This window comes from Aegilops tauschii, chromosome 1 (genome assembly GCF_002575655.3).
Source record: "Aegilops tauschii subsp. strangulata cultivar AL8/78 chromosome 1, Aet v6.0, whole genome shotgun sequence".
In the NCBI taxonomy this organism is placed as follows: Eukaryota; Viridiplantae; Streptophyta; class Magnoliopsida; order Poales; family Poaceae; genus Aegilops; species Aegilops tauschii.
Window position 1 is genome coordinate 157816138 of NC_053035.3, and position 72089 is coordinate 157888226.

Genomic DNA, 72089 nt, shown 5'->3' on the forward strand with positions numbered 1-72089 from the left:
ATTTTCAAAATTGGTAAATTCGATCAAAGTGATTTTTATGTGAAATTATTTTTATCCAATTATTTCAAAATAAATAAAATAATGAGAGAAGATAATATGACTTCTTCAAAACAAAGGAAATAATGGAAATTTAATTTTAAATAAAAATATATTTTCAATTGAATTTTATTTGAGACTTTATTCGGTTAAATTAAGGGAAAATTGCATTTTAGCCTAGAAAAGTGTTAACATTGTCCTAAATATTAGGAGAGGACCGTGAAAACTATTTTTTGGAATTTCAGGATTTTTTTATTTTTATTTTTGGATTTTTTATTTTTTGGTGAAATTATTTAAAAAAACAAAAAAAAGTTCCTGGGTCGGCCCAGCCGCAGTCGGGCCACGGCCCAGCTCGCAACCGCCACCGCCGCCGTCCCCGAGCCGGACTTCGGCAGGAGTCCGAGCCGCCGCCGCCTCGGTCACCCCCTCCCCCAAGTCGCCTCGCCCCCCAGGCTTTATAAGCCGAAGCCGCCGCCCCTCCCCACCTCGACCCAAGCAACCGCCGCCGCCAGCATCGCCTGCGTCGCCGCCGCTCGTCTACGCCACCGCCGCAACCGCACCCCGCCGCCGCTGCTGCTGCACCGCGCCGCTGCCGTCGCCGCGGAGCCCGTCGCCGACGTCGGACCTCGCCGGAGCCGCCGCCCGCCCCGCCCGCCGCCGCCATTGACCGATCCGCCGCCGCCGCCGAACCGGTATAAACCGATCCTTTTTTCTAGGTTTAGTTCGGTTTTTTTAAGTTTCGGTTTATTAGGATAGATCGGGTTTTTTATTTTTTCGGTTAAATAGCGAACGTTCACCCGATTCGTTCCGTTAGCGAACAAATTCGTTCGTTAGTCTCTGTTAGCGGACGTTCGTCCGATAGATTTTTCTTTTTCTATTTATTTTTGGCCAGGGACCTATCTGCGAATAATTTTCTTACAGAATAGTTTTCTTACAGGTCTTTAAACCCTCGCAACTTTTTGCTCGTTTATCCAAATCCAGTGAAAGCAACGCCAAAATCTTCTTTTTGTTCCCCTCTGTTCAGATAAACAACTTGAACATGATTTTTAAAATTTAAAATTTGGTTTCAAGTAGATTTGATTTTGAACTTATTTTAATCGTAGTTTGTGTTTCGTATCTCCGATTCGATTGATTCTTTTTGCAAATCGAAGCTCTTCACTTGAACTTTCTGTTTAGATCTTTTCTTTTGGTTTTACCTTTGCATCTTATGTTTGAGTGCTTATGTATGCTATTGTTTGTTCACGATAGAGTTTCCGAAGTGTGAGGCTTGCTACTACGAATCACTAGGGTTTTCCGATCGTCAGCAAGGCAAGTAACACTTTGATCATATCCTCTTATTTACCCAGTTTTTATGCATTAGTTCAACCCTCAAACATTGCATGAGTAGGATTGATAACATGTGGGTATTGGGAAGTAGTTGATGAGGTAGGAACCTATTGTCTTATTTTCAAACCCCGGGTGTTACTGCGTTATGATTGCACTACTTTGCTATGCTAGTAGACATGGATTGGTTGGTGAGACTCATGAAAGATGTGAGAGTTATTATTAATTAAGGGAAACTTAAGGTGGCTACTTTAATACACATATGGGTGGATTGTTTTTAGGCACCTGGGGATATATCAGTGTTGTCATAAGAGATCCCGGGGAACCCGTGTGATCATCCTATGGTTCACCACCTAGGCTCAAAGGGATCATAAGATTACTTCATGCTAGAAACTTCCATGTGCAGCCACAAGCCATTATGGGCTCTGGCATAGTTGAGTAAGTTGTGGGAATCCTTTCCATGATGGGCTAGCAGGTGTAGGGGAATTGTAGGTGTACCGGCCTATCTACCGGTTAAGGGGACCCCTTTGGAAAGACTGTGTCTCGGTCATCCGTTTCTCAAACATCATGCAGTGCGAGAAAAACTACGGAGGAGATTGAGTCTTGTGGGGAAAAGTGCGCAAACCTCTGCAGAGTGTATAAACTAATCATGGTTAGCCGTGTCCCCGGTTATGGACATCTTGAGTATCTGGTACTTGAATTATTGATTTGATCTCGTCACTTTACTTACTTAATTTGTCGGGTTATTAATTATTATTTTGGGATTGAGTTGGGGGTACCTTCTCAATAATTTCAACAAACTTGGTAGTTAAATAAAATATATTCCTTTGTTGTAGGGAAAAACTAGCTTTATGCAAATGATAACCATAGAGCCTCCACCAGCCATATATGCATGTAGTGATAGCTGTTATTTTGTTCATTGCTCTTTAGTATTATCTTGCCAGCATATTCCATGTGCTGACCTACACGGCTGCAACGTATCATGTTGCAGAATTTTCAGATGATGAATAAGGTGCGCTAGCTCGTTGTCGTGCACTCAGTATTGCAGTGGAGTTGGATGGACTCATTTATCTTCGATGCTTCCGCATTTATCTTATTTTAGATGGCCTTTAGCCATATTATTGTCATAAGTACTCTTTTTGAGACACTCGATGTAATAAGTGTGTGATTGAACTCTGTTATAAATCCTCCAGTACTGTGTGTGTCAGCAATACCGATCCAGGGATGACACTTAAGCACAAAGACTTGACCGTCTGAGGTCGGGTTGCTACAGTTCAGATCCTTGATGACATTCAATACCCCTCTGATCTTGAACATGAATACGATTTGTGAGTAGTCACTTCTGTTCTTGAGGACATGGAGAAGTCTTGTCGTAAGTAATCATGTGAATTTGGTATTCGTTTGATATTTTGATGATATGTATGTTGTTGCTTCCTTTAGTGGTGTCATGTGAACGTCGACTACATGACACTTCACCATACTTGGGCCTAAGGGAAGTCATCGTGGAGTAATAGATAGATGATGGGTTGCTAGAGTGACAGGAGCTTAAACCCTGGTTTATGCGTTATTTCATAAGGGACTAATTTGGATCCATATGTTTCATGCTATGGTTAAGATTTATCTTAATTGTTCTTTTGTAGTGCTTGTGAGAGGGGGGTAATCATAAGTGGGAGGCTTGTTCAATTAAGAACAACACCCAAGCACCGGTCCACCAACATATCAAATTATCAAAGTAGCAAACGCGAATCAAACAAACATGATGAAAGTGACTAGATGAAATTCCCATGTGTCCTCGAGAACGCTTTGCTTACTACAAGAAATTGTTCCAGCCCGTCCTTTGCTATAAAAAGGATTGGGCTACCTTGTTGCACCTTTGTTATCATCACTACTTGTTGCTCGTTACAAATTACCTTGTTATCAAACTATCTATTACTAATAATTTCAATGATTGCAACGAATACCTTGCTGAAAACCTCTTGTCATTTCCTTCCGCTCCTCGTTGGGTTCGACACTCTTACTTATCGAAAGGACTACGAATGATCCCCTATACTTGTGGGTGATCAATAAGATAGAATAGATAGATAGGGTTCAAAACATTTTCACTCGGGGAGAAAAACTAGTCAAACGAAGCATAACTATGAGTGAAACATATAGAGGAATAAATCCAAACAACAACGAAAAATATAAACCTAGAAAATGGAATAAATTCTATGAAAAAGAAAATTAAAGTCAAAAGCAATAAAAAAGGGTGGTGGCATTACCCATCGTGTAAGAACTATCTGATCCAAAACATTGCACAATTTGTCATGGTGTTCTGTGAGTCAGGTTCTTCGTTAATGTATTCACTCTCATAAATAAAATTTCACTTTGTCAAAATTTTCAAAATCTTCAAGTGTTGTGCACCCATTCCTTATAAGATGTGAAAGTGTTATCATGGGTGCAAACTTCTCCCTACTTCATGTTTGTGGAATCTAGGATATATAGCTCACACCGTAACACGCAAAATCTTTTCTTGTCGAGAGGTTTGGTAAAGATATCAACCAATTGTTTTATCGGTCTTGATGTGACTGATAATAATATCCTTTCAAAGAACACAATCATAAGAAAATGATGCCTGATGTCAATATGCTTCGTTCGAGAGTGTTGCACAGGATTGTGTGCAATTTTGGTCTCTCTTCCGGAGAAGTAAGTTTGTTCGGTCTCATTATCACAGAAAAGAGGAATCTTCTTCACTCTGATGCCATAGTCTTTGAGAGTTTGCTTCATACACAATAACTGAGAGCAGCATGCACCAGTAGCAATATATTCAGCCTCAGTCGTAGAGAGATACACAATTTTGCATCTTCGAAGACCAACACACCAATGACCTACCGAGAAAAAGACATGTCCCTGAGGTAGATTTCCTATGAACACGGTCACCAGCATAATCTGAGTCTGAATATCCAATGAGATCAAATTGCGCTCCCTTGGGTACCATAAACCCAAGGTGGGGGTGTGAGTGAAATATTTCAGAATACGCTTGACCGCAAGGTGGCACGATTCTTTTGGTGCAACTTGAAACATGCACACATGCAAACACTCAACATAATATTAGGCCAGGATGCACATAAGTTAAGAAGAGAACCAATCATAGGATGACATTATCCCAATCTGCATCGAGAATGCCATTTGTCAGTATTGCAGTTTTGATTCCTTTGCAACCATGCAGTTTGAACTTCTTCAAACAATCTTGTAGATATTTTCCTTGAGAGATAAATGTCTCGTCCTGCTGCCGAATTTGAGTCTGAGAAAGAACTTTGGATCCCCCATCATGGACACAACATATTGTCGGACACCATTATCCCAAACTCCACGCTGCAATCATTGTTGAAGCCGAAGATAGTATCATCCACCTACATTTGACACACAAAAAGATCATCATTACAAGAGCGTGTGAATATAGTGGCAACAGTGGAGCCATTCTTGAATCCCGTATCTATTAGGAAATCTTTCCGTGTATCATACCAAGCCCGAGGGGCTTACTTCAGCCTGTAGAGAGCATTTTTCAACCTATAAATTTTGTTAGGATAGTCAGGGTGTTCAAAGCCTGGTGGTTGCCTAACATATACTTCTTCCTCAAACTTACAATTGAGGAAATCACTTTTCACGTCCATTTGATATAGAAGGGTATCATTGAAATTAGCACAAGTGAGAAGAATGTGAATTGCCTCAGGACAAGCAACAAGAGCATAAGTTTCACCAAAGGCAATACCTTCGACTTTGTGTATAGCCATGAGCCACAAGCCGAGCTTTGTTTCTTACCACAACACCCTTTTCATCTTTTTTGTTTCGAAATATCTATTTGGTGCTGATAACATTGTGCTTTTTGGGATTTGGATGATCAACCAATTCTCAAACATCATTTAACTCAAAAGCGCACCAATTCTTCTTGCATAACATTGATCCAATCAGGATCACTCATATCTTCATCATACTTTGTGGGGTTTGAAATGGAAAAAAAGAGACACTCCCACAAAAGTTAGCTAATCGAGTGCGAGAACGGGTTGTGGGACCTGGACCTGGATTGTTTATCTCATTGAGGATTAAGTCAGTTTTCGGACGATTTGCCACTCATCATATGGGAGGATTTGCATATGGTTGAGCATTATTGTTGTCAGCATTTTTCTCGGTGTTAGCATTATTATCGCCATTCACATCATTTTCAGGATTGCTGTTATCTTCGACTTTGCCATTGTTTTCAGCATTTTCGTTTTCATTGGCATCTGCTTGACGAGTTATTCTTCAATAATCAGATGCATCGTCATCAAGGGAATCCAGAGCATTTGCTTCAACATGATTGACTTCCCCAGTAGCTACCTGGCGAATAGCCTCACAGACAGAAGGTTCATCTATCACATTTGACAGATGGTCCTTTTGGGAGCCATTAGTTCCATCAAAATGCACGTTCACTGTTTCCCATAACTCCTATAGTAAGAGTTATGAACCCAATAAGTATGTGAATTTGAGCCATAACCAAGAAGAAAACCATTACATGCCTTGGGTGCAAATTTGGAACTATGATTCATATGACAAATATAGCAAGGAGCACCAAAACACACATATAAGAAACATCTGCGCTTGGTTTCCAGCAATAAACTCATATGATATTTCCTCACTGTGAAGATAAACACAGTTCACAATATGACAAATAATGCTAATAGCATCAACTCACAAGCGAATGGGAGTTTTATACTCACTGCATATTGTTCTTGTCATCTCAATGTGAGTTCTACTCTCTCTCTCTCTGCAACTTCATTTTGTCGAGGAGTACATGTAAAGAGAATTCATGAGTAATACCATAACAATTGAGAAAACCGCTAATATGAGTATTTTGAACTCAGTGCCATTATCACTTTTGACATGCTTGATAGTCACATCATATTTATTTTAAACTTTCTTGGCAAGTCTCTTGAAAACTTCATGAGTCCTGGTTTATACTTCCTCCGTCCCATAATAGGTAGCAAAAACATCTTACATTATGAGACGGAGGAAGTAATTAATAAAATGAAGTGTGTTTAAAGAAAAAACTTTCATGTACTCACAACCGAAAAAAACAGTCTTAGTAGCTTCAGACAAAACATGATGCATCAATCAAGATCAACGACTACAACTAAATCTCAGTTGATTGAGTTTTAGTAAACCCGTTAATTAAATTAAAGTTTCGAAGGCATGAGTTGTTTTTGGCTAAATTTAGGCTACTCATAGTGGAAGTATCATATACTAATATCATGCATATAATACTATTTTCATAGTGCATAGTATCATAGATGATCATATTTACTGCCATATATAACACAAAGTAGCATAACATTTAAATGATACAGTATCTACCTATATTACTCTAACCCTCTCTCTCTTCTTTAATTCTTTGCCACATCATCATGTTTGCTATTCCGGAGTGCACGATACCGGCTATGATACCATCACTATGGCCATCTTAGGCTAGTCATAGTGAAGAGTAACTTAGACTAGTAATACCTCCACAGTAGATAGTGTCATATGTGTGGTAACACAGATGTGTTCATTTATTATTTTGTAGGCTCATCTTGCATTAAGAAGCGTTATGTGATGGTAACATAATCTCTCCTTATTAACTACTTGACACATCATCATTTTTATTTATGTTACTTCAACCATTTTCAAAAGAAAAAATGTTACTCCCACTGTGACTAGCCTTATTGAAAGTTTATTTTGTTGAATATCGGCCCGAGTCCCGACTGCGCATTTACCGGTATCCTTCCTCGATTCTCGCACCCCGGCCGCTCCGCCCACAAAGCCCCGCGAAATCCCACATCCCACATCCCACACGCGCGCAGCTCGGCTCTCCCGCGAAAACCCCCAACTTTTCCCGCCGCCCGCGTCTGCCCACATTTCGCCGAGCACCTCGCCCGCACCACCATCCCTCTCTCCCCCGGCGGGCATTGGGGGCGGCATGGACAGCGAAGACTGCTTGCCGGAGGGGGGAAAGCTCCCGGAGCTCAAGCTAGGTGCGTGCGCTCTCGTTCTTTGTTTGTCTCGTATGTTCTTTGTGTATTAGGTTTTGACTTCCTTTTTTTTTTCTGATCGATTCCGTTTCCGTGATTGGATAGATGCGAGGCAAGCCCAGGGTTTCATCTCCTTCTTCAAGAAGTTGCCCAAGGTAAGACTCTTTCAGCCCGACCCCTGGATTTCTAGTGAATATGTTGGGTGACATTTTTCTGCATTAGTTAACTTCATTTTTTTTTGAGTTGGAGGTAACATTATCTTCTTGATACTGCAGGATCCTCGGGCCATTCGTTTCTTTGATCGCCGGGTAAGTACTTTCGCATTAATGTTTGTTACAGTTTTCTTGTATGCGTAGATGTGCTCCAGTATTTATTTCTTGATGATCAGTTTCACAAACATGATAGGAAAATAGTTAAAATTTCATGTTACTCTCTTTACATCATATGAGAATATCTACTACGGATGGTCGCCATATAAGGCTGTTAGTGTTATTCTAATTAGTTGGATATTTTAGGTATCATGTGAGTGAGATAATGTACGTATCTATCATGCAATTTGAGACTTTCCTTGACCAAAGTTTGTGAACCATAATAGTTCCTAAAAAGAAAAAGTTTCAGTCCCATGCTCTGTTTCTGCGTTATGAAAAACTTCCATTCACTAGGAGAGTGCGCCTCTAACTGATGTTGCAAACTTAGTCTCTGTTTGGCATCTCAGCACAATATGCACACTTTGCGGGGCTTGATATTTCATGAATAATGATTCTAGTAGGATATCGTTTTGAATTTGTTGGAATGCAATCTAAATGGTTGAATATGCAGAAATGTTTCATCATATGAGTACTAGTAGAATGCAGTAATGCTAGAGAGAGTTATAAGAATGTCTCCCACTTCTACCTTTTTGTGCATTTAGGCAGTTCATGCAAACATATGCATCTTTCTTCATAAGTAATTCAATAAAGACATTTGTTATAGATTTCATTGACACACTTCTTATGAGTTCCTACATCAAAAGAAGGCTGTCTTTATCGTGTAGAAGTTACAACTCTTGAGATGCACCTGCCCACACAGAGCTAAATCTTAGCTGATTGCTCTTCAGATTACTTGAACTAATTATTTGTATACATCAAATTCCTGGGAATATTGTAAACTAAAGCTTAAATGTTCTGCCAGGATTATTACACTGCTCATGGTGAGAATGCAACCTTTATTGCAAAGGCATACTATCACACAATGACTGCCTTAAGGCAACTGGGCGGTAACTCTGATGGAATCTCAAGTGTCAGTGTTAGCAGGGCTATGTTTGAGACCATTGCACGCAACCTTTTGTTAGATAGGACGGACCATACACTGGAGCTCTATGAGGGAAGTGGGTCAAGTTGGAGGTTAACAAAATCTGGAACACCTGGAAACATAGGCAGTTTTGAAGATATTCTGTTTGCTAACAATGACATGCAATTTTCTCCGGTTACTGTTGCATTGTTTCCTGTCTTCCGTGATGGTCAGCTATATGTAGCGCTTAGTTTTGTGGATATGACGAACCGGAAGCTTGGGTTGGCTGAGTTCCCTGAAGATAGTCGATTCACAAATGTGGAATCAGCCCTTGTTGCATTAGGTTGCAAGGAGTGTCTTCTTCCAGCAGATTTTGAGAAATCAATAGATTTGCAGCCTCTTCAGGATGCTATTAGCAATTGCAGTATTCTACTGACTGAAAGAAAGAAGGCTGAATTTAAATCTAGAGATCTTGTGCAGGATCTTGGTCGAATAATCAGGGGTTCTGTCGAGCCAGTTCGTGATCTCCTATCTCAGTTTGACTATGCTTTGGGTGCCCTTGGAGCTCTAGTATCATATGCTGAGTTGCTAGCAGATGACACTAATTATGGAAATTACACGATTGAGAAATTCAATTTGGACCGCTGCATGCGACTTGATTCTGCCGCGGTGCGAGCATTGAATATTGTTGAAGGAAAAACTGATGTAAACAAGAATTTTAGTTTGTTTGGTTTGATGAACAGAACTTGCACTGCTGGGATGGGAAAGCGACTGCTTAACAAATGGCTGAAACAACCCTTGATAGATGTAAACGAAATCAATAACAGATTAGATATGGTTCAGGCTTTCGCAGAAGATCCAGAGCTTCGTCAGGGTCTTAGGCAACAACTTAAAAGGATATCTGATATTGATCGCCTAACACATGCTCTCCGTAAGAAATCAGCCAACCTGCAGCCTGTTGTTAAGCTCTACCAGGTTTTTGCTTCTACCTGCTGTTTCTTTCTTGCAAATATGGTTGTTTGGCTAAAATGTGTATGCAGATAAACTTATGACACTGTTATATTGGCTTCTTAACTGTTAGTATATGGTTCAGATAACATATTTTGAATGAATGAATTGGGCCTTTTTTGTGCTTGTGTTGCTGCATCTTTGCACAGAATGTCGTAGCACATATCAAATTGAAAGTTATTTATATACTTACTAAACATGAGGGGTATATCTGTATGTGATGATTCTAGTAAAATACAACCCCCTTAACACATATCAAATTGAAAGCTATTTATATACTTACATAGACATGTGTCTTTTGCCATTATTTTCCGTTTTGAATCTTCTTGCTCAAGTAAAATTTCACCTTTTTTTAATCAATGTTTTTGCAGTCCTGCTCTAGAATCCCGTACATCAAGGGTGTTCTTCAACAATACAATGGCCAATTTTCTACATCTGTAATGACAAGGTTCCTTAGCTCTTTAGAAGAGTGGCTGACAGAGAACCGATATGGTAGGTTTGCTAATCTTGTTGAGACAGCCATTGACCTCGGTCAAGTAGACAATGGCGAGTACAGGATATCTCCCCTATATTCTTCTGATTTGGCTGTGCTGAAGGATGAGCTTTCTGGAGTCGAAAATCACATAAACAATTTGCACATGCATACAGCCACTGATCTGGATCTTTCTGTTGATAAGCAATTGAAGCTAGAAAAAGGCCCATTTGGACATGTGTTCAGAATCTCAAAGAAAGATGAACAGAAAGTCAGGAAAAAGCTCACAACCAATTACATTATCATAGAAACTCGTAAAGACGGTGTGAAGTTTACAAGCGCCAAGCTTAAAAAGCTAGGTGACCAATACCAGTCACTGCTTGGTGATTACACAAGTTGCCAGAAAAAGATTGTTGATAATGTAGTGCAAGTTTCATGCACCTTCTCAGAGGTACATTTAGATAAAATGATTTGTAGTTACCTTTTTTTGTTGTCATTTGTGACTAACAGATCTTAAATTCTTGATGTAGGTATTTGAGAATTTTGCTGCAATTATATCCGAGTTGGATGTTTTACAGAGTTTTGCTGATTTGGCAATAAGTTGCCCAGTTCCTTATGTAAGACCAGACATCACAACATCGGTAAGAAATATTAGCTAATACCCTCCAAAAGAAGCAATTCCACTTAGTTTTGTGGCTGAAGTTCTAATCCTGCGAATTTAATACAGGAGGAAGGAGATATTATTCTACAAGGTAGTCGGCATCCTTGTGTGGAGGCCCAAGATGGTGTTAACTTCATACCAAATGATTGCACTTTGGTAAGTATATCATGATCTTGTTTACACGGAAGCACTTAGTCACCAAGGTTCGTGCTGCTTTTCCCTGAAAAAAAAGGTCTGTGACGCTTGAAATTCTTCTAAATAGGCGAGGGGAAAAAGTTGGTTTCAAATCATCACTGGGCCAAACATGGGTGGAAAATCCACTTTTATACGTCAGGTCAGATCTGCATGTTTATAATATCATCAATGGCAGTTTGGCATTTGTTTGACTTGTTTCATGAAATTAAGTTTTTTCTATTATTTACGGAAAATATGTGTATGGTACTTTGGATTGATCAATAAGCTTATTGGCATGGACAGTATGGTGTGCAATGCATAGTAGTAATTAGGAGCGGCTGCATTGCATGCTGATATAAGCACATAATACTTGAAACGGTAATGTATGCAACTATGAAATGCAGCTTCAAAAAATTATTTGATCAGTGTTTACAAATTACAAAATTAGTGAAGCTTAATAGCTGGCCAACGAAGGTTTTGCTGGGGTTGTTTGCAAATCAACTGTAGTCAACATATTGAGAGGTCTGTCCTTAAGCTTCTAATCAGTGTTGGGCGGTCGTGCCATCAAGGTCTTTATATGTGGTCCCCACAAGACAGCTTGTGGAAGTGTCGTGTCGCAGAGGGGTGTTATTTTATGGTGTGGGTTGCTGCCTGCCTATTTCACGTCAGAGGAGACGGAAAGATAGGAGCGCTTTCCTGTTAATTACCAGTTACATGCGCTTTAAGCCAGTTAGTAGGATAAAGTAAGATCACCTTAGATAAAAAATGGCGGGATTTGTGTTGTTAGACCCTCTCTCTCTATACCTCATGGAGATGCATTAAGCAAGAAAATAGAAGAGTTAACCCCTCTACCTTGCCTCCTTACCGGTAGGGTCTCACTCTGTCCCTACACCTCCTAGATCCATATCAGGTGTAGTTTTAGCAACCTAAGGATCCATCTATAACAAATATCGATTTGTATTTTCATCGAGTCAAGGCAAACAAAAATACCAAATCGACTCAGGTGGCTGCTGTACCTACAAATCATAGTAAAACCAAAGAAATTTGGAACTGTGGACCTTCTTTCTTGTTTTCCCCCTCAATTCTCTTCTATTTATTTTATGAATGTGATGCCTGTAATTTTTCATTTCATAAACTTATCTGAAGCCCTTTTTGTTTTGGAACCAGGTTGGCGTAAATGTCTTGATGGCACAAGTTGGTTCCTTTGTTCCTTGTGATCAGGCAAGCATTAGTGTGAGAGATTGTATTTTTGCTCGTGTTGGTGCTGGTGATTGCCAAGTAAGTTGGTTCAGTCGTTAAGCTCTTTTGTTCTTGAATTTATTGAAAATGCTTTTGGTTGTAAGTTTGTTGTAAACTTCTGCTAGAATCACATGAACTACAACATATAATTTGCTCTTCTAAATGGTGGTACAAGCACACGCACTGGAATTAAAAACATGAAGTAGTCGAGTCACCTTTGCAATGCCGATTAAGGCTTCTTGGAAGAAGATAGAAATCATTTTAATTCCTTGTTTAGAGGAAATCGTTAATTCTTAAAAGCTTGAGGTCCATGCTTTTTAACTCTCTCCTCACATAAAAAAAACTGGTTCCAATTCCTCATGTAGAAAGATCACATCCAAAGAATTTGATAAACGCTAATAACATTCACTGTTCTACTTGTTTTTCTCAAACACGCCCCCAAATGCGTGTCATTTTGTATTAAAAGAACACCAAGATGGTGTAAGAGTTTACAAAGGTAAACCTGGCAAAAGGAAAGAACAAAAATAGGCTAGCAAAAACCTAAAACACCAAGAAACGAAATCGAACAAATAGCCAAAACCTTCACAGCTACCATCCTACTGCTCCGGTTCAGGAGGCCAAACATGCACCAGCGGCCTCAAAGCCCTGGACGTTCTACCTTTCGCATACCATTAATGCCTTTTGTTTTTTCTTTATATTGAGCACATGAAAAAACCCACAACCTTGGTTTAAGTGGTTGAACTAGACATCCATACCTAATCAGTAATCAAAGCTGGCTGACTGCTTTGTGCGTACTTCCATCAAACACTCTCATTGAACGTTCGAGGATCCCAGGTTGCCACCCGCCACATCCTAGGTTTTGACACCACTTTCCGACCGATGCCTAGGTTTGGGCTGAATGGGCAAAAAAAAAGAGCACATCTGTGGGCAAAAAAAGATTGTACCGAGGCTAGGTTTGAACACCAGGAGAATATGACTGAGCTGTGACTCCTTGGAACTACAAGCGATGTGCTACCAGAGACCCCACAACAGCATGACCATCCACTCGTCCCGAGTAGGCTGGTTGCCCAGCGTGACGAGGGCGCCAACGCCCTACAACAACCCATCTGACCCGGACCCGCAGGGCCTGAGGCCCGCCAGCATGTGGCATCGCCCGTCGCAATCTATGATCGACTTGGACACCGACCAGATGCGTGGGATACCATTCGAGCCCTCCGACACATGCTAGCGCGTGTGAATCACACACGGGACAGGCTCTATATCCTTAACCTTGATCAATCTCAATCGGAGTGTTGGCTCGCCAAGAGTGATGATGATTCGTGGTTATGGCATGCTAGATTTGGACATGTTAACTTCTACGCCTTAAAGAAGATGTCGAAGATGGAGATGGTATCCGCATGCCATTTATTGACCATGTTGACGGGTGCTTGGTTAAAGAACAACACCGCAGGCCGTTCCCTGCTCAGTCTACCTCAGTCTACCTATCGTGCAAGTGATGCACTTGAGCTGCTCCATGGTGATCTATGTGACCCTATCACCCCAACAACTCACGCAGGAAAGAAGTACTTCTTCCTTGTGGTAGATGACTACTCGAGATACATGTGGGTCGTTCTTCTACGATCTAAAGATGAGGCGTTTGAAGTGTTCGAGAAGCTGAAGGCTGCAACAGAGATGGAACACAAGCTGAAGGTTCATGCTCTACGGACAGATTGCGTCAGGGAGTTTACGTCAAATGAGTTCAACGACTACTGCGAGAAGATTGGCATAAAAAGGTTCCTCACGGCACCTTATACGCCGCAACAGAATGGGGTTGTTGAAAGGCATCGAATCATCGTTGACATGGCGAGGAGTTTACTCAAGAGCAAGAACTTGTCGGGTACTTTTTGGGGAGACGCTGTCTCGACGGCGGTCTATCTTCTCAACCGGGCTCCAACGAAGGCGGTGATCGGCAAGACTCCGTATGAAGCAATTTATGGACGGAAGCCGAATGTGTCTCATCTACGGACATTTGGCTGCGTGGCGCATGTGAAGACGGCGGAGCCGCATCTCTCAAAGCTTGCCGATCGTAGCACCAAGATGGTGTTTATCGGTATGAGAGGAGTTTCGGCACCAAGGTATACTGCTTCTACGAACCATGAACCAAGCGTCTACGGATTTCACCCAACGTTGTGTTTGAAGAAAACCAAGCGTGGAATTGGAGCGCAGCAGCCGACGATGCTCCAAACGGTAACATATTCACAGTTGAATTTCCAACTGATGATGATGCGATGCAGGGGAGGACGTCCAGGTGGTTGGCAAGACGCCCAACCAAGGTGACCACGACAGAAGTGATCACCATGGTGCCGACACCGATGATGACGCGCATGAGTCGCAAGGTGATAGCGATAACGACGCGCACGACACGAGCGGAGATCTCGGCGACAACATCGACAACGAGGCACATAGTGATCCTGACAATCAAGATGATGGTCACGATCACGGCGACTACGCCGATGACCCGACATCTACCACACCCGGGACTCAGCCATCTTCCTCAAGTGCATCGACGCCGACACAATTTGTGTCGCCTCCTTCGCAAGCCACAACGGGCTCCTCCGGGCCTCGTCGCTACAAGACCCTCAAGAAAGTCTACAAGTACACAAAGCCAGTTACGCTCGAGTACTCTGGATTGTGTTTACTCCGAGTTGAGGAGCCGGCAAACTTTGTAGAGGCGAGCAAAAGTCCTAGTTGGACGCACGCCATGGATGAGGAGATCAAGGCGATCGAGAGCAATGACATGTGGACTTTGGTAACCCGATGTTCGAACCAAAAGGCTATAGGTTCGAAGTGGGTTTACAAGTTAAAAAAGGACACTGAAGGGTGCTATTGTGAAGTGCAAGGCAAGACTTGTTGCAAAGGGTTGCATACAACGTCAAGGAGTTGACTATGAGGGGGTGTTTGCACTGTTGGGCATAATAAGCTGTGGCGACGAGTCAGACGTGTCGAGCGCGTGTATGGGCGCGCGCTAGGCGTGTGTCGGGTGTGTCGGGTCTGCGGCGTAGGTGTGCGTGTGTGCGTGCGTGTGGTGCACGGGGTTGCCCGTGCAGGAGTACATCGTAGGCGTGCGTGTGTGTGCGCTCTGTTGGCGAGAATAGGGGGTGCGTGGAGTTGGTCCAGGGCGGGCTCGCCATGACCCGGACGTGTGCGTGCATGTCGGGCGCCGACATAGCGGGCCGGACCAGGCGCTCGGCGTGGGCTGGGACGTGGGGTACGCGCCCTGATGTGGCCCAGGGTGTAAGACCCCCATAGACGTTGTAACAATTGCGGGCTGAGTTCGTGCTCAGGGAAAAACAGAAAACGCCGTTCGTGGAGGCGGTAGCGTTCGTGCGGGCTGAGAGAGAGAGAGAGAGAGAGAGCGCGCGCTAGGGTTTAGGGTTTTGGCGGCTGCGCCAAGAATTGGCATCAGAGCCTCGCCGACGATGTCGATCGTGCCGTACGCTGGCGGCTGCCCAGTGCTCACGGGTGAGAATTACACCGTGTGGGCAATCAAGGTCGAGGCCAACCTCGACGTGGCTGGGCTGTGGGAGGCAGTGGTCTGGGCGGAGATATGGGCTAGCTTGAAGACGAGGTTTGTCGGCGCGGACCGGGTCTGGGTGGCGCGGCTGGCCACCCTTCGCGGAGTGTTTGAGCAGCTGTGCATGGCGGAGGCTGAAACGCTGGATGCGTTTGCCGGTAGGATCGGCGGCGCGCTTCGCGGGGCTCGGGTCGACGCTGGACGCCGCCGCCATGGTGAAAAAGCTTCTCGACTCCGTGCCGGACCGTTTGTACGCGGCGGTGGCCGGAATCGAGCAGTTTTGCGACGTCAGCACCATGGCATTCGAGGAAGCACTCGGACGGCTGAAAGCGTTCAAGGAAAGGCTGCGCCGGCATGGACAAGCTGGCGGCGAACACGGGGGTGAGTCATGACGGCGGCCCAGTGGGCAACACGAGAGCGGCGACACGGTGGCGCACGGGACGACGACAATAGTGTGGTGTCGGGCTACGGCGGGAACCGGCGTGGCCGCTACTACAAATGCGGCGAGCGCGGTCATTTCAAGCGTGAGTGCTCCCAGCTGTGGAAGGCGCCGGTGGCGGAGCGAGCATTGCTGGCGGACGCCGGTGTCGAGGACCACGGCCTCCTCTGAGCCACGCCTTCGGGGGTGAGTGTTGGGCATAATAAGCCGTGGCGACGAGTCGGACACGTCGAGCGCGTGTATGGGCGCGCGCTAGGCGTGTTGGGCGCGTTGGGTCCGCGGCGTAGGTGTGCGTGTGTGTGTGCGTGTGGTGCACGGGGTTGCCCGTGCAGGAGTACACCGTAGGCGTGTGTGTGTGTGTGTGTGTGCTCTGTTGGCGAGAATAAGGGGTGCGTGGAGTTGGTCCAGGGCGGGCTCGCCATGACCCGGACGTGTGCGTGCATGTCGGGCGCGTGCAGAGCGGGCCGGACCAGGCGCTAGGCGTGGGCTGGGACGTGGGGTACGCGCCCTGACATGGCCTAGGGTATAAGACCCCCCATAGACGTTGTAACGGGTGCGGGCTGAGTTTGTGTTCAGGGAAAAACTGAAAACGCCGTTCGTGGCGGCGGTAGCGTTCGTGCACCGGCAAACCTCGCTGTGTCCTCTTTTTGCTCCGTGTCTCCTTCTTCCTCCTTGTGGCTTGCGCTAGACCAAGGTGAGAGAGAGAGGTAGCAGCTAGGGCAAGCTAGGGTTTAGGGTTTTGGCGTCTGGCTGCGCCAACATGCACCGGTTGCTCGAATCGAGACGGTGAGAGTGCTCCTAGCTTAGGCAGCACAAGAGGATTGGAAGGTTCATCATATGGATGTTAAATCCGCTTTCCTCAATGGCGATCTTACAGAAGAAGTGTATGTGGAACACCCCCTTGGCTACGAGAAGAAAGGCGAAGAAGGGAAAGTTTACAAGCTCAAGAAGGCACTTTACGGGCTGAAGCAAGCACCAAGAGCTTGGAACTCAAAGTTAGACCGAAGTTTGGTCCCGCTTGGGTTCAAAAGATGTCCCCTCGAGCATGCAGTAGAACTCCAAAGGCTCAAACTTGCTAGTTGGAGTTTATGTCGATGATCTGATCATCACCGGAGATAGCGCGCAAGAAATTGAGGTTTCAAGGCGCAGATGAAGAAGTTCAGCATGAGCGATCTTGGATTACTCAGCTATTACTTGGGCGTCGAAGTGAAGCAAAGCTCCAGAGAAATTTCCCTATGTCAATCAGCTTATGCGGTCAAGTTATTGGACAAGTGCGGCATGACAGATTGCAACGAGATTGTGATGTTCATGGACTGTTTTGATTGTGATGTTCAACTCTGACCTGTTGCAGCTGCTTTCCTCCCATTGAGATTAACAGATGATTGTACATAGGCTTAGGAGGAAATGGTTTAGTAATGTTTCTTGGCATTGATCTCGAATATACCGAAAAAGGTTCTCGCCCTGCTTTATATATAAAGCAAAGATCAACCACAGCCCAAGTACAAACGCACCCCATGACAACACATGCAGACACCCAAGGCGGGATACATAGGCGCTGAGCGCAGCAACACCACCCCTAACACTACAAGAGCAATCGGGGTCCTTCACCGTGAACACGCCACCGCGAAGAGATGAAGCTGCATATGACAAACCGTGAGCTCCAAGACGGCGCCTCCAAGAAGGTTACGATGCCAACGTGCCGCCACCGCCCGACCCGGGGGTCAAAGTTCCCCCTGGAGCAACACGATGACCGATGAGAGCTGCGACGACGCCTTCAAGAAGGTAACGCGCTACGCCACCGCCAGTCCGTCCGAACATGGAACAGGTTTTCACCCCAGCCAACACTCACCGCCACCGAACGCCACACCCTAGCCACCATGCCGCCCACACGGCCATGGTCACCGGGCAGCACCAAGCCACGGGCTCTGCCCATGAGCACCGCGCTACCACCACCAGGGCCGCCGCCCTGGCATCCAAGACCTTGACACCACCTCACCCGAGACCCGTTGCTACCCCAACCAATGGGACGAATGGAAAGGCCTCGCCTTTCACACCCCTGGGCGGCCCCCAGCGCCGAGACCCAAAAGGCCGACCAAAATTGGCCTCCATTGACCCGTCCTGCTGCACCGGGCGCGAGGCGAGCTTGGTCCAGACGCCGGGCGCGAGACGAGCTCGGTCCTGCTGCCGGGCGCGCGACGAGCTCGGTCCTGCTGCCGGGCGCGAGACGAGCTCTGTCCTGCAGACACGGGCGCGAGACGAGCAATGGATCGCAGCTGGGAGCGGTCCAGCCCTTCGACGAGGGTAGAGCCTGGACGACGAGAAGAGGAATCGAAGGCTGATACAGGCGCTCACCAACGGCCGACGCCGGATATAAATTGAGGGCAGAGAGGGGTGGAGCCTGTGCCGTGCTTCTGTCAAACTTTATTCTAGTGGTGGGTATGTTTTAGGTCGAATCTTGCTGTTACCTTTGAACAGGCTTCGGTCTATGTTATTTTGTTTAATCTTGAAGTTTGAAAATATTGTCTGCTTCATTCAGGATGTCCTCACATAAAAAAACAAACAAAAGACTCAGGATCTTCTTAGTTTCCAGCTCCATAAGGGAGAGGGGAGGGCCAGGATGGCGAGACACTTTACGGCCACATAAATGACAGTACCGTAGTAGTGCAGGGGAGAGGGGAAATTCATATGTGAAGCTGTCAATGACTAATATTTTATATGTTACTCCCTATGTCCCATAATATAAGAACGTTTTTCAAGCTGTTTTAGCTTGAAAAATCGTTCTTATATTATGGGACGGAGGGAGTACCTGTTTAAATTTAACCAATAACTGGTGCTCGGGATATTTTAGGTCAAAACTTGCTGTTACTTTTGAACAGGCTTTCATCTATGTAGATCTGCAAAACCATCCAAGTTCTAAATATTTTGCTTTACATTTTTGTTGGCAGCTCCGTGGTGTTTCAACCTTTATGCAAGAGATGCTTGAAACAGCATCCATTTTGAAAGGTGCATCTGAGAAATCTCTCATAATTATCGATGAGTTGGGACGAGGAACTTCCACATATGATGGATTTGGTTTGTCTTGCAACCCTTTCTTGATTTGTCTTCCCACTTCTTTTTATCATGTTTAGACCTAAGACAGATTAGACGAGCATATCCAGTTTGTTAATCTCTGTTTCCTAATACAGTTTTTCAATACTAACTTCAAAATCATATTTAATGCAACTTGCTTTGAACTAAATATTTTATATTACATATATATTTCCTACCACAGTTCTGCAAATGTTAACTTCTCAAATGATATTTACTGCAACTTGATTTGAACTAAGCATTCTACATGAGGATTGTTCATTCCTGGCATTTCACTTAAACTCTGTAATTGGTTAGATGCGTTGGACCAAAATTCCATGCTTTAATTCTAGCATATGGTACTACTACTGCAGTATGCCAAAATTATAGGCAACTTGAAGATATAACTTTATTTAATGTAACTTGAAGATCTAACTCATATTTTGGATTGGTACATTCTACTTACAATCAGGTCTTGCATGGGCTATCTGTGAGCATCTTGTGGAAGTGACTAGGGCGCCTACATTGTTTGCAACTCATTTTCATGAATTAACTGCATTAGCAAATAAAAATGGTGATCAGCACCAACATGTTCCAGATTTGGGAATTGCAAATTATCATGTGGGTGCACATATAGACCCATCAAGTCGGAAGTTGACTATGCTTTATAAGGTACCCTGTGATGTGAAATTCCGAAACACATTCTGAAATCCTTTTAATGGCTTATTGTGTTGTCTATAATTCTCTGTCTTATTATAGTTTTTTCTAGAATCGCTTGATAGCTGCTAATGAGTTTCAGTATTTTAGATGCTTGATGCCATTAATTGCTTGAACTTCTCTGTCATATAGTCTTCCAAGGGAATTAGATAATTGCCTGTGCGTTGCAATGGAGGCACAGATATTTTGTACGCATTGATTTACCAGTCATTTTATTGTTAATGCGATTACGCACCAAAAATGGCAATTGAATCAGTACTTATTGACTTGCCAAAGAAAACATGATTTTATTTGTAAGCCAATAAGATGTGGGCCAGTTGAGGCGAGCCTCAGGGAAAACCGGTGCGAAAAATTGATAAAACTGGAAACGGAGGTGGGGGTTAGGATGGAGGGCGAAAGAAGAGGATGGACGACAAAACCTTACATACTTTTTTAAGTAGGAGGATTCTTTGTCTCAGATAACTGAGCAGGAAAAGGGAGAAAAGTTACATTACTATTCTGGCATCTAATAGGCAACTTGATAATTTCCTGTCTTTCCTCCTCTCTAGGTCTTCATCATGATAATTTTTTGAAGCTGTTCATCATGATAATGTCCCTATTTTCTATCGGTAGTTGTGTCCAAAAGGTGGATAATGAGTCTTTTCTCATATATTTGAAATTGAACAAGCTTCTTGGCCTCTGTATGAAAAAGAAGAGAATAGCTAAAGACCTGCCAACATTATCAGGAGTTACATCCATGCTCGTGTCTTTTTATTTGTAGTCGCAAGTCGTAAATTTCTTGAAATAATACAAATGGATCCTTGTTGTAGATGAAGCCCTATTAAATTCTGTACTCCCTCTGAACCAAATTAATTGTCGCAGCTCTAGTACAACTTTGTACTAAAGTTGTACTAGAGCTGCGACAGTTAATTTGGATCGGAGGGAGTAATGTTGTTAGAATGGACATGGTTGTATTACCTAGTATATATTAGAGTGAAAATAAGAGGAATTCAACATTTGCATGCAGTGTGGTAAATGCATTTTCCATTTTGCAGGTTGAACCTGGTTCCTGCGACCAAAGTTTTGGTATCCATGTTGCGGAATTTGCTAATTTTCCAGAAGCTGTCATTGCTCTTGCAAAAAGCAAAGCTGAAGAGTTAGAAGACTTTACCAGTGCACCTAACTTGAGTGGTGAACCCAGTGACGAGGTATCTCCAACTAAAAGTCAAGATAAATGTTGTCTTTTTAATATCAACAACTAAAATGCACATTCTCTTTTGCTCCCTTCCCATTCCTTTCATGATTGTTCTTATTAGGTCAAGGCAAAAAAAAAGGGAGCATTTCTTGTGATTAGGATTTCCTTGAAAGCAGTGGATTGAGTAGTGTTGTAATGGCATATCTGAAACCAGTACCCTCTTCCTAATTGCAGGTTGGATCGAAACGCAAGAGGGTGTTTAGCCCAGATGATGTGACGAGGGGAGCTGCTCGGGCTCGCCTTTTGTTGGAGGATTTTTCTGCATTGCCTCTAGATGAGGTGGATGGGAGCAAGGCTACGGAGATGGTGGCCAAACTGAAATCAGACTTCGAGAACGACGCAGCCAGTAATCCCTGGCTGCAGCAGTTCCTCTGAGTGGAATGGATCTCTGACCCTTTTGTTACTGCGCGTCAACTTGGGAGGATCCTTTCCTTTTGTTAGTGCAAGTAAACAGAAACGATGCTGTACATATCCTCACTAAATTCTGATCGTCTGCTACTACTGTATTCCATTTTACTCGTCATTGGGGCACTCGTCTAGCATGGATTGGGCGGCTTATTACAAGCGCTGGACTTGTGGACTCGTCCGTGGGCGGCCTACAACTTACTGGTCGCCGTGTGGGCAAGGAACCCATGGCTGACGAGCTCTGGTTCGGCTCGTCGTCCTGACAGATGGACCGCTTTGTCAACGGCCCTGACAGGGCAGGCCCGCCAGTCAGTGAGGATCACCACGTCACCACGGCTCCGCGCGCGGCCTGGCCCAGGAAGCCCAACCCAAGCGTCATTGGGCCGGCGTGGGTAAACTGAAGCCCAGCCACGTGACTACTTGAGGAGGGATCGAGGTCAAGCGCAAGCATCCGATCAGGCTAACGGCGGCTCGGCTCTTTCCCCTTTCCCCTTCCTGTCTCGCGATGAACCCTAGCTACCAAATTCGTGTACCTCTGCCTGTTATCGGCACTATAACTCATACTTGAGAGAGATTCTTGCTAGTAATTGAGAGATCTGAGTACTCTATCATCTGGTATCAGAGACCAGCATTTCCTCCACCTCGCTCCACTTTGGCGCAGCTAATCGAGACCAGAGACCTACGGCAAGCTCGAACACACTTGGTTGCCATGGATCCGGCGATCGAAGCCTTCCTAGACCGACTCGACAACACCCTCAAGGCCCAGAACAAGGCAATCGCGGAGATCCAAGCGTCCACGGCCAAGATCGACGATCTGGTCAACTAGCGTCCCGATCTGGGTGATGCGGTGGCGGCGCTCCAGATGGCGCAGCCGCCGTCCACCAAGACGAGCGATGAGGCTCAAGGGACGAATCCGAAGCAAAGCCCTTCTGCGACGACCGCCGTCCTCGTGGGGCCCGGTGGCGGCGCGGCCAGCGATCTGCAAGGGCCAAGTGGCCACGGCGTCTTCAACTTACCACGGGGGAACGTGGCGACGTCCTTCCTGACGTTGCCGCCACCCCCGGCAACATGTCCGTCCTCCTCCTTGACAACATCCCCACCTTCGTTATCGCCGTTTGCACACGCAAGTCAGTTACTGTCAGGGCTGGGGCAGTCCCATCCATCCATTGCGTTTCCGCAGTTCACGGGTGACAACCCGAATCTATGGAAAACGATATGCGAGCAGTATTTCCACATGTTCGGCATTTTACCTTCATTTTGGGTACCCATGGCGGCTCTGAACTTCTCTGGGTCAGCCGCTGTTTGGCTGCAATCCATACAGAAGCGGCTCGCATAGTTCGACTGGGAAGCGTTTACCTCATTACTTTGCACTCGTTTCGGGCGCGATCGGCACCAGACGCTGATCAGACAGTTTTATACCGTCCGCCAAACATCTTTAGTAGCACATTACATCGAGCAGTTTGAATTGATCATCAATCACTTGTCGTCATATTCTGACACGATCCATCCTTTTTATTTCTTGACGCGTTTTGTCGAGGGATTGAGGAGGGATATCCGGGCGGTGGTGTTCGTGCAACGCCCACTGGACCTGGATACGGCGTGCGCGCTCACACTGCTTCAAGAAGAGGTGGTCGAGGGCGCGTTCGGCAGTCTTCCACGTCCACCGGAGCCGGCCCAGCGAGGGGGCTCGCCACTGCCGCTGCCTCCTCCACCGGTGCGCTCGGTTCCAGCGACAGATCGCCGCGGCACAGACGCTGCCCACGCGGGCGCGTCCAAGCTCAAGACACTCCGGGACTATCGACGAGCCCGGGGTCTGTGCTTCAAGTGCGGCGAGCGGTGGGGGCACGACCATGTGTGCCCACCACAGTCTAGCTACACGTCGTCGAAGAGCTACTGGACATCTTCGGCCTCGACAATTTTGTCGACACACAACTGGGTTCTGACGAAGCATCTCAAGACACAACCATGGCCATCTCAGTTTCTACTGTTACAGGAGGAGTTTCAGCCAAAGCTTTTCAACCCAGAGCATGGCTGCAGGGGCACGAGGTACTCATGCTTGTGGATTCCGGCAGCTCCAACTCTTTCGTCAACGAGCAGCTCGCAAGGCAGCTTTCAGGAGTTCAACCCCTCCCCAAACCCAGCCGTGTACGAGTTGCAGATGGGGGTGAGCTACTCTGCACAGAGGTAGCCACACAATGCGCATGGTACGCGCAAGGGCACGAGTTCTATACAGACTTGAAGGTGCTGGCCCTGGGCACACACGATGTCATCCTGGGCATGGATTTGCTAGAAGAACATAGCCCGATGCAGGTCGATTGGCGCGCCCGTTTCATTGAGATACCTACACCAGCGGGTCCGTTGCGTCTCGTGGGACACGACGCGTCATCGACAAGATGCCAGACCATCAACAGCTTGCAACTGCAAAACCTGTGCATCAAAGGATCTATCACGCATGTCATACACCTCTGTGTGGTAGCATCTCAACCTGAGATCTTGGAACAGACACCAGCATGCATTTAGGAAGTCTTGGACCAGTTTCCCGACGTATTCGAAGAGCCAAAGGGGCTCCCACCAAGGAGGGCGTGCGATCATCGCATTCCTCTGATTCCGGGAGCGCGACCAGTCAATGTCAGGCAGTATCGATACAAACCCGAGCAGAAAACAGAGATCGAAGCTCAGGTCGAGGCACTGTTGAAATCAGGAGTGATTCAGTGTAGTAAAAGCCCATTTTCATCTCCGGTCATCCTAGTGAAGAAAAAAGATGGCACCTGGCGTCTCTGTATTGATTACAGGCAATTAAATGCGATCACAGTCATCGGCAAATTCCTAGTTCCAGTCATCGAAGAACTCCTCGATGAACTGCATGGAGCAGCATGGTTTTCCAAGTTAGATTTGCGTGCGGGCTATCACTAGATCAGACTGGCTCCAGGCGAAGAGCACAAGACAGCCTTCTCAACACACCAGGGCCATTTCGAGTTCAAGGTTCTGTCCTTTGGACTAGCTGGGGCTCCTCCCACATTCATTGAAGGACTGACTACTACTCTCAAACCAGTAATACACATTTGTGTGCTTTGTTTCTTTGATGACATCTTGATTTTTAGTGCCACATTGGAGGAACACAAGTGTCACGTGAAACAGGTGCTGGAACTGCTTCGCAAAGACCACTGGAAAGTTAAGCTCAGCAAATGTGCGTTCGGACAAAGCAAAGTATCTTATTTGGGCCACGTCATCAGCGCACAAGGTGTGTCAACAGACCCGACCAAGATAGCAGCAGTGGCCAACTGGTCCCCTCCACAAGATGTCAAAGGAGTTAGGAGTTTTTTGGGACTCGCGGGATACTACCGTCGTTTCGTGCGCAACTTTGGAGTGATTGCTCGGCCGCTCTTTAACTTACTAAAGAAGGGCGTCCCATTCCTCTGGACATCGATCACAGAAACTGCTTTTCAGGTTCTGAAGCAGCAACTCATCATCGCACCGGTTCTGGCCTTGCCAAATTTTGATCAACCATTCACAGTGGAGACCGATGCGTGCGACCGTGGCATAGGGGCAATTCTGCAGCAACAGGGACGCCCGATAGCTTTCGTGAGCAAAGCCCTGAGCCCGCGTTATCAGGGGCTGTCGACATATGAGAAAGAGTACCTGGCAATCATCGTTGCCGTGGACCAGTGGCGCCCGTATTTGCAGCACACCGAATTTGTCATCTACACGGATCAAAAGAGCCTCATGCACCTAGAGGAGCAGCGACTAAACACCTCGTGGCAGCAAAAAGCTTTCACCAAACTGTTGGGGCTCAGGTATCGTATCAAGTAGAAGAAGGGAACGGAGAACAACGACGCGGATGCTCTCTCGCGAGCTAACCAAGCTGAGACACTTCACATGGTCACATCGTGTCAACCTGGGTGGTTGGAAGACGTCGTCAACAGCTACAACAGCAATCCGCACGCGCAGAAGCTTCTGGAACAACTAGCAGGACACGACGATGCCAAATGACGGTTCACTCTTCAGCTGGGCATCATCAGATTCCGAGGGAGGATATGGCTCAGAGGGGGAACACATATACAACAACGCATCATCCAAGCCTTCCATGACAACCCGTTAGGTGGTCACTCCGGATTCCCAGTCACGTACAGACGCATATGACGCCTTTTTGCTTGGCCCAAGATGAAGATTCAAATCAAACACTATGTACAGTGCTGTTCAGTATGTCAGCAAGCCAAGCCGGACAGAGCAGCGTCACCAGGCCTCTTATTACCGTTGCCAATCCCTACCAAACCATGGGACATGATTACCATGGATTTCATGGATGGCCTTCCACAATCGAGCCGGTTCAACTGCTTGCTAGTGATTGTCGATAAGAGAACCAAGTTTAGCTACTTCTTGCCGCTGGCGCACCCTTACACTGCAACTTCAGTTTCTCAGCTCTTTATCCAACAAGTATACAAGGTGCATGAGCTACCAGGAGCAATCATGTCTGATCGAGACCCTGTGTTCACAAGCCATTTCTGGCAAGAGCTATTCAAGGCAGCGGGCACCCAACTCAGACTAAGCACAACCAACCACCCTCAAACGGACGGTCAGACAGAGCGAGTCAATCAGTGCGTCGAAACCTTTCTGCGATGTTTCACCCAAGCGTGTCCAAGACGGTGGAGTTTCTGGATCCCGTTAGCCCAATTCTGGTACAACAACTCTCACCACGCAGCTATAGGTATGACACCCTTCAAAGCAATGTTTGGGTACGAACCAAGGCACTAGGGGATCACAGCAGAAAACACTTGCTCAGTGCTAGCTCTCAAATCATGGATCGAGGAGAGAGATACAGTCCAGGAGCTGTTGCAGCAACATCTGAACAGGGCAAAGCAACTGATGAAAAGCCAAGCAGATAAGAAAAGATCGTTCCGAACTTTTGAAGTGGGTGATCAAGTGTATCTAAAACTGCAGCCGTACATCCAAACTTCAGTCGCACCAAGAGCAAACCACAAATTGGCATACAAGTACTACGGCCCTTTCCCAATCATCGACAAGATCAACGAAGTCGCGTACAAGCTCCAGCTTCCTCCACAAGCAATGATTCACCCAGTCTTCCATGTTTCGCTGCTTCGTCGCGTGCTGAACTCAGGTATGACTATCGAAACTCATCTTCCTCATTGTTCTGACGAGCTCGCGGTCCCTGTGGCAGTCCTTCAGTCGCGATGGAGACAGGAGAAGGGCAAGATGCGAGAGCAAGTTCTCGTACGCTGGTCCAATTCCAATGTGCTGGGTGAAACTTGGGAAGACAAGGCGAGTCTCAAGGAGCGCTTCCCGCTAGCTGAGGCTTGGGGGCAAGCCTCGACTCAAGAAGAGGGGGATGTCAACGGCCCTGACAGGGCAGGCCCGCCAGTCAGCGAGGATCACCACGTCACCATGGCTCCGCGCGCGGCCCGACCCAGGAAGCCCAACCCAAGCATCATCGGGCCGGCCTGGGTAAACTGAAGCCCAGCTACGCGACTACTTGAGGAGGGATCGAGGTCAAGCGCAGGCATCCAGTGGATCAGGCTAACGGCGGCTCGGCTCTTTCCCCTTTCCCCTTCCCGTCTCGCGACGAACCCTAGCTACCAAATTCGTGTACCTCTGGCTGTAATTGCCACTATAACTCATACTTGAGAGAGATTCTTGCTAGTAATCGAGAGATCCGAGTACTCTATCATGCTTTGCCATCACCCCGTCGTTAGCCACTCCGCCGTTTACTTCTACGATGACAATAAACAGGGGACCCTGAACCCCCGTCCCTCCCTCTTCGAGGTGGCTGGCAAGCGGTGTGGTGCTTTGCCATTGGATTTCTTGGTGGGGTGGTGTGTTAGGTCTAGTCCTTGATTTTACTCCATGGGCACGAATTAGAGCTACAACATGATTTGGGAAAGTGGGATCGGGAGGAGGAAGACACACACACCCATGCCACACCAGCTGTTCCGTCACCGCTCCATTCCGAAGGGGAACACTCTGTTTATATCGTTACAAGGCCAAGGGCCCATTATAGGCCTGTAAGCCGAGACGGAAGTTGAGGCTTGCGTTTGGGTCTTGGGCTGGGCCTTTGATGCTCTTCCTATACTCTGTCGCTGACAATCCCCCCTGTGGAGATTCGGCTTGTCCCCAAGCCGATACACGAGGGAATCGGTGCTTGATCTCGTCCAAGTCTTCCCAAACAGCAAGATCTTCAGAATCACCAGACCACTACAATAACACTTGGAGAATTTTCTTTCCTCCACAAAGAACCACCCGTTGCTGGAGAACTTTCTCAGGTACTCGCAAGTTGTCGTCAGTAGAGGGAAGCCGAGCCAACACTTGATCATCGGGTTTGAGAACCTTGCGAAGGAGAGAAACATGGAAAACTGGGTGTACCTTGCTAGAAGCAGGAAGATCCAATTTATATGCCACCTCGCCCACTTTCTCCAGTATGGAGAACGGACCAAAGAATTTGTAGGCTAGTTTGTGATTGGCCCGAGGCGCGACTGAAGACTGAAGACATGGCTGAAGCTTGAGAAAAACTTGGCCACCCACCACAAATGTTCTCTCTGTTCTATGTTTATCAGCTTGAGCCTTCATGCGTTGTTGAGTGCGAAGCAATTGCTGTTTCACTGATTCAAAAATAACTTGCCGTTGGTCAAGCCAAAGAGCTAAATCAGGAGAAGCCACTGTGCAGTCAGGGGTTATCCCAAAGTGATGAGGTAGATGCCCGTAGATGATCTCAAACGGAGTCTTCCATGTAGCTGAATGCCAGTTTGTATTATACCAGTATTCACACAAAGGTAGCCATTTTGCCCATTTGGAGGGATGTGCGCTGACAAAGCACCTAAGGTAGCACTCCACTTGCTGATTTACACGTTCGGTTTGACCATCTAATTGTGGGTGGCGGGCTGAGCTCATTCGTAGCTGTGTCCCTTGTGTTCGTTGGAACAACTCTTTCCAAAATAAACTGGTGAAAATGCGGTCACGGTCAGAGACAATGGAGAAGGGCATGCCATGCAGCTTGTAGACAGAATTCAGAAAAGCCTCCGCTATGACCAAGGCTGTGAAGGGATGCTGCAAGGTATGAAGTGACCATATTTTGATAGCTTATCAATGACCACTAGGATGCAATTGAAACACCCTGAAGATGGCAAGCCTTCTATAAAAATCCATCGTGACCAAATCCCATGGTAGACTTGGTATTGGTAAGGGTTGCAAAAGGCCAGGATATGGAACTCGCTCGGGTTTAGCTTGCTGACAAACATTGCAATGTTGCGCATACTGCTTGACGATGGACTTCATATGAGACCAACGAAAGAGCTGACAAATATGTCGATATGTGACAGGGAAACCTGAGTGCCCACCCAATGGAGAATCATGAAAAGCTTAGATGATTTTAGAGTGCAAACCAGCATCTGCACCCACCCAAAGACATCCCTTAGTGCAAATCAGCCATTTTTAAGAGAAAATTTACTGCCACACGAAGGGGCAGTAGCTAGTTTCTGTTGAAGTTGTTGAGAAAATTGATCCACTTGATAGCTAGCAGCAATGTCAAAAAATCAAGCTGGTTGCACTGTAGTCATGACCCGCAGTTCCACTGTATCATGCGGGCAACGGGACAAAGCATCGGCTGCGTTATTTCTAGTGCCCTTCTTATACTGAATTTGATAACGAAGCCCCATCAGTTTTGTGAGAGCCTTTTGCTGCCATTCAGTATGGAGATGTTGATCGGCCAAACTTGTTAAACTGCGCTGGTCAGTCTGTATGATGAATTCATTCAACAGCAAGTATTGACGCCAATGCTCCACGGCTAGCAATATTGCCAAGAATTCCTTTTCATACACAGAGAGGGATCGATTTCGTGGTCCCAGAGCCTTGATAACATAGGCCAACGGATGACCATCCTGCATGGGGACAACACCTATCCCCACATCACAGGCATTAGTGGCAATCACAAAGGTTTTACTAAAATTTGGCAGTGGGAGGACCGAGGCAGACATCAAGGCTTGTTTCAGAGACTGAAATGCTTGTTCCCCAACATCAGTCCAACGGAAGATTACCCCTTTTTTAAGCAGAGCTGTCAGCGAATGACAAGTGAAACCATAGTGACGGATGAATTTTCTGTAATATTCTGCCAGTCCTAGGAATCCACGGACTTCCTTGACATTGGTTGGAGTAGGCCAATGTCAGATTCAGGGTTCTGGAGACCCTTGAGAGGTTTGAACTCTGGGTGCGTGCGAAGAACTCGTCCTCCCCAGTCCGCCTGCGCAGCGATTCCACGACCTAGCTTGACAAACCAAATGGACAAGAGACACGCAGTTTACCCAGGTTTGTGCCACTTTGCGGTGTAAAACCCTACTCCTGCTTTGTGGTGGATTGGCCTCGAGGGGCTGTGGATGAACTTGTACAACGGACCAACAGCCTCAGGAGGTGAGGTGTCCTTGAGCTCGATGAGCTGGTGGGTGTGAGGATGATCTGAATGATCCGTCCTTCACTATGGTGGTGGCTAGGTCCTATTTATAATGGCATTGGTCCTCTTCCCAAATGTAGGCGAGAAGGGATCCCACAACGGCCAAATTCAAAGCGAGACAACTAGTACAAGTTATCCTGACAAAAGTGGTCTTCGCCTGCAAAGCCTGTGGTGGTGACGCCGCGGTGGGCTTGGCGATGACCTCCGTCCCGCCGTCCGGGCGGTCCTGGTCTTGTTGCACCGATAAGGAAACCTTGCTTGATTACTCGGGACCCCGCGCCTGCGCTTGCCTCCTTAGCACCAAAGAGGAAACTGGTACACTGCGCCTGCTGGTGCCCGCCTGACCTTGGTCGTCATGGCTCACGTCATATGAACCTCGCGAGGTGCACCTTGCATAGATACCTCCGCTCCTCGGGAGCCAGCCTGGGAGGTCTTGGTGTCGTCCGCCTCGCGAGGCTTGGCCCCTCGCGAGGGTCTTGGGTTGTCGTTGCTGAAACTGGGCCATTGACAGAGCCACGCCGTGGGCCGCATGCAGTCAAGTTTGGGTACCCCCGTTCCCAGAACGCCGACAGTGGCCCCCGGGCCCAAGGCGCGCTCGAACTTGGCTTCGAGGCGAAGCCAAAGGGAAAGTGCGGAGCGCCGCGGGCCCTAACCGCCTGCGGCCTTGGTTGACACATGCTATTGATGGGACGTGGGCGTCTCCGCTTCCCCACGCTGGCTCGGCAACTGCTCTCGGGCTGACAAAAAGGGCTGGCGCCCGCCGCAGTGCCTTCATTGCCCTTCCTTCGTCTTGCTCCAGATCCCCTTCTCATTCTTGCCCAGAGGGACTCTAGATCCACCGAATCTCTCCCCCAAGCCTGCGACCGATGGCCACCGACAAGGCGAAGTCCGCGCGCTCGCCATCCTGGTTCGAGCCTGCCCTGAGCGTGTCCACCATCACCGAGGAGAAGAACATCGCCGCCTCGCTCCAGCTGACGGCGGGCGGCATCAATGAGGGGGGGGGGGGGAGACAGCGCTCCAGGCCGGCTCCGCCAAGCCGGAAACCTTGGGCGGCACCTTCTATCCCTTCTTCTTGCACAACGTCTTTGCGGGGCTGGTCCCCCTTTCTCTAGCTTCTTCTATGCCGTCCTTCACCATTATAACCTCCACGCCCTCCATCTTCATCCCAACTCCATCCTCCTCCTGTCGATCTTTGCCTTTTGCTGCGAGGCGTTCGTGAGGGTGATGCCATCTGTGGCGCTGCTCTGCCATTTCTTCTATCTCCGGGTCAAGGACGACCAGTGTTCGGGGTGCGCCAACTTCGTCGTGGCCAATGGCAGCAACGCAATTTCGCGAGCCGGGAAGAAGGTGGAGGACTTCCAGAACAAGTGGATCTTCATGGACGCCAAGCGCTCCTACCCTCAGCTAGAGCTGCCGACCGGGCTGCCGACGCCTCACGAGGGATGGTCTCACGAGAAGCTCACCGATCCCTGGGTGGGGCAGTTGATGGAGAAGATGGTGGCCGATCTGAAGACGGACGACCCAAAGGCGGAGAAGCTGACGGGGGCCATGATCGTCAAGGAGTTCCTGACGCAGCGCCTGGCTCCGCTCCAGGCACACTCGCGCCCCTTGTGGAGGCTCAAGGGCGCGGAAGGCGACCTCCGGCTGCGCCCTGACGACTTGCCCGACGAGGAGCTAAACAAGGTCGTGCGCCTCCTGCTCGGGAAGGACCAGGGCTGCCCACCGGATACCCATCTTCCGCTGTATCACCGTCCCGATGGGGAGAAGATTGCCGACGCCATGCCTGTCTTTGACGAGCGCGGGCTTGTGCCTCTGTGGCCTTCCCGGCCCCCGGGGCTCCCTGGTGACGGTGTCCTCCAGCGAGTCTGACCAGGAGGAGAGGGCGGACTCGGAGGCGACCCGGGAGGGGGGCGGGGGAGACCTCTCCCCCGCGCCAGACCGATCTCCTCCGCACCCTTTCTGACAATGACGACACCATCGAGCACCCTATCAGGGAGTCGCCACGCTCCGCCGGGGTCACCACGAGGTCCAGGGGCACCCCTCTGAAGAAGCTGAAGCTAGGGGTCCCCAAGAAGAGCAGGTCGGCGCTGATCCCCCGAGGCGATGCCTCCGCCCGTCGCCGGCCGGCACTGCTGCAGACCCGGGCGCCGCGCCCTTGTCTGCCACTGGGGCTCGCGTGCCAGTGCCCCAGTCCGTGAGGCCTGCGGGCATGGTGCTTTAGAAGAGGGCGAGGGATTACGCCGCCGTGGACCAGTAAGTGTGCAGTCTTGGTCTTTGTTCCCTGTTCTTGTCATAGTGTGTTGATGCCTCCTTCTTGTACGGCTAGGCCAATGCTGGTGGTGAAGAAGAAGGAGACGGCCAGGACCACCGAGGCCCAGCAGCTTGCCACAGCCGCACCACATCCAGCACAGAAGGACGGGGCCGGCCCGCGCGCTCCTGCGACTGGGTCGTCCTCTCGAGGCTGAGAGGCCCGGCCTCAGGAGGAGGCGATCTCCGCGGCCAAGGCGACTCCGGAGGCGCCCGCCCTCAGATCGCTTGCTGAAGTCCTGAAGGCTTCGGAGCCCCCGGCCCTTTCTGCTGCTGCTACTTCACCGATCCTGGTGCTAACGTTGTCTCCTCCGCCGTCCGTCACGCCGCTGGGCCTCGGCTCTTCTGCCACGCCTGATGCTCTGGAGGAGGCTCTTTCCGCGTTGAACCAGCTTCGTGACGACCTTCAATACGCCGATCGGTGCCTGGCATCGGGGTGCCTGGAGTTGATCTCGGGATGGCTTCGAGCCGACGTGTCCGTCAGGGCGGCATGGAGCCAGGCCGTGGCGGCCTCAGAGGAGGGCAAACAGGCTGCTGGCCTGGCCGCGGCCGCCCGCGACATGGCGGTGAAGGATGCCGAGGCTGCCGAGGAGCGCTGCCGTGTGGCGGAGGCCGAGCTGAAGATCCTCCGTGACAACCAGGTCGTCGAGGCTCATCAGCACGAAGCGCGGGAGGAGGGGCTGAAGGCTCGCGAGGCTGCAATTGCTGACCGCGACGCCGAGCTGGAGCAAGCGGGCCGGGGGCAGGCTACGGAGCGCGGTCGCCTGGAGAAGCTGAAGGAGGAGGTGGAGGCGGAGAAGGCCCAGCTGGAGGCCAAGGCAAAAGTTCTTGCCAAAGAGCGTGCTGCCTTCAATGCTTTTGAGTAGAGGTCCCGCAAGGCATCGCGGGATCTCTATGGGAGGGGGTTGAAGGAGCCGTTGGTGACTGCTGAGGGAGGCCCCGCCGAGGTGCTCCCCCACCTTGTCATGGTGCTCGAGGGCGTTGTCATTGGGGTCGGCCCCATGGTGGAAGGAGAAGCCCACGCGCTCTCCGCCTCGGCTGTGACGCGCGTCTTCAGCCATCTCCATCTTCGCGACCCTAGCTTCGACTTTGGAGCCTTGCTTGAACCTGTGGACCTGGAGTACTGCACCGCTGCTGCCGAAGCCGTAAAGGACCAGGTGGAGGCCTTACTGCGGAAGTTTCTCGCCATCGACCCCGCGACCACGGCGGTGCCGCCGAACCTACGGCCACGGCTGACGGCACAGGTGACGGCGACGTTGTCGACGACGGGGCACTCCTTGCGGGTGATGGCGACGCCCAAGGCTGAAGGAGAAACTCGATGGTGGCGCTCGCCTCCATTTTATTTCCTGCAACATGCATCGTGCCTCGTGGAGGCGTAAAAACTTATATGCTTGGCACCTTTAAGAGACAGTATGTATTGTAATAATTTGCTAGGATTTTGCGATTCCCTTCCTGTTTGCTTAATGTTCCGCGTCGGCAGGGCCCGACCCCGCGCGTACCTCAGCCGCCGTTGGGTCGTCCGGATCGCCAGGACGAGACCAAGGGGTGAGGGGCTACATGACTAGTTAGGCTCCTGAGTCGCGATGCTCAGGAGTCCCCCTTGACGTGCGAACAACCCTAGTGAAGGGGATGCAAGAGTAGGCCTTAGAGTTCTGCGTCGGCAGGGCCCGGTGCCGCGCATACCTCAGCCGCCGTTGGGTCATCCGGATTGCCAGGACGAGGCCAAGGGGTGAGGGCCTATGTGAACAGTTAGGCTCCTGAGTCGCGATGCTCAGGAGTCCCCCTTGACGTGCGAATAGACCTTCATACCTTTCCTCGCCGAGGTCCCGCTCGGGAGGGGCGCGCGACGACCAGGTCCGAGGGACCTGGCAGGGCGGCGTACGCTAGGCGTGACCTGAGCGTAGCCCCCGTGCCCAGTCCCCTCGCGCGACTCTCCCGAAGGGAAAGCGTTCTGGTGAGGCTGAACACTGAGCCTGGTGGCTCCCTGAGGTTATTGCAGCACCGGGGCCGCCCTCAATTGTTTATTGCCAGCGCGGAGCATGGCGCTTCCGCACTTGCACGGGCATAGCCGCTCCTCGACCGTGTCGACTGCCAACGCGGAGCATGGTGCTTCCACTGGTGCGGGGGGGGGGGGGGGGGGCTCCCTCTGAGTGGAGCCCCCGGGGCGTGTACAACCCCGCCCTAACACGTGGCTTGCACGGCAGGGCTAGAGGAGGTGTGTATGGGCACTCGTGAGCCAGCGCGTGACTCACGAGGCCCTACCTCAAGGCGGGTTGCGTGAATCTAATTCGGGGTACGTGTGATAATCCTGCAAGGTGGTCAGGCGACCTGCGCCAAGTGAATCTCCTGAGGTTATCACATGAGAAGCCAAACACCAACGACCCCAGGAGGTGTCGTGAACGGGGCCTGCCCGCCAGACAGAGCTTAGTCGTTGGGTTTATCGACGCTGCAGGGACGGACCCGAGCACAGACGCCGTGCCCAGTCTTCTCATGCGAAGGTCCTGAAGAAAGACAGCCGGCACACGGCTCCCGTGGTGATGAGGCACCGGGTCACGCGCCCTAACTCATCCACCCGCGATTAGCTCATGCGAGGGCAAGGCACCAAGGACCATGGGAGGTGACGAACACGGGAGCTGACCCGTGAGCTAGAGCTCAGTCTCTTGGGTTTAGCGACGCAGCAGGGACGGACCCGAGCACAGACGCCGTGCCCGCCCTTAATCATGAGGTGGTCGTGGGTGGGTTTGCAAGGGCATACGACGCTTATGGCAACGAAGTGCCAGACAGGCAGATGATAATCATAAAGCAACTGATGAAAAGAATAGAACTGACTCTGATAGATGCAAAGAACGGTACATGCCACAGGGACAGACCCACGCGGTCTGGGGATGATGCAGCCCGAGGGGCGTCCCCAACAGAGTGAATTAAAGACGCGAAAGGATACACGTCGCAGGGACAGGCCCACACGATCTGGGGATAATGCAACCCGAGGGGCGCCCCCAACTGAATAAACCAGAAAATTTCACATGGCACCGTTGCTGAAGAGATGTTGGAGTAGCTGAAGACGCATGCTGAAGAATTCGCCCCTCACGAGCCACCTAGGTCCTGAGCCTCGGGGGGCTCAGGGGCTCGCGAAGAACCATCGCCATCTCCGCCAGGACCGCCTGGTGCCTGGTCTCCTGAGCCGCCATGACGCTCTGCATGTGGCGCTGAGATGCAACAGCCGCGTTCGGCAGGCCAAATGGCATGCGAACGTAGCTGTGAGGGGGGCCCTCGCACCGGCCGACACGCGATGGCCAGTAGAGCCACTGAGAAGCGGTCCTGTTGAGTCCTAGAATGTTGACGCAGACGCGCAGCTCGCTGTCCTCACCAGAACAAGGAGCCACGCCAGGTGGTGGGCGGTGGTCGCCGCGCATGGCTCTCGCCTCTTGAAGCTCGTCGGTTCCCTTGCTGATGAACTCCTGAGCACTTGGCATCTCGTGCTTTGTGCCCTCCTGTCGGAAACGCGCTCTGAAGCACGCCTCCACGTGGTGCCCGAGCACCTCCCTCATGACATTGGCTAAGTTAGAGGCCCTCCAGAAGAGAGCCCCTGAGCTCAGCCTAAGGGGGGCGCCGGGTGCGCCTTCCTATGCGAGAGAGGGAGGCGCTCCGTCCGTGGGCGCACGTCCTGTGGTCGTGCCGCTGGACGCCCTGCTTCCCTGAGGTTCCTGGTGGAGCAACTGCTTCTTCTTCTTGGGGACAACCTCGGGAGGGTAGATGGCGCCTTCGTCATCGGGGTTCTCGACAGCCGCAGCCTGGTAGGCGCGCTCGAGGGAGCACACCGCGTCCTTTTCCTCGTAGGCAATTGTGATGATGTCGCGGTTTCCTGGCATCTTGAGGACATTGTAACCATGATGAGTCACCGCCATGAACTTGGCCAGGGCCGGGTACCCAAGGATGGCGTTGTATGGAAGATAGATGTGGGCGACGTCGAAGTCAATGAGCTCTGTGCGGTAGTTGTCGCGCTGGCCGAAGGTGAGAGGGAGGTGGATCTGCCCTATCGGGGTGGTGGAACCGTCGGTCACTCCTGAGAAAGGCTTGGTGGGCTGCAGCTGGTCATAGGGCACTTGGAGGCGGTTGAACGTCTCAATGGAAAGAATGTTGAGCCCCGCACCACCATCGATGAGAGTCTTGGTGACGAGGACGTTGCTGATGACGGGCGAGCAGAGCATCGGGAGGGCGCTGGCAGTTGCCGCGCACTTGAGATGGTTGGTCGAGCTGAAGGTGATGGTGCACCTGGACCACCTGAGCGGTCATGTGGCCTCGAGCCTGGGGAGGGCCGCGTTCACTTCGCGGGCAAACTACTTGAAGATGCGATGGGAGGCTGGGGCCTGAGCACAGCCCAGGATGCAGGCGATGGCGCGAGGTTCCTAGAAGCCCCCAACCCCCTTGTCCTGGTGGTGGTCGTCATTTCTTCTTGGCTCCGGCGGCAGCGGAGGGAGGCCAGCGTTGCCCTAAGGGCGGTCCTCATGAGGCTGATCTCTCCAGAGGCCCTCGCGGGGCTGGCCCTACCAGCGTTCCTCATGAGGCTGATCGCGCCACTCCTGGCATGGGCCACGGTCCTCCCAGCGTCCTCCACTTCGGCCTCCTCCACGGCCGTAGCCTCGATCGCTGTGCTCAGGGCGGCGACCGAGGCGCCCGTCGCGGATGGCCCTGAGCTCCTGATAGTCATTGGTGTTGTGGCTATGTACGTTGTGGAAGACGCGGAACAGACGGTTGCCCTTGGATGACTCCGGGTGGTCGCAACCGCGCTTCATTTCTGGTTCAGCCGCGAGCACGGCCGCCCCTTGTGCTTCACGTCCTTGGCCATGGCCTTCTTGTACTCTGGGTCGGTCTTTGGGAGCTTGAGGAGGGAGAGGCGTCTTTCCTCAGCTTTCGCGCACTTGGTTGCCATGTTGAACATCTCCAGTGCCGTGCATAGGTCCTCGTGTATGGCGAGCTCTTCCTTCATCTTGACGTCACGAACACCATCAGTGAATGCGGAAATGATGGCCTCGTCCGAAACCTTGGGGATCTTGAGACGAACACTGTTGAGGCGCTGAATGTACTTCTGCAGGGTCTCCCTGGTTGCTGCTTGATGAGCCGCAGGCCACCCGCAGCAAGCGGGCGGTCGCGAGTGCCATGGAAGTTGGCGACGAAATGCTCGCGCATCTCACCCCAGGAGGAGATCGATCCCACGGGCAGGTTCAGGAGCCAAGAACGTGCCCCATCCTTGAGGGCCATGGGAAACTAGTTCGCCATGACCTTCTCGTCGCCGTTGGCTGCCTTGATGATCAACTCGTAGAGTTGCAAGAACTCAGCAGGGCCCGGGGTGCCGTCGTAGCGTGGAGGCAGGTCAGGCTTGAACTTCCCCAGCCAGACGACACTGCGTAGCTCGGGAGTGAAGGCACGACAGCCCGCGGTAGTCACGGGAGCTGGTCATGGAGGTGGAGCCTGATCTTGGCGCTCACACGCCACCACCGCAGGCGGCGCGCGGTCTTGACGTGGTGGTGCTGGGAGTGCAGGAGCATGTTCGTGCGGCCGCTAGACCTCCTGGCAGCTTTCTTCTTCACGCGCGGGCGCCCTGCGCGGCAAGTCGCGCCGTGGGGCCGCGCGCCTTGGTCCGAGGGCGACGTCTTGACGGGGAGGTGGCGGAGGTGCTCCATGGGCTACGTCGCCCGTGGGAGGCGGCGGGCGAGGCAGCGAGAGAGACAGTGCAGGAGAGCCCCCAGCGGCGCTGACAAGCTCGGCGATGCGGTCCAGCCAGTCTTCATAGAAGTCGTCGATTGGGTGGTAGCGCAGGAGCTCGCGTGCCATGAGCAGCGCAACCTGCGCGTCCACCAGCCCGCGACGAGCGTGAGATGACGAACCAGCCGGAGTGAACGACAGGGTGGCCGTGCGTCCATCACGCCGCACGGAGGGGTGCGGTGACAAAGCTTGCTGCTCGTGCCCCGCCGGGCCGATGGTGGCATTGGCGGCAGGCGATGAAGAATGACGGGGAGCCCCGCCGGCAGGTGCCGTCTGGGCGATCCGAGCGGCGAGGGCGGCCCGACGCTCAACACGGGTTCGATGGGCATCAGCCTTGGAAGCGGTGAGCAGCGACGAATCGATCAGCGGAAGAGAGGCTCCGACGCACCCCTACCTGGCGCGCCAAATGTCGGATTCAGGGTTCCACAGACCCTTGAGAGGTTCGAACTCTGGGGTGCGTGCGAAGAACTCGTCCTCCCCAGTCTGCCTGCATTCCATGGCCTAGCTCGACGAACCAAATGGACAAGAGACACAACAGTTTACCCAGGTTCGGGCCACCTTGCGGTGTAAAACCCTACTCCTGCTTTGTGGTGGATTGGCCTCGAGGGGCTGTGGATGAACTAGTACAACGGACCAACAACCTTAGGAGGTGAGGTGTCCTTGAGCTCGATGAGCTGGTGGGTGTGAGGCTGATCTGAATGATCCGTCCTCCACTATGGTGGTGGCTAGGTCCTATTTATAAGCATGACAGAGCAAGCAATGAGTTACATGTATCTTAGCTATATGCACCAGAGAAAATGATGTGAATATAGGAAATGTACCTCCATGTTCATGATTCCTTCTTGCAAACAATATGTACAGTAGCAAGAAATCATCATGCACATGAGTGTGATGCATATACTTACCTTGTGGTCTTGAGCTGGCTTTGGAGGAGGTGAACTTGAGAAAACAGGGTTAGATAACACAAGAACACCTACTAAGCAATGCAAGAACAGGAAACCACAAGAGTACCAAGATTGGCATGACATGTAGAGAGTGAGTACTTAGTACTCTATTTGGATGTAAACATGTCCCCAAAAAGTAAAGATATGCAATGAATTCGAAGATTTCCTTCCCTTAAATGTCTTTCTCCCCCTGAGTCTTATATTGGATAATGGGAGAGGATAGGGAAAAGAAAATCAGAGCAAAATCAATCAAAATCAAACATAACACATACTAACATGTCTTTCCCCTCTTGAAGACATGTGACTTCTCTCCTCTATGGATAACAAGCATCTAGAGAAGCTTAAGGAGTGCATTCTCTCTTATGTGGTAAGCTTTGATGTGCTCTCTCTCTCTCCCCCTTTGACATCAATTTCCAAGAAGGGGTCTTCTGGAGCATGAGTCAAGTAGGTTTGGTCCTTGAGTCACAGTACAAAGCAACATGTGATGTAAGATGCTGGTAGAGGACAAGAATCATCGAGTGGAGCTGGAACAAATATGAAGGATGCAAATGGCAAAGTGTGTTCTCAGTATTGAATTCGGTTACTCCGAGTTATTTGCTTAGGTGGCACCGAGTTGTTTTGGTTTAACCGAGAAGAACAAACCAGTGAGGCCGAATTCAACACAGAGAGAAAACAATTGTCATCTCAGCTCACTTAGGCAAATAAGATCTCACAAAGATTTGCAAGGAATTAACTGAAAGATCTGCAATGAATTGGATGCAGGGAATGGAGAACATAACAGAGAAAATATAGAAATCTAGACGAACTTTTTTTGATTAAAGGGAAAAGGGAAACAAACATGCGAGAGACAAATGCAAGAACACATAAAAACACTAGAGAAGTTCATCTGGAATTGGTCGGCGACAAAGTCACCTATGTTAGAGTATATTGACTAAGGAGTCAAGTGAGAACACTTGATCGTAGGTCATACTCATCGTTTAAGCTCAAAATGGGGTTGCCATTTTCATTTAAGCATTTTGATGTATTCACATCTTGTTGAGCTACTTTGACCCATGACTTGGGGTAAAGCTTCTCTAAGATGGAATAACATACCTTGGGTGGTGGTGCTGATCTTGATCATGTAGTTGAACTTGTGTGGGATGCTCAAGGTTGATGTAGATGGGAGCACCACTTGTAGTTTGAGTTCATCTACCTACATGGGTTAGTCTTGCAAGGAAGAGCACTGGTGTATCCAAAATGACAAGCATGAAGTTTGATATATAGAGATTGTCAAAGGATATGTTTGAAAGGATTCATGCTTCCTTGTCTTCAACCACCGATATGTAGAGACTTGTTGATGTAGGGATTGCACAAGATGTGAGTGAGTGGCAATCTCATAGAATTAGATTCATCCAAGTACCTACAAGGATTAGATAGCATGCAAGGGTGCAAGTATATCCAAGACATATGATCATCATCATAAGAGAAATATCAAGGATTAGTCAAAGGCTCATGCCTTGCATGTATCCAAATGGAGTTTCTACTCCAAGTTTGAAGCATCAATGATGTTCAATTCACCTCTCAAACGGCAAAATACTTTCTCATCAAGCGGTTTGGTGAATATATCCGCCAATTGCTTATCGGTACGAACATGCTTAAGATCAATGTCTCCTTTAGCAACATGATCTCGAATGAAATGACGACGAACTTCAATATGCTTAGTTCGAGAATGTTGCACGGGATTGTGAGCAATCTTAATAGCACTTTCATTGTCACAAAGCAATGGAACATGTTTCACATAGATCCCATAATCTTTAAGAGTTTGGGTCATCCAAAGTAATTGAGCACAACATGAACCGGTGACAATGTATTCCGCTTCGGCGATGGATAAGGATACCGAGTTTTGTTTCTTGGAGGACCAAGACACAAGAGATCTACCAATAAATTGACAAGTACCCGAAGTGGACTTTCTATCAACCTTGTCACCGGCATAGTCCGAATCGGAGTAGCCAACAAGATCAAAGGAAAACCTCTTAGGATACCAAATGCCAAAATTTGGTGTATGAATTAAGTATCTCACTATCCTTTTCACAACCTTAATATGACATTCTTTGGGGGACGCTTGATATCGTGCACACATGCACACACTTAGCATAATATCGGGATGGGAGGCACATAGATATAACAATGAACCAATCATAGAGCGGTAAACCTTTTGGTCAACTGATTTGCCATCCTTGGTCAAGTCAAGATGTCCGCTAGTAGGCATGGGTGTTTTCATACCTTTGCTTTCTTGCATGTTGAACTTCTCTAATAAGTCCTTGGTATACTTTGTTTGAGAGACAAAGGTACCCTCCTTAGTTTGCTTGACTTGCAAACCAAGAAAGAACTTGAGTTCACACATCATAGACATCTCAAACTTCTTCGACATTAGCTTTCCAAACTTTTCACTAAAATGAGGGTTAGTCGAACCAAATATGATATCATCAACATAAATTTGGCACACAAATAATTCTCCATTAACCCTTTTAGTAAAAGGAGTAGAATCTATCTTTCCAATCTCAAAGCCTTTTTCAATAAAGAACTTGGTCAAGCATTTATACGACGCTCTAGGAGCTTGTTTAAGACCATAAAGAGCTTTATGAAGTTTGTAAACATGGTCGGGTTTCTTAGGATTAACAAAGCCGGGAGGTTGTTTAACATAAACTTCCTCCTCAATTTCACCATTTAGAAAAGCACTTTTAATGTCCATTTGGTACAATGTGATATCATGATGATTGGCATAAGCAAGTAAGATGCATATGGACTCAAGTCTAGCAATGGGGGCATATGTCTCACGATAGTCCATACTTTCGACTTGAGTGTAGCCTTGGGCGACGAGACGTGCTTTGTTGTGAACGACTTGTCCATCTTCGTCTTGCTTGTTGCGAAACACCCATTTGGTACCGATGATGTTGTGGTTGTTGTCGGGCTTCTAAACCAATGTCCACACTTGGTTCCTTTCAAAGTTGTGTAGCTCTTCGTGCATGGCATTTATCCAATCCGGTTCTTCTAATTCTTCTTCAACCTTCGTAGGTTCAATGCTAGAGATGAATGAATAATGTTCACAAAAATTAGTCAAACGAGTTTTAGAGCGAGTAATTGCCCCAGTTTGGATATCATTGAAGATTTGTTCGACGGGATGGTCTCTTGAAACTCTTGCTCTAACTCATGAGAGCTTTTGTTTGGGTCGGGGTGGAACATCTTCTTCATCATCTTGTTCTTCCTCTTGGCCTTCTTCGTAGTTGATGTTGTTGTTCTCTTGTGGAGGTGGAGAAGGAGGTTGATGAGATTCATCTTGGTGTACTTCCTCGTTTTCTTCATCTTGGCGTGTCCCACTTGTGGATGCCTCCGTGTCAACTCTTGGTTCACCTTGTCGTGAGGTAGAAGCTTCCATTTGGACGGACGAGGTACTCTCCTTCACCTTCGTTGGATAAATCTTGCCAATAGACAAATCTTGGATTGCTTTCGAAGGGTCTTTGTCTCCTATATCAATTGGCAATTGCTCTACTTGCGAGCCGTTAGATTCATCAAACTTCACATCTACCGTCTCTTCAACCTTTCGGGTGAAATTGTTGTAGGCACGGTAAGTGTGAGAGTTTGAGCCATAACCGAGTAGGAAACCCTCATGAGATTCAGGAGCAAATTTAGAACGACGATGCTTATCAAGAATATAACACTTTCAGCCGAATACTCGAAAGTATCCAACTTGGGGTTTGTTACCGGTGAGAAGCTCGTATGCCGTCTTGCCGAGTAGCTTGTGAAGATATAGACGATTTGTTGGATGACAAGCTGTCTCAACCGCTTCCGCCCAAAAGTGTTTTGGCTTCTTGTACTAATCAAGCATCGTCCTTGCCATCTCAATAAGAGTCTGGTTCTTCCTTTCAACAACTCTATTTTGTTGAGGTGTGTACGTAGCCGAGAACTCATGTGAAATACCTTCTTCGTCAAGAAAGGTGTCCACATTTGCGTTCTTGAACTCCGTTCCGTTGTCGCTGCGAACCTTCTTGATGTTCACTTCAAATTGATTTTGGGACTTCCTAGCGAAGTTCTTGAAGATCTTTTGGACCTGCGATTTATCATCAAGAAAGAACACCCACGTAAATCTTGAAAAATCATCGACTATGACTAAACCAAACGAGTTTCCACCGAGACTTTTATAGGCATTTGGACCAAAGAGATCCATATGAAGTAGCTCGAGCGGTCTTCTCGTAGTCATGATGTTCTTCACGGGGTGGCTTCCTCCAACCTGTTTTCTTGCTTGACAAGCACTGCACAATCTATCCTTGTCAAATGTAACACCTTTCACTCCAAGGATATGATCACCTTTAATAAGCTTATCAAGATTTCGCATGCCCACATTGAAGGAAATATGCCCTAGAGGCAATAATAAAGTATTATTTATTTCCTTATATCATGATAAATGTTTATTATTCATGCTAGAATTGTATTAACCGGAAACATAATACATTTGTGAATACATAGACAAACAGAGTGTCACTAGTATGCCTCTACTTGACTAGCTCGTTAATCAAAGATGGTTATGTTTCCTAGCCATAGACATGAGTTGTCATTTGATTAACGAGATCACCTCATTAGGAGAATGACGTGATTGACTTGACCCATTCCGTTAGCTTAGCACCCGATCGTTTAGTATGTTGCTATTGCTTTCTTCATGACTTATACATGTTCCTATGACTATGAGATTATGCAACTCCTGTTTACCGGAGGAACACTTTGTGTGCTACCAAACGTCACAACGTAAATGGGTGATTATAAAGGTGCTCTACAGGTGTCTCCAAAGGTACTTGTTGGGTTGGCGTATTTCGAGATTAGGATTTGTCACTCCGATTGTCGGAGAGGTATCTCTGGGCCCACTCGGTAATGCACATCACTATAAGCCTTGCAAGCATTGTGACTAATAAGTTAGTTGCGGGATGATGTGTTACGGAACGAGTAAAGAGACTTGCCGGTAACGAGATTGAACTAGGTATCGAGATACCGACGATCGAATCTCGGGAAAATAACATACTGATGACAAAGGGAACAACGTATGTTGTTATGCGGTCTGACCGATAAAGATCTTCGTAGAATATGTGGGAGCCAATATGGGCATCCAGGTCCCGCTATTGTTTATTGACCGGAGATGTGTCTCGGTCATGTCTACATAGTTCTCGAACCCGTAGGGTCCGCACGCTTAAAGTTACGATGACAGTTTTATTATGAGTTTATGTATGTTGATGTACCGAAGGAGTTCGGAGTCCCGGATGAGATCGGGGACATGACGAGGAGTCTCGAAATGGTCGAGACGTAAAGATCGATATATTGGACGACTATATTCGGACTTCGGAAAGGTTCCGAGTGATTCGGGTATTTTTCGGAGTACCAGAGAGTTACGGGAATACGTATTGGGCCTTATTGGGCCATACGGGAAAGAAGATAAAGGGCCTCAAGGGTGGCCGCACCCCTCCCCTTGGTCTGGTCCGAATTGGACTAGGGAAGGGGGGCGCCCCCTTCCTTCCTTCTCTTTTTCCCTTCCTCTTTTCCTATTCCATATGGGAGGTGGAATCCTACTAGGACTAGGGAGTCCTAGTAGGACTCCACACTTGGTGCGCCCCCTCCTAGGGCCGGCCTCCTCCTCCCTTGCTCCTTTATATACGGGGGCAGGGGGGCACCCCAGAGACACAACAATTGATCCTTGAGATCTCTTAGCCATGTGCGGTGCCCCCTCCACCATATTACACCTCGATAATACCGTTGCGGAGCTTAGGCGAAGCCCTGCGCCGGTGGAACATCATCATCGTCACCACGCCGTCGTGCTGACGAAACTCTCCCTCAACACTCGGCTGGATCGGAGTTCGAGGGACGTCATCGAGCTGAACGTGTGTAGAACTCGGAGGTGCCGTGCGTTCGGTACTTGATCGGTCGGATCGTGAAGACGTACGACTACATCAACCGCGTTGTGATAACGCTTCCGCTGTCGGTCTACGAGGGTACGTGGACAACACTCTCCCCTCTCGTTGCTATGCATCACCATGATCTTGCGTGTGCGTAGGAATTTTTTTGAAATTACTACGTTCCCCAACACACATGACCTAACCTTCTATGCCACAACCAACCTTTAGAAGATTTAGCAATTAAGCAAGTTCTAGGTTGAGCCTTTTTAGTGAAATCAACAATGTATAGATCACCTCTACGTATACCGGTAAAGACCATATTGTGATTATCTCTTCGAAACACTTGGCAATCTACTTCAGCAATTAGGACATTGAAGCCAAAATCAGCTAGTATAGATATGGAAAGTAAATTATAGCCAAGAGATTCAACGAGCATAATATTTTGTATGGAGCTATCATGTGAGATGGCCACCTTACCAAGGCCAACCACCTTACCCTTTGAATTATCACCAAAAGTGACATACTTTCGAGGGCCGTCGTTTTCAGCTAGCTCACGAAACATATCCTTGTCTCCGGTCATGTGATCAGTACATCCACTATCAAGAACCCATTCCTTTCCTCCAGCCATGTAGCCGCGAAGATTAGCCAGAAGACCAAAGTGTCTCATAGACTCACCGAGATTGAAGTCACTATCATCATCCTCATCATAGTATCCATGTTCAACATCGTCTTGTGATTGATCGTTTCCTAGAGAGAGTGATTCATTAGATAAGTGATCATCACAATGTTCATCTTTATGAATTCTAATGACTTCGGAAATGATGTTGGTAATGATTCAAACATCTCCTTTGGCACGCATAAGGTCACGGAGCTCAAACAAGCAATCACCAAACTTCGGATCATTGGAATTCATCTTACTTAAGGCAATTGACTTATGAAGAATCACATCTAGATTTAGCAAGGAATAGTTTGGAAATCGTTCCTGAAGAAATCTCCATATGGTGTAAGCACAATCAACAGTAGGCAAGCAAACAATCAAATCTCTAGGAAAACCTCTAGTGATAAAATTGACAGTTCTAAGGTTGCCGATCATGTCAATAGACTCATCAGGGGTAGGATGCAAAGGATCAACAAGGGGCGCACAAGGGCTAGTAATGTACTTGTTCAAGTGATATTCATAGAAAATCTCAAGCATTTCATTTTTCCACTCATGAAAGAACTCTCCATCAAGTAAAGGCACTCTACGTCTAAAACTCCCCAACGTAGACTCATCCATATTCCTCCAATGGTGATTAAACCAAAGCAATGGATGCCAATGCTCTGATACCAATTGAAAGGATCGAGAAGACGTGTCTAGAGGGGGTGATTAGACCCTCAACAAAGAAAAGTAGCAGTTTTTAATTTCTTCAAGTTAAGGTGGAGTTTTAGCACAAGTTCGAACATTCACAATACATTTCAAGCAAGCATGGCAAGAGTATATGAGCAACGGAAAGTAAAGCATGCAAGTTGCAAGAAATTAAAGGGATGGGATTGGAGTGTGCAAACGCAATTGGAGACACGGAGATTTTTGGCGTGGTTCCGATAGGTGGTGCTATCGTACATCCACGTTGGTGGAGACTTCAACCCACGAAGGGTAACGGTTGCGCGAGTCCACGGAGGGATCCACCCAAGAAGGGTCCACGAAGAAGCAACCTTGTCTATCCCACCATGGCCATCGCCCACGAAGGACTTGCCTCACTTGGGTAGATCTTCACGAAGTAGGCGATCTCCTTGCCCTTACAAACTCCTTGGTTCAACTCCACAATCTTGACAGACGCTCCCAAGTGATACCTAACCAATCTAGGAGACACCACTCTCCAAAAGGTAATAGATGGTGTGTTGATGATGAACTCCTTGCTCTTGTGCTTCAAATGATAGTCTCCCCAACACTCAACTTTCTCTCACAGATTTGGATTTGGTGGAAAGATGATTTGAGTGGAAAGCAACTTGGGGAAGGCTAGAGATCAAGATTCTTGTGGTTGGCTTGGAATATCGTGGTCTCAACACATGAGTAGGTGGTTCTCTCTTAGAAAATGAGTAGTGGAAGTGTAGGCACATTCTGATGGCTCTCTCCATGAATGGAGGATGGGTGGAGGGGTATATATAGCCTCCACACAAAATCTAGCCGTTACACACAATTCACCAAACTCGGTGGGAACGAATCGAGAAACTCGGTCAGACCGATATGGTTCAAAATGTGAACGTTAGAGTTTTCAGTGGGACCGACATGATCAACTCGGTGGGACCGATGTGCTAGGGTTAGGGTAAAACCTCAACTCGGTTTGACCGATTACTCAAACTCGGTGAGACCTATTTTGGTAATAAGCAAACTGAGAGTTGGTCAAAAAAACTCGGTGGGACCGATTGCATATCTCGGTGGGACCGAAATAGTTGCAACAGGAAACAGAGAGTTTGCAAGCCCATCTCGGTGAGACCGAGATCCCATAGGTGTGACCGAACTGATTAGGGTTTCTGGCAGTGGCTATGTCAAGTGAACTCGGTGGCGCCAGATAGATCAAATCGGTGGGGCCGAGTTTGACTTTAGGTTTAGGACACATGTGGAATTGAGAAAGTGGTTGAGGGCTTTGGAGCATATCACTAAGCACTTTGAGCAAGCAAGCCATTAAGCAACACCTCATCCCCTTTTAATAGTATTGGCTTTCCTAAGGACTCAATGTGATCTTGGATCACTAAAATGAAAATGTAGAGTCTTGAGCTTTTGCCAATCTTCTGTCCTTAGCATCTAGAAGGGGTTCCACATCCTCTTGTCTATGCCACGCCTTTGTTGAACTTTCTGAAATATACTAGATGAAAATGTTAGTCCAACAAGAGATATGTTGACATTAATTACCAAAATCACCTAGGCAGCACTTGTGCTTTCAACCTCTGACCAGAGGTGCTACATATCTATGTCCCTGCCCTCGGTTTTCAGCGTCAGCGCGGTGCCCATTGGGGCCAGAAGAGCTGTTGCTCGGACCACGCATGGGAGTGGTTGGCGCACCCCTCACATGAACCTCTGGGGATGGAGCAGAACGGTCGAGGCCCTGCCGCAGCTCGTCGATGTCGACGCCGAGTGACACCTTGACCTCGTCGATGCGGCTCGAGAGGAGATCGAGCTTGGCATCGATCTGGGCGATGGCCTGCATCATGGAGTCAACGCGCTCGTAGTTGGTCTGGTCGAAATCGGCTCGAAGAAGGTCGTAGATGGCCTTCATCTCCGGTGGAATTCTGTCCATGGCGGCAGCGCTTAGCTTGTCGGCGAAGCGGGTATGGCGATTGTGGGCCGGCACGGCCGCTGGATCGAACGGCTCTGATGCCAGATTGTTAGGGCTAGTCCTTGATTTTACTCCATGGGCACGAATTCGAGCTAAACATTATTTGGGAAAGGGGGATCAGGAGGAGGAAGACACACACTCACGCCACCCACGCCACACCACCTGTTCTGTCACCGCCCTGCTCCCGAAGGGGAACGCTATGTTTATATCGTTACAAGGCCAAGGGCGCATTCTGGGCCTGCAAGCCAAGATGGAAGTTGAGGCTTGCGTTTGGGCCTTGGGCCGGGCCTTTGATGCTCTTCCTGCACTCTATCGCTGACATGGTGCGGCGAGGCTTCGGCAGTAGCTCAACTCTTTGGTGGCGGTGGTGGTGCGTGCTCTGTCCGGTGGTGCTGCCTTGGTGGCAGCGGTGGCCTGGGTCGTGGTCTTGCCCGATATTGATCTAGCCATAGGGTCTTCGACCGTGGTTACTGACAGGCTAGGTGACACCGGGTTCAGCGGCTACTGAGCACCATGGTGGTGTTGGTGGTTGTCGTGGTGGCTCAGTGTGGTGGTTTCGGCCGTGTCTGACAGTGGTGAAGTGTGGCGTTGAAACTTCTCCAGCGAAGTGCCGCGGTGGTAGCGGAGTATGCAAACTGGTCGGTGTGCCCATTCTGCCGGGTAGAGTCGCCGGTGGGCAACAATTCGGATGAAAGTCCTGCTCATCTTCGATCGGTGCCAGCGGCAATGGCGCCCATGGGTGTCGTTCCCCTCCTTGGAGGAGTCTCTATGGTGGGTCGACACTTTGCTTAATCTCACTTGATTGTTTGTCTCTGGACGAAACCCTAGATTCAATTCTGGATCAGTGATGGTAGTGTCCTCGATGTGGTTCCTTTGTTGGGAGCATTGTTTTGGAGACATTGCTTGGAGGTCCTTGCTTGTGTTCCTTGGGTGCTCGACACTGTTCTAGATTTGGTCGTTAGGGGCCCTATGTATGCATGGGTGATTCCAAGACAATGACTTTCTTGAGGTTTTCCGAGTCCCGCCATCAATCTGCCAACTCTGTTCGGCAATCAAGGGCGGTTGGTGCGTCGACGAGGGGAGTGCTTTTGAAGTTGTTGCTCTTTGAAGGTGGCCGACATTGGTTGAGATGCCACGCTGTTGGTTAGTTTAGGACATGCTCTTTGCATTGGACTTGTCACTATTGCAGGAAGGTCCTAAGACAACACATGTATAGGAGACCATTCGACCAAACTGTGCGCGATGCAAGAGTCCCAAACAACATGGTAATAAAACCATCACCAATAAAACAAACAATGTGCGATAATGGAGCCATCCAATACGATTCAGAAAAGAGTTGCGTGTGTGATAAGTGGCATACATTTGATCCATACAAACTGTTTGCGATGAGACAAAATAACGCGAATGGTTATCGTAATCCAGATGTGTGCGATAGACGACATATATGTGACTTGGATGAACTGTTTGAGATGAGCAAAAATAACACAAAGGATTACCCAGATCCAGATGTGCGCGATAGACGACATACATGTCACTTGGATGAACTGTTTGCGATGAGCGAAAATAACACAAACGATTACCCAGATCCAGATGTGTACGATAAATGGAATACATGTCACTCAGATGAACATTTTTGCAATGATCCAGAAGAACACAAATGATTTGGCGTAATAAGATGTGTGTGATACCCGACAAACAAGCCGGTAATCAGAATTGTGTGCGACAATTCTAGACAGCGCATAAGATTTTTTGTTGTGAATTTTGTGCTCGACAGGGCACACAATTGAAGAAACTGACCATGGGCGATAATATAAAAGATCGTCGTCGAATACGTATTGCTAACCGTCTGTGATGAGATCGACAAGCGAAACCGAGATAAGGAATTAATACGAGTGAATAGCAATAGAGATATACAACCTGCTTAATTTAGTCCTTCTTCTTGTTGTTGGATGGCCCCACGACATCGTCTTGGTGAGGATGCTTCTTGCCGCTGACCGTTGGCTTTTCATCATCGGCGTCGTCGTCGTCCTCCTCGTCCTCCTCCTCCTCCTCATCGTCGTCGTCTTCTTCGTCCTCTGACGACTCCTCGTCTGTCTGGTCGTCGTCTGACGACTCCGGCGGTGGCATCCCTTCCAGAGTCAAGGGGGTCATCGCGTATACATCGGCTGTCTGAACTGGCCAGGGCTCGACGTCGGACTCATGGAAGACGAGTGTGATGATTTCGAGGTTGACCTTTGATCGGGCGCCAGACTGTTGGTGGAACTGTCATCCTCGCCATCGCTTGACATGGCTGTGCTACGTATACAAACCGCGAGAAAGCGAGATTGCAGTGTGTGTAAGTGTGTACGCGGCCGTCGGGGACGATGAAGATGGTGGCGACTGAAGCCAGGTATGAAGAAAAGAGGAATGCCAATTGAAAATGGGGTTTGACGGATTATATTGGCGCCTTGGCATGCGGTTAGAATTCTGATATAGTCAACATCGATTATTAGAACCCAATCGCTCTAAATTCCCGCGGTTGTGTAGTTCTCAATGGGATAATTACGCACATGGGTTGGTGTCGGTGTCAAAACCGGCAGATCTCGGGTAGGGGGTCCCAAGCTGCGTGTCCTAGGATCAATGGTAACATGGACACGGGATTTTACCCAGCTTCGGGCTCTCTCGAAGAGATAATACCCTACATGCTGCTTTTGATTGTATTCGATGCGTATGATTACAGAGTTGATCTACCTCGAGATCATATGTTGTGGTCTAAACCCTAGAGGTATGATGAGTAATGTCATGATGATCTATTGACTAGCCTGGCCTCGGCTTATATAATGTACCAGAGGCCTAGGATAACAAGAGTCCTAGTCGAATACGCCGGTGGAGAGGAGTCCTTGTGTTGATCACCAAGTCTTGTGGAATCTTCCTCGCGTATACATCGGCTGTCTGAACTGGCCCATGAGCAAACGGCCATGGGGGTCCTCGGCCCAATCGAACTGATCGGGAGACGACGTGGTGAGTACCCCCTAGTCCAGGACACCGTCAGTTGGAGCGTCCAAATGTGAAACAAACATTTAACAGCAAGCAACAGATGAGCTCTGCTTATTGATGTAGCCAATAATAATCAAACAAAACCCCTAATCATCAGTGCAAACAACACGTAGAAGATGGCTAATGCGACTACAACTACACATGTTAGTTCCATCCTATCTCTTGCTTTCATCTGTTACCTGTGATTGATTCTTTCTTACTTCATGGTAGTGATTGTACACTCCAGTTCAATCAGTTTCTTCTTCAGATTTATGCTATCTTCTGCGAGCTTGGTGATAACACTCCAAGACCTGCCATGCCATTCATCATCCAACCAGTTAACAAAGGCACAAGCCTCATATCCCTGCGAATGTTAAATATTCAGGATGAGTGGGGGCATTAACTCAACTTAAATGATGAACTTAGCACTAACCTCTAAGGGACAACTGAGAAACTGTCTGCCAATGTCGAATCCCCCCATGCATACACGTCAAGCGGGAGTGTGTCCGTGCACACAAATCAGCTTTTGGTACTTCTCGGTGGCGCAAAACTCGGAGTCAAACTCATGTTACGGGATTCTGGAGTCATACTCCAGATTCGGGAATTAATCGCTTTCCTGGGGGGGGGGGGTTGGTGGGTCCATTCAGGACGGATTGAGGGAGCTCTTTGGACATGCTAAAAAGACCAGGATTGATTGGAACCTGACGAGACGATTCAGATCCGTAGTACACCAGCCTTCTGATGACCTTAGGCAAGTGCTCGGCAGTGAACGCCATCGCGGCGACGCGCCTACAGCCGCATCGAAACCATCAGCACCAGTTGTCCACATTCCCCCAATGTCAGCACCACGTGATGGAATTTGGGGGCTAGGGATTTAGAGGCTATCTGAACCACTCTTGGATTAGTGCCCTTGGCATTATTGATCTTGATAGCTCCCGAGCGATAAACTTCTTCGATGATATAGGGTCCTTCATATTTGGAGAGAAGTTTTCCTACAAAAAAAATCTAAAATGAGAGTTGTATAATAGAACATGCTCACCCACTTTGAATTACCAATTTTGAATTCTTTTATCATGCCACCTTTTAACTTTTTCTTTGGACAACTTGGCATTTTCATAGGCTTGGGTTCTCCACTCATCAAGAGAGCTAATGTCAAATAATCTCTTTTCACCGCAAGTTTGAAATCATAATTAAGTTCTTTAATTGCCCAATATGCTTTATGTTCCAATTCAAGAGGTAAACGACATGCTTTTCCATAAACCATTTCATTTGGAGACATACCCATAGGATTCTTATAAGCAGTTCTATAAGCCCATAGTGCATCATTAAGTTTCTTAGACCAATTCTTTCTAGATCTATCAACGGTCTTTTGCAAAATTAATTTGATTTCTCCATTGCTCAATTCAACTTGACCACTAGACTGAGGATGATAAGGAGATGCAATTCTATGGTTAACATCATATTTAGCGAGAATTTTACGGAAAGCACCTTGGATAAAATGTGAACCACCATCAGTTACTAAATATCTAGGGACTCCAAACCTCGGGAAAAAAACTTCTTTAAGCATTTTAATAGATGTGTTATGATCAGTACTACTAGTTGGAATAGCTTCTACCCACTTAGTAACATAATCAACAACAACTAGAATATGTGTATACCCATTAGAGGAAGTGCTACTTGTGAGCTGCGTTGGGATTTCCCCGAAGAGGAGGGGATGATGCAATACAGTAGAGATAAGTATTTCCCCTAGTTAAGAACCACGATTATCAATCCAGTAGGAGAACCACACAACACCTCGTTAGCAGTACCTGCACACAAAATAACAAATACTTGCACCCAACGTGAACAAGGGCTTGTCAATCCTTGGTGGTTATTTGCAAGGATTAAATCTTGTGATGGTAGATAGATAAATAAAACACAAAATAAAATAAAGTAAATAAAATTGCAGCAAGATATTTTTGGGATTTTAATATATGATAAAAAGTAGACCTCGGGGCCATAGTTTTCACTAGAGGCTTCTCTCTTGAAGATAGCATACGGTGGGTAAACAAATTACTGTTGGGCAATTGATAGCAAAGCAAATAATCATGAGGATATCGAAGGCAACAATCATGTATATATGCATCACGTCAGAGACAAGTAGACCGACTCCTGGCTGCATCTACTACTATTACTCAACCCATCGACCGCTATCCAGCATGCATCTAGAGAATTAAGTTCATATAAAGAACGGAGTAACGCCTTAAGCAAGATGACATGATGTAGACAAAGTAAACTCATGCATGAATAAACCCCATCTTTTTATCCTTAATTGCAACGATAAAAATATGTGTCATGTCCCTTTCTGTCACTGGGATTGAGCACCACAAGATCGAACTCATCACAAAGCACCTCTCCCATTGCAGGAAAAATCAATCTAGTTGGCCAAACCAAATCAATAGATCGGAGAGAAATACATAGCTACAATAATCACGCATAAAAGAGTTCAGAGAAGACTCAAATAATATTCATGGGTAATCTGATCATAAACTCAGAATTCATCGGATCCCAACAAACACACCGCAAAAAGTGATTACATAAAATAGATCTCCAAGCACATCAAGGAGAACATTGTATTGACGACCAAAGAGAGAGAAGAAGCCATCTAGCTACAATTATGGACCTGTAGGTTTGTGGCAAACTAATCACACATCATTGGAAGGGCAACAAGGTTGATGTAGAGCCCCTCCATGGGTGATTCCTCCTCCGGTAGAGTGTTGGAAAAGGCCTCCAGACGGGATCTCTTGAGAATAGAAGCTTGCGGCTGCAAAAAAAGTATTTCGAGTGGCTCTCTATTGGTTTCCTAATTTTAGAGAATTTATAGAGGCGGAATGAGGTCAAAAGGGTGAACATGGGCCCCATGAGCTACCAGGACGTGCCCACCCCCTAGGCGCGCCCTGGTGCTTCGTGGGCCCCTCCTTCATCTTCTAGCCCTCTCCCGAAGCTTCCGGGATTTCTTATGTCCAGAAAAAATCTCAAAAAATTTTCGTGGCATTTTTTAAAACATTTTTTCAAACAAATAAAAATAATAAAAACAAAATAAATAAAAATATTATATAGGCATATTATATATCAAAATTTTCAGAAAAACATTTTCTACAACATGGACATTTTTCTAGAGTCAAATAAAATCCACAAAAATTCAAATAATTCGAACAATGCTACTGCTACAATAAAACCCAATAAAAATCATTTTAAAAATACCAAAATTAATTCAAATTTATTTTTCTCCAATTTTCTGATGCAGGGAATCATTTTACCCTATTTTCCATATATTTTATTTTTGGAGAAAAATAATTTGAATAAAAACCAAATAACTCCAAATTGAAAATAATTTCAAAAGGACTTTAAATTTGATCCTTCGAAACCCCAACTCATATTTCATATGTTCTGAAGAAGTCATTTTATCTTCTCTCATGAAAATCATTGAGTTGCATGAAGTTTATGAATTGGAAATATTTCCGAGTGAAATTCAAATATTTTCAAAACCCTTTTTCACTTAAATAAATGGAAGAAGTCATATCATCTTCTCTTCAGGGTTTTGTGATGAAAAGAATTTTAATCAATGGAGATCATAAAAGCAAAAATGAAAGTTTGGGAAAGTCCTTTTATTCCCTCTCATTTAACTTTCAATTTTTTTCGAATTTCACTCACTTTCAGTCAATCAATCACACATCAATCAAACAATCAATCAAATCTATCTATTTAATATAACATTCCAAAATTTAGAATTTTGGGATGTTACAAACCTACCACCCTTAAAATGAATCTCGTCCTCGAGATTCGGAGAGGCTAGAAAGAAATAGGTTAGGTTTGGGGGTCTTCTCAAAATCCACCAATCGTCACAGGGGGTCTGGGGTGCTACCACCCTTAGAAACATCGTTACGGTCCCATCAATACTTATATACTCCATCCTTATTCTTGACAGGGCTGGTCTTTTCAGATCTTCAGTATAATTCCTTCTCTGGCTCTTCCGGTAACGGCATAACCTTTTCCTCAATTCTTCTGTTCTTTCATCTTGGCAAGGTTATACCATGACTGGGTCTTCTTAGCTGACGGGTCTGGCGCCAATACTAAACAACTATTGATATCTCACGGTGGTCAACAATTTATGGTTTCTCCTGCAGGAATGGGTCTGGGTTGAACCTCACCGTATATCCTACGATTGGCAACAACTGCCTTGTACAAGGGAAAATACTTATACCATTCTAAGGTTCAAACAAGGTTTTGATCATCGTCTCTCTACAAAAGGTTAGGCACTCAGATTTTCCATCCCATATAGCAAGGCGAATAATAAGAGTAAGTCGGTATGGTGATCAATCCGTCCCGCACCCAAATCATTACCATGTATATGGTTTAGCAAATCTCGCATTCTAACACTCGGTCATCCTCACATGCATTGCAGAATTTCTCTTGTCAATGAACTGGGTTCAGAAAAATCCATTGATTCTGCAAGCCAGACAAACATATATCGTTCCTTCACAACTCTCAGGTTTTGCATAAACTCCTATAAGATCGTCTATTGATAAAGGCCTATCCTCTTCCAGGGTTTTTTTCCTTCAGCAAGAATGTGCTTGCTTCTTGGCAGGACCTGGGGCCTGTGGGTTATGGCCCATCTCATCACTTGTAATCCTTGAACTCATCATCGGGGCCAACTGATCATTATTCCAACATCCAGCTTCCTAGCATTCTTAAATCCATCCAATTGTACTGTCTCTCTTCCTTCTATTGGCACCAACTAAGATGTGATTACTCAAACTCATCATGGAGTTACAATTGCTCCATATTACCAACATCATATCTCCTTTATATCCAATAGTACTTCATCTCTTCATACTCTTGGGGTACCCCACATATCGAGACAAAACTCCTTATTTCGTCCGAAGTCCACTTCGTGGAATATCATCATCCTTTCCAGGGGTCAAGGGTCCTCACAGTTACTACCACCCTTGAACTGCACAAACTCATCCATAGACCATATTTCTCATATCCTTGAAAATGGTCAAAATCTTTCTTCATGGAGTAACAACTCATAAAATCCAATTCAGTACTAACAAAGCTAACTTTATTGATTCTCAATTTATTACCATCTCCGACATTTCCATTACATGCCTCAACTCAACACCTCAATACTAAAGAGTTGTTCCCACTACTTCTACTACTACTACTACTACTACTACTACTACTACTACTACTACTACTACTACTACTACTACTACTACTACTACTACTACTACTACTACTACTACTACTACTACTACTACTACTACTACTACTACTACTACTACTACTACTACTACTACTACTACTACTACTACCTTACTTCTCACAGACACAACTAATTATCACAAGTCTCCTTCTCCTTGGGACAATCCCTAGCAAAGTGCCCTGCTTCATTACAACGAAAACATATTACTTCCGACAAGTCTCGTGGTTTCCTTAGGACTACATAGCCTCCTTGGGTCCTTGGCTTCCTTTTTGGGCAACTGCTGAAGTAGTGCCCTGACTCCTTGCACCTGAAATAGGTGATATGACTCAGGTCCTTCCTGGTATCCAATCTACTTCTCTTCCTGTACTTTTCCGTTCCAATCAGGGCTTCTATTTCCCGTGGGTCATATTCTACTTCCTCTGTCGGGAATTCTACTAGATCCCCATTCAGACAATTCTGGGAGATGTGTCCTTCTTCTCCACATGAATATCATGACTTGGTGCAGGGTTTAATTGGGTCTTCTTTGGATGTGTACTCCACCTCTTCCTTCATCACGGGTTCTTCTAAAATTTCCATAAGGGCTCCTTTCTTTACTTCTTTTTTCTGCTGGATGGTTCTTTGAACCACGGGGTAAATGTGACACTGAGCAGGGTAGTGGGTAGTCCCTTCACACAGGAAACAAGTGATCTGCCTAGTTGGGCATTCTTCAGATGGGTGACTTCCTTCACAATTTGGGCATTCATCCTTGTGTTCTTTATGGTTGTGTCCTATTTCTCCACAAAGCTTGCACGCACAAGGTTTCTTCATACCATTTCCATAAGGCTTCATCTTCTGGGACACAAGCCGAGACTTTGGCAAAGGCAACTTAAATTCTTTCCAAGTGGTTACTCCTTGCCATCCATTGATGGTTTGGTACATCTTCCACCAAGTAGTAGCACCTCTTTCAAAGCACCGAAGAGCATGCTGGGTCATATCCTTGCCGACTATAGGGTTATTCTCCATATGATCTTCCATGTTCTGAATCCATGGGTCGGTCTCCAATTGACTCATCGGTCCAGAAAATATAAGCTCATCTCCATTCATCCTCTATTGGGTCCATGAGTTTGGGGTGGGATAAGAGAGATAGAGAGGGATACACACAATACAAACAATAGTTTTGAAAAGACAGGTTTTATTTGTGGCTGTCGGGAAACAACAAACAATTGACAGCTCACAATCGTCGCATCTATCATGGGTATATAACAGGGGTTTGGTCTTCTAAAGGTCAATAATGTTCAAAGTCGTCAAACTCTTCAAGTCTTGTTCATTTCTCCGATGGCTTCTTTCGATCGTGATTGTCCTTCTCAAGCTCTTTTGCTAGATCAACTCTGTTGACGCAAAGTCTCTCGTGGCATCCTTTAATATTCTGGAGTTGCATTCCAAACTTCTGGGTTTCAACATCCTTGGCATGAACCATGGTCCTACTGTCCTTCAGTTCCTGACGAATCTCCGGTATCTCGAGGTTTTGCTCCTCCAGCTTGGCCACTTTCAGCTTCTGGGTCTCGTGTTCTTCACGAACTACTTCTTTGACTAATACAGCTTCCTGCAGACCCATCTTAACTTCTTGATGTAACACTCCAGATCCATGCGATACACCAGCTAAGGTTAAAACTTCGTCTTGCTGATAGGTGCTCCATCAGCCTTCTTGTCATCCAACCCTTCCAAAGAAAATGCATGCTTAACTCAACACGGTGACAATAGCACATGCGAACGATAACATCATGAATATCCATGTTTATGCCCATGTATTTGCCATGAGCTATCATTCCATAGTTGATATCTACTTCCTTAGGGTTTTCTTGACAAAACCTTTGAGTTCTAATGCTCCATGTTTCGGTCTTTCTCCGATACACCTTGATCTCGGGTATTGACAGCTTCGATAGTCTGACAAATTCCATAAGGGTAGCCTTCCTAAGTTATACAAATATGGAAATTCTTCAGACTCTTCAAATTCTCCTAGTCTTCGGAGTCTTCAACTGTTGTAGTTTCCGTTATAATGCATGGTAAAAATCCTCTTCATTCCGAACTGGCCTTGGTTGTCCGGTATCTTGCCCTTCTTGGAGGGGTCTCATCAGTCGAATCGTTGCATGGTCAAAAAGGAAAAAGGGGGTATGGTCTCACTAAAGGGAATATTTGAATAAGCTCAGAAGAGAAGAGAGGTAAAAGATCTTTTTGAAAAGAAAGTTGTATAGAAAATCTGTCCTATGGGCTTGCCAGTTTCTAGGGGTCACGTCCTACAGTCAACATGTGCTCTGATACCATCTTGTAGCGACCCGACCTCAGACGGTCAAGTCTCTGTGCTTAAGTGTCATCCCTGGATCGGTATGCTGACACACACAGTACTCGAGGATTTATAACAGAGGAAATCACATGTATAAAGTAACGTACCTCAATCCATAAAGCGGAAGTAACAACAAGGTTGTGGATTCCCATGAACACCAACGGCAAAGTTGAGTGTAGAAATCATAACTCTAATGTATCACTTACCCGTCGTAAGATTCCTGCAACATGAGACGTTGCAGCCACAAAGGGTCAGTACATTGAATGTACTGGCAATTTCACACTGTAGAGCAATGATGAATAATGGCTATCACTACATGCATATATGGCTGGTGGAAAGCTCTACGGTTATAATGCTTTTTGCGAAAAGCCAATTTTCCCTACTACAAAGGAATATAATTTATTTAACTACAAAGTTGGTTGAAAATATTGAGAAGGTTCCTCCAACTCAATCCCAAATTAACATCAACAACCCAACAAATTATTTAAGTAACGTGATGAGATCAACATGATAATCCAAGAACTAGATACTCAAAACGTCCATAACCGGGGACACGGCTAACCATGATTAGTTTGTACACTCTGCAGAGGTTTGCGCACTTTTCCCCACAAGGCTCGATCTCCTCCGTTGGATTTCTCGCACTACATGGTGTTTGAGAAACGGATGACCGAGACACAATCTTTTAGAAGCATTAACTCTAACCCTGGGTAGACAGTACCAACCTACACCCCCTACATCTGCTAGCCTACCACTGGAAGAGGTCATGCAACATACTCAACTATGCTAGAGCCCATAGTAGCTTGTGGCTGCACACAGAAGTTTCTAGCATGAATAATCTTATGATCCCTTTGAGCCTGAGTGGCATTCCATAGGGTGATCACACGTGTCCTCCGGGATCCCCTTGGGCAAGCACTGGGTTCTCCAGGTGCCCGGGCAAACCACTGGGTGCTCCAGGGCGCCCCTACCATTCCACCCAGATGTGTATTAAAGTAGCCACCTTAAGTTTCCCTTAAATCAATTATCTCTCACAACTTCCATGAATCACACACATACCAACCCACGTCTACGAGCATAGCATAACAGTATAAGCATAACGTAGAAGTAACTCCCAGGGTTTAAATGCAGGACAATAGGTTCCTACCTCATCAACTACTTCCCAATACCCACATGTTATCAATCCTACTCATGCAATGTTTGAGGGTTGAAACTAATGCATAAAAACTGGGTAATAAAGGGATATGATCAAAGTGTGAACTTGCCTTGTACATTTGATGAAGATGATTCACACTCATAACTCCTGATAGTTCTACTCGTCACACTCCGGTCAATCTATCGAGAGCAAGCAATAGTAACCACACATAAGCAATCACTCAAAAGATCGGAAAGAACGAAGAAGACAATTTGGAAAACATCAAAACCAAGCAAATAACTGTTGCAACATAAAATAATTTCTAACAGTACCAAAACTATGTGAATTTGGCTTTATCAGAAAGTTTAGGTCAAGAGCTTTAATTTGCAAAAAGAATCAACTCAAACGGAGTTATAAAACTCAAGTTACGCTCAAACGAAGTTTGAATACAAATCTGTTTGAATTCAAATTTTAAAACTCTCAAAGATATGTTTAAGTTGTTTTACTGGATAGAGGAGATCATAACGAAGAAGTGGGCGTTGGTTTCGTTGAATTTGGACAAACGGTGTAAAAGTTATGAAGATTTGAAGAACAGGGACTAATATGTAAAGAAAAATAATCACAGATAGGCCCCTGACCGAAATTAAAAAGAAAAAGAAAAAGACTAAATAAAGAACGTTCGTTACCGAACACTAACGAACGAATTCGTTCGCTGCGAAGGGGTAAACAGCGAACGTTCACCGAATAGGAATAACTAAAAGGAAAACCGATCTAAAAAGAAAACCGGTTCAAGCTTTCTGCGGTTTCTACCGTTTGGGGCGGTTTTCGGCTATTTATAACGGCTCGCGAAAATAAACCGGTGGCGGCGGTCTCCGGCGGTTTCCGCAGCGGATCGGATCGGCGGCGCGGCGGCTCCGGTGGACGGCGGCAGCGGCAGCTCCGGTCGGCGGCGGCGGTTGCATGCAGCGCGGGGCGGCGGGCGGCGCAAGCGGCGGCGATAGGAGGCGGCGGGGTGAGATCCGGCGGCGGCGGCGGCGGTTTGCGGCGCGGGCGGCGGCGAGATGCGAGGCGAGGGGTTCGGGGCCCGCTTATAAAGGGGGCGGCGCTGGCCTCGGGAGGAGTCCCGACCGGACTCGGGCGGCGGCGCGGCGTCGTGGGGGACTCAGTCTCCCCGACGATGTCGGTGGCGGCGGCGCGATGGCTGGGCCGGCCCAGTCGGCGAAGGAAGAAGTTTTTTTTAAACATTTTTTCAGACAAACAAAAATAATAAAAACAAAATAAATAAAAATATTATATAGGCATATTATATATCAAAATTTTCAGAAAAACATTTTCTACAACATGGACATTTTTCTATAGTCAAATAAAATCCACAAAAATTCAAATAATTCAAACAATGCTACTGCTACAATAAAACCCAATAAAAATCATTTTAAAAATACCAAATTAATTCAAATTTATTTTTCTCCAATTTTCTGATGTAGGGAATCATTTTACCCTATTTTCCGTATATTTTATTTTTGGAGAAAAATAATTTGAATAAAAACCAAATAACTCCAAATTGAAAATAATTTCAAAAGGACTTTAAATTTGATCCTTCGAAACTCCCAACTCATATTTCATATGTTTTGAAGAAGTCATTTTATCTTCTCTCATGAAAATCATTGAGTTGCATGAAGTTTATGAATTGGAAATATTTCCGAATGAAATTCAAATGTTTTCAAACCCCTTTTTCATTTAAATAAATGGAAGAAGTCATGTCATCTTCTCTCCAGGGTTTTGTGATGAAAAGAATTTGAATTCATGGAGATCATAAAAGCAAAAATGAAAGTTTGGGAAAGTCCTTTTATTCCCTCTCATTTAACTTTAGAAAAGTTTCGAATTTCACTCACTTTCAGTTAATCAATCACACATCAATCAAACAATCAATCAAATCTATCTATTTAATATAACATTCCAAAATTTAGAATTTTGGGATGTTACAATAGATCTCCAAGAACATCAAGGAGAACATTGTATTGATGACCAAAGAGAGAGAAGAAGCCATCTAGCTACAACTATGGACCTGTAGGTCTGTGGCAAACTAATCACACATCATTGGAAGGGCAACAAGGTTGATGTAGAGCCCCTCCATGGTTGATTACTCCTCCGGTAGAGTGTCGGAAAAGGCCTCCAGACGGGATCTCTTGAGAATAGAAGCTTGCAGCTGCAAAAAAAGTATTTCGGGTGGCTCTCTGTTGGTTTCCCAATTTTAGAGAATTTATAGAGGTGGAATGAGGTTAAAAGGGTGAACATGGGCCCCATGAGCTACCAGGACGTGCCCACCCCTAGGCGCACCCTGGTGCTTCATGGGCCCCTCCTTCATCTTCTAGCCCTTTCCCGAAGCTTCCAGGATTTCTTATGTCCAGAAAAAATCCCCAAAATTTTTTGCGGCATTTGGACTTCTTTTGGTACTGATATTCTAGGAAAAAAACTGGCAAAAAACAACAACTGGCACTGGGCACTAAGTTAATAGGTTAGTCCCAAAAACTGATATATAATTGCTTGTAGTTGCATATAAAACATCCAAGATACGTTGGAGATGTATCAAGCATCCCCAAGCTTAATTCCTGCTCATCCTCAAGTAGGTAAATGATAAAAACAGAATTTTTGATGTGGAATGCTACCTATCATCTTCATCATGCAATATTTTCTTTCGTGGCATGAATATTTGGACTCGAGTGATTCAAAGCAATAGGCTATAGTTTCACATGAAGATATAAATATTCAAGCATACTAATAAGCAACCATGTCTTTCAGAATATCAACGCTAAAGAAAGTTATCCCGAGGCCATTATGCTCAGTCACTGATCCATTCATGAAACACACTCAACATTAACTAAACCCATTGCACAAGTATGACAATAGTGCTCTCCTGTTGGTGTTTTATAAGGGAAGTTGGAGACTCAAAATAAAAATGCATAAAAGTAAAATAGATAGGCCATTCGCGGAGGGAAGCAAAGATTTGTTGAGGTGCCAGAGCTCAATGTTTAAAACAGCGATAAAATTATTTTTGAGAGGCATGCTTTTCCTGTCAGTGTCACGACCTAAAGTTTCCAATATCCCCCATGCTAGACACATTATAGGTGGTTCCAAAATAGAAAATAAAGTTTACTCCACCTCCACCGTTCTTTCAGAATCCATGGCTAGCCGTATCCAAGGGTGCCTTCCAAACTTTAAACTTTCCAAGGGGGAGTTTATTATTTTATTTTTTGATTCATTTCGGAAGTGGGCGCCCCTATTGCCTGCACTTGCTCGTGCAATGACAAGTGAATAAACACTCACCATTAGAAAAACTATCTAGCATGAAAGATATTGACCACCCCCTTTTGCTTCATGAGCGGTACGGGCACACAAAACAGATAGTTTTTTGAATGATTAGAGTTGGCACATGCAAATTTACTTGGAATGGCACGTAAATGCCGCATATAGTAGGTATAGTGGACTCATTTGGCACAACTTTGGGTTTAAGGAATTGGATGCACAATCAGTATTCCCGCTTAGTACAAATGGAGGCTAGCAAATAGATTGAGAAGCAACCAACCAGAAAACAAAAACGGTCATAGCTATGCATTGAGAATGACTAACACTGAATAGTGCATCCTGATTTTCTCTGAAACTGAAGAACATGCAGAGCATCTCCGCTTAGTGCTTGACAAGCTCAAAGAGCACCAGTTTTATGCAAAGTTCTCCAAATGTGAATTTTGGCTCAAGGAGGTACTCTACCTCGGGCACATCATCTCTGCCGAGGGCATCTCAGTAAATCCTGAAAAGGGTGAAGAGATTGTCAAATGGCAGCCTTGTCGGAATGTTAAGCAACTTCATAGCTTTCTCGGGCTTGCAAGCTATTGCAGAAGATTCATGGAGAACTTCTCCAAAATTTCCAAGCCTCTGTCTAACCTCCTCCAGAAGAATGTCAAATATTCTTGGACTCTTGAGTGTGATGTTGCATTCAAGACACTCAAAGAGAAGCTCGTCTCAACACGAGTTCTTACTCCTCCTGATGAATCGAAGCCCTTCCAAGTATTCCGTGATGCCTCATTGCACGTTCTTGATGGTGTTCTTATGCAAGACAAGAAAGTTCTGGCTTACACTTCTCGGCAGTTGAAGCCAAATGAGAAGAACTTTCCCACTCACAATCTTGAGTTGGCGGTAGCTGTCTACGCTTTGATCACCTCGAGACATCTATTGTTGGACAGACAAGTTGAAGTCTATACTAATCACAAGAGCTTGAAATATGTCTTCACTCAGCCCAATCTCAATCTTAGGCAAACTCGTTGGGTCGAGATGCTTCTGGAGTACAACCCAAGCATTGAGTACACTCCAGTCAAAGCCAACATCATTGAAGAGGCTTTGAGCAGAAAGACATATTGCAATAGCATAATTCTCAAGCCATTCCAACACAATCTTTGTGAAGCATTCCCGAAGCTCAACCTTCAAGTTGTTCCTCAAGGCTTTCTTGCCAACCTTCAAGTCACTCCAACTTTGGAGGATCAGACTCGTGAAGCGCAACTCCTTGATACTATGATGAAGTAGGTGAAAGATTGTGTTTCCATGGGCCTTTCCAAATACAAGTGCCATCTCATTGAGGATAGAGACACTTTGTTCTTTGATGACTGTATTGTGGTTCCAAAAGGTGATCTCAGGAAGGTCATAAGGAATGAAGCACATAATTCCCACCTCTCGATACATCTAGGCAGTTCGAAGATGCACCACGACTTAAAGCAGACGTATTGGTGGACTCGATGAAGCGGGAGATTGCCCAATTCATGAACGAGTGTGTTGTCTATCGCAGAGTGAAAGTAGAACATCAACGTCCAGCAGGACTCCTCCATCCCCTACCTATTCTCGAGTGGAAGTTCGATCATATCGAAATGAATTTTATCAATGATGGGGAACAAAGCATGAAAATCAAATAATTTCCTACGAACACCCAAGATCTAATCTAGGATATGTATAGCAATGAGAGGGGAGTGTGTGTACATACCCTTGTAGACAAAAAGCGTTAGCATCATAATGCGGTTGATGTAGTCATACTCTTCATGATCCAATCGCGATCCAATCCGATCTACTGCCGAACGGACGACACCTCCGAGATTAGCACACGTTCAGCTCAGTGACGTCCTCTCCTTCTTGATCCAGTAAGCGAGAGAGAGAGGAGGTAGATGACACCAGAACCACCATGGCAGTATGGTGGTGGTGGCGGCAGCGGAATTCCACAGGGCTTCGCCAAGCGCGTACCGGAGGAACGTGGAAGGAGTTGGGAGATGCAATGGGCAAGGGTGAAGGGGTGGCTGCCCCCATGTGCCCCCTCTATATATAGTCTAGGGGACATGGGAGGGCATCCAAAACCCTCCTAGGGCCGTCCACATGGGAGAAATCCCTTTAAACTTGGAGATAACATCTTATCTCTATATTCAACCCTTAAATTTAGAGATAAGACCTTATCTCTAGATTTAAACAACATGTGCCTTGGGGAATGGTGCGGCCAGCCCATGTGGGTTGTAGCCCCACCCCTCGGTCCATGTGGGCCCTTCCCGGGTCGTTGGGCCCCATGGTGGACGATACGTCTCTACTGTATCTATAATTTTTAAATTTTCCATGCTATTATATTATCCATCTTGGATGTTTTATATGCATTAATTTTCTATTTTATATCTTTTTTGGGACTAACCTATTAACCTAGTGCCCAGTGCCAGTTGCTATTTTTTCCTTGTTTTTGTCTTTTACAGAAAATCAATACCAAACGGGTCCAAATGGAATGAAACTTTTTGAGGATTTTTCTTGGACCAGAAGACAACCACAAAGCTTCGGGAGGAGGCCATCAGAGCCACGGGTGAGCCACAAGCTCACTAGGTACGCCCTAGAGGGGGCGCCCTATGAGCTTGTGGGCCTCCCGTAGTCCTACTAATCCTAATTCCAGCTCCATAAATACCCAAATATTCCCCGTATACCATAGGGCACACCAGAAATACTTTTCCGTCGCCGCAAGCTTCTGTTCTCGTGAGATCCCATCTTGGGGCCTTTCCTGGCACTCTATCGGAGGGGGATTCGATCATGGAGGGCCTCTACCCCAACCTTGCTACCCTTCTGATGTAGGGTGGAACCCTAGGGCCGATCTTTCACGATTTGGAGGGGATCCCACGAAGAACACGATGAACACGCGAGGGAAATCACGATGGGAAACGAGAATAAATACTCAAATCAACGAGAAACGATCACACATGTGCTAGATCCATGAACACAAAGAGATCACAAAGATCCAAAGACAACAGAGGTAGGGTACAAGTAGCTAGTTATTTTCCAAGAGGAGGTCTTGAATCCACTAGGGGAATCTTCTCCGTGAGGAGGTCTTGAATCCACTTGGGGGATCTTCTCCTAGATAGAGGACTTGGCCTCCAATGGAGTAGGTGTCAAGCGGATGAGAAAAGCTCTATCTCTCATATGAGCTAAACCAATGCTAACCCTAATAAGAGGGAGGAGGACGAGTATATATAGTCTAGGGGGACGAATGGGTACATGGGCCTCGGCCCTAGTCACTATGCGCAGACATGCGTCGGACGTTCGATGGGTTCCAGACGTCCGATGGATCGCGAGGGTCTGGTCGTCTGGAGGGTGCCAGATCTCCGGTGATTCTGCTCTGGTCGGGCTTCGTCGGATGTCCGGTGGGTGTCGGACGTCCGGGGCTCGGTCGTCCGGAGGTCTTCGGAATTCTGTTAATTTCCGTTCTGTGATGTGACACCGGATGTATGGAGGGGCTCGGTCGTCCGATCGCTGGGGGGTGTCGGACGTCCAGTCTGTGTTGGTCGTCCAGCCGCTATAGCACTCGCTGGCTGGGTCCTTGGGCTGGTTGGGGCTCCAGGCGTCAGACGTACGGCGGGGTCCGGTCGTCCGGTGGCTGTAGTTTTCCTAGCAGCTCTTCCTCTTGGTCATTGTACTTGGTGTCCTCGCCATATTGTCCACCGGATGCAGTAGCTCCGTGGCTATCCTCTGAGTACCTGATCACACATAGGGTTTCCGCTTGAGGTAGTGTCCATGTCTCACATGAAGAATGTGTAAGTTCGGAAAGGAGCGAGTTCACCTTATCTTCGATAGCCTTTGCTCGAGCTCTAGTCATTGGTCCATGTAGTGTCGTGGGAGACGAAGGTAGGTCCATGGGGATGACTTTAGGATGCTCTACATCATCTCCCTACCTTGGGAAAGATCCGACCTCAGACCGAAAGCTTCATACCATGGTAGGGAGAGAGATCCTTGACGTTGAAGATGTCGCTTACGGTGTACTTGTCGCGCGGTAGGTCGATCTTGTATGCATTGTTGTTGTAGCATGCTAGCACCTTGAAGGGTCTATCGGTGCAAGGTAGAATCTTTGACTTGCATTCGTTGGGGAAGCGGTCATTGCGAAGGTGCAGCCACACAAGATCTCCGTTGTTGAATATCATCGGGTTCTTGTTGGTGTTGATCTTGGTCGCGAGGCGTTGTACTTGGCGCTTGATGGTGTGCCTTGTATCTTCATGCACCTTCTTGAGATAGCTCACTCATGCACTCACGTCCATGTTGATGCGCTCTTGTAGTGGTAGTGGTAGAATGTCCAATGGGGACAACAGGTTGAAACCGTAGACGACCTCGAAGGGGGGCTTGACGGTAGTCGAATGTCTTGCGCGGTTGTAGGTGTACTTGGCAATGGGTAAGCATTCTTCCCACACCTTGATGTTCCTATTGATCAACACACGTATGAGAGTAGATAGCGTCCGGTTCGTGACCTCCGTTTGGCCATCGGTTTGTGGATGGTATGCCGAAGAGAATAAGATCTTGATTCTAAGCTTGGCGCATAGGGTCTTCCAAAAGTAGCTTAGGAACTTGACGTCGCGGTCCGAGACAATCGTCTTTGGCACTCCATGTAGACGCAAGATTTCCCTACAAAATAGATTGGAAACATGTGAAGCATCGTCTATCTTGTTGCATGGAATAAAATGTGACATCTTAGCGAATCGGTCCACAACAACAAATACGAAATCTTTGCCATTTCGAGTTCTAGGAAAACCAAGCACAAAGTCCATACTAATATCTTCCCATGGGTGATACGGAATAGGAAGTGGCATATAGAGACAATGGGATTGAGCTCTAGACTTAGCTTTGCGACATGTAGAGCACCGGTTGATGAAGCGTGAGATGTGCAGAACATCTTGGGCCAAAACTAGTTCTTGGAGAGCGTAGCGAAGGTCTTGTCGCGTCCGAAGTGGCCCATAAGTCCTCCTCCATGAGATTCTTGCAAAAGTAACAAATGAAGAGAAGACTTGGGGATACATAGTTTGTTAGCTCTCATAAGATAATCATCCTTGATGTAATATTGTTCCCAAGATGTATGCTTCAAACATTTGGCATAAGGAATAGCAAAAGTAGGATCATGCGCATACAAGTCTTTTATGTGCTCAAAGCCAATGACATTCAATTCAAGTTGAGTTACAAGCATGCATTTGCGGGATAAAGCATCCGCCACAACATTTTCCTTACCTTTGGTATACTTGATAACATAAGGAAATGACTCAATAAACTCACTTCATTTGGCATGTCGCTTGTTCAATTTAGTTTGACCCTTAAGGTACTTAAGCGTTCCATGATCCGTATGGATGATAAATTCATGAGGGCGAAGATAATGTTCCCACACATGCAATACTTTCACTAAAGCATATAACTCTTTGTCATAAATAGGATAGTTTAGTTGCGCGCCGGAAAGTTTCTCACCAAAGTAAGCTATGGGGCGCTGATCTTCCATTAACACACCTCCTATGCCATTACCACTAGCATGACAATGAACTTCAAAAGTTTTGTCAAAGTTGGGTAAGGCAAGCAAAGGAGCATGTGCAAGCAAATTCTTAAGCTCACGAAATGCGGTATGTTGGGATGTTCCCCCAAAAAAAGGTGCATTCTTCTTACTCAAGGCATGCAATGGTGATGCAATAGTGCTAAAGTCCTTAATGAATCTACGATTGAAACTGGCTAAGCCAAGGAAACTACGCACTTGTTGCAAGTTGGTTGGTTGTGGCCATTAATAGCATGAATTTTAGCTTCGTCTACATGAACACCCTTAGATAACACAACAAAACCCAAGAAAACAAGCTTGTAAACACCAAAAAGGCATTTGTCCATATTAGCATAAAGGCACTCTTTTCTTAGAGTTTGCAAAACGGTTCTAAGATGGGTGACATGATCTTCTAAAGACATGCTAAACACAATAATATTATCAAAGTAGACCACAACAAATACGCCGATGTATGGGCGAAGAACATAATGCATCACATGCATAAAGGTGCCGGGTGCTTCGGATAGACCCATAGGCATGACCAACCATTCATACAAGCCAAACTTGGTTTTGAAAGCGGTTTTCCATTCATCACCCTCTTGGATGCGAATTTGGTAATAACGACTCTTAAGATCAATCTTAGAGAAAATGGTGGCTCCGCTAAGCTCATCTAGCATATCGTCAAGGCGTGGAATGGGGTAACAATAAAGAACGGTGATAGCATTAATAGGATGACAATGGAACACATGCGAAAACTACCATCTTTCTTAGGCACAAGAATTACCGGAACATCACAAGGACTAAGGTTTTCACGTACATGCCCATTGTCAATTGATACGTCTCGAATGTATCTATTATTTATGAAGTATTCATGCCATGTTTACAACAATTCTATATGATTTTGGTATGATTTGATTAGAACTAACCCGGACTGACGCTGTTTTCAGTAGAACTACCGTGGTGTTGTTTTTGTGCAGAAATAAAAGTTCTCGGAACGAGCTGAAAATTTACGTAGAATATTTTTGGAAAATATAAAAAATACTGCAACGGAAAGATATCGGAGAGGAGTCCCGAGGCAACCACAAGGGTGGGGGGTGTGCCCCCCCTAGGGCACACCCCTGCCTTGTCATCAACTCACGGGCCCCCTTGACTTGTCCCCAATGCCAACACCTTGTATAAATCCCCAAAACCACAGAAATAAACCTAGATCGGGAGTTCCACCGCCGCAAGCCTCTGTAGCCATGAAAAATCAATCTAGGCCCTCTCCGGCACCCATCATCATCGGAGGCCATGGAGGAGGATCCCGGAGGGGGCCATCATCGCCATGGATGCCAAGGAACAGAGTGAGAACCTCTCCCCTTCTAGGTGGGAGGCCATGGAGGAGGAAGCACAAGGGGAGAACCTCTCCCCCTCTCTCTCGGTGGTGCCGGAGTGCCACCGAGGGAACGATCGCCGCGGTGATCGTCTTCATCAACATCACCATCTTCATTACCATCCTCATCTCTTTTACGCAGTCTACTCTCCCGCACCCCGCTGTAATCACCTACGTGAACATGGTGCTTTATGCCACATATTATGATCCAATGATGTGTTGCCATCCTATGATGTTTTGAGTAGATTAGTTTTTTGCTTTGGTTTGATTCATGATATAGATTGGTTTGAGTTGTATGTTTTATTTTGATGTTGTCCTATGGTGCCTTTTGTGCCGCACACGTGAAGGATTCCCGCTGTAGGGTGTTGCAATACGTTCATGATTCGCTTATGGTGGGTTGCTAGAGTGACAGAAGCTTAAACCTGAGTAAGGGGGTTGTTGCGTATGGGATAAAGGGGACTTGATACTTTAATGCTATGGTTGGGTTTTACCTTAATGATCTTTAGTAGTTGCGGATGCTTGCTAGAGTTCCAATCATAAGTGCATACGATCCAAGAAGAGAAAGTATGTTAGCTTATGCCTCTCCCTCATATGAAGTTGCAATAATGATTACAGATCTTGTTAACAATTGCCTAGGACAATTCCGCACACCGACCCATCATTATTCCACACTCACTATTTATAATATATATATATATTAATATATTCTAACTTTATGTTAACAACACCTACTTTTATATTTTAGTTCTCCGATATCATGCAAAGTTATCCTCCTCATACCCACAACGTAGTTTTATTTCTCGTTTCTAGATGGAAGCAAACATTCGGTGTACGTAGAGTCGTGTCAGTGGCAGATAGGACTTGAGAGAATATTGATCTTACCTTTAGATCCTTGTGGGTTCGACACTCCATACTTATCACTTCCACCTTTTGAAATTGCTACGATGATTCCTTGCACTTGGGGATTATGAAGCTCTTTTCTGGCGCCGTTGCTGGGGAGCAATAGCGTGGGGTTGATATTCTCGTGTGTGCTTGTTTGTTTTCTTCACTAAGTAGATTTTGTTTTCCCTTTTGTTTTTCTCTAGTTGTGGGTGAAACAAACAAAAAAAATTACAAAATGAAAATACAAAAAATTTACTTGCCTCTTATGCCTAAAAACTTTTTCAGAAAGAGAACTGATTGGAAGGTTATGCATTGGAGAACTGAGGGTCGACCTTGAACACTTGTGTTCATGCTCATGGAAACAATGTAGAATTTTTCATGAAAGTTTCTCAAAAATAATTATCCCCTTGTACATATCTGTTGTATTATAAAAATAATGTGCGGAGGTTTGGCTTTAGAATGTTTAAATTGCTTGTTTGGTGTGTGCAGCAGAAAAAACAGAAACTTTTGCTGTAGTAATTTAATTTACATTTTTTACTGGAGCATGATAAAATCTTGAATTTTTTACCCAGTACTTCTCTACAATTTTTTGTATTGTCCTAATTTTTTAGAATTTATGAAGTTACAGAAGTATACGAAAGTTCCAGATTGCTACAGACTGTCCTGTTCTTGACTCTGTTTTCAATGTGTTGTTCACTTATTTTGATGAATCTATTGTTAGCATCAGGGGGTATGAACCATGGTGAAGTTGGAATACATTATTTATAATGCTAATATGAAATTGGAATGAGTTTACAACAATACCTAAAGGTAGTGATTTGCTTTATTATACTAACGGATCTCACAAAGTTTTTTGTTAAGTTTTGTGTGGATGAAGTGTTCGAAGAACGAGGAGTTACCGATATGAGAAGAATAAGGAGAGGAAAGAGTTCAATCTTGGGGATGCCCAAGGCACCCCAAGTAAATATTT

General features: G+C 46.8%; 1 protein-coding gene across 1 annotated transcript; it reads left to right on the plus strand.

Annotated features, from left to right (window-relative positions):
* Positions 1 to 7132: 7132 nt before the first annotated feature.
* On the plus strand, positions 7133 to 21737 carry LOC109751240 (DNA mismatch repair protein MSH2). The gene is made up of 13 exons (XM_020310142.4): positions 7133 to 7385; positions 7488 to 7537; positions 7658 to 7690; positions 8553 to 9626; positions 10031 to 10582; positions 10662 to 10772; positions 10859 to 10948; positions 11055 to 11126; positions 12134 to 12244; positions 19143 to 19269; positions 19736 to 19935; positions 21015 to 21167; positions 21389 to 21737. Exons 1-13 carry the CDS (start codon positions 7331 to 7333, stop codon positions 21587 to 21589), a joined length of 2829 nt encoding a protein of 942 aa, XP_020165731.1. The 5' UTR covers positions 7133 to 7330; the 3' UTR covers positions 21590 to 21737.
* The last annotated feature ends 50352 nt before the right edge of the window (positions 21738 to 72089 follow it).

Bases quoted from the DNA above. Each gene is read 5' to 3' on its own strand.
- LOC109751240 (XM_020310142.4), top strand. From the start codon at position 7,331: ATGGACAGCGAAGACTGCTTGCCGGAGGGGGGAAAGCTCCCGGAGCTC. The intron at 7,691-8,552 runs GTAAGTACTTTC...ATGTTCTGCCAG, and splicing joins TTCGTTTCTTTGATCGCCGG to GATTATTACACTGCTCATGG. The intron at 10,583-10,661 runs GTACATTTAGAT...TTCTTGATGTAG, and splicing joins TTTCATGCACCTTCTCAGAG to GTATTTGAGAATTTTGCTGC.